The following is a 72,089-nucleotide window of genomic DNA, read 5'->3' on the forward strand; positions in this document are numbered from 1 at the left end:
TACAACCCTTGTGTTCAACTCTATTTATTGTGATTCCGTTTCGTTTCGCAAAGTATAAATATCCCCTAGGATAATGATATTTAGCGGAACGGAACGGAACAAGATTTGTTATTCAATATCCATTTCCTCCTTTATAATGCTTGTATAAACTTCACATATAAATAATCATTCATGATGCATAAACAAAATCGCAGGCTCCCTATCCTGCTAATGAAGACTCGTCACTTTTAGAAATCACAACATATAAATAAAATACAGAAACGTCGAAACTATAACACCGTTTTCAACAGTATTTCAGTCATGTAACGATGGGCAGTTAACCTAAACGGTGTTCCTGGATTCTGTACTCGTACTTACCTGTTCTCCGCAAGTAACTGCCAACTTCCCGGATCGAACTTGCGACTCTGCGATCCGAAGACCGACGCTTTTACCTACAGACCTAAGTGTGAGTGTTGGAAACTATATTATTATCGTAAACAAATTAAATTTAAAAACATTTTTGCCACATATAATTTGAATATGCATGCACTTATTAAAGTTGAAATATCACTATTACAGTCAGCATTGTGTACAATCCTTGTCTTCAACTCTTATTTATTGTGATTCCGTTTCGTTCCGCAAAGTATAAATATCCCCTAGGATAATGATATTTAGCGGAACGGAACAAGATTTCCCCTAGGATTATGATATTTAGCTTACAGAACCGAACAAGATTTGTGACTGCCAACTTCCCCACATGAATCAGAAGTGGAGTACAAATGATGTCAGACTAAATGACTTATCATCTTCATGGAGAACATTGCCCACCCAAGGATCGAACTAGCGACACTGATGCTCCTACCTACTGATCTAAGCGGCGGGTTGGAAAGTTATATAATTATCGTAAAAACAAATTAAATTTGAAAACATATATGCCATATATAACTTGAATATGCATGCACTAATTAAAGTTGAAATATCACTATTTCAGTCAGCATTGTGTACACGTGCCATGGATGTATCAAGCTGAGAGATAGCTGTACATATGGAGTTCTGTTAATTATTGTACGTAAGATGTTGATTCAGTCTAACCGACAAGTGTCTTAGCTGCAGAATTTTTCCCTGGGAGATAGTTTTACTACCGACTGCAGGTTCTCAGCGGGTATCAATTAACACCTCATTGATAATGGACTGGAGAATTGATAAGGGATTATGATCCCTTACTGCCCTGTAACATGTAAAGGGATTTCTTGTTTTCAAAACGCCGTTACAAAAAAATAAATTATTAAATATGAAAAACAAAATGCAATACCATTTCATTTACAATTATGTCATAAAATTTGAATTAAAATGTTCACATAATCTAATTTGTATATTAAGAGGTAATATGCATGGTTATATAACAAAGGAAAAAAACTTATGGAAATGTATAAAGTGGTCTGTCAAAACATTTCTTACATTTTTGTTGTTTTTATAAAGTTTTAAAGTGACATAATTTTTCCTCAGTATTTCTAAATGATTTTTATTAATTTATTGTAATTGATTAAATTAAAGTGAAAGAACTTGTTTAAATGATCTTTACACAAACATTTCTTATAAATACTTTAAAAATCTGGAAACAAAGTGATCCCTCGGAAGCATTAATCACAACATTATTACGTAAGAATTGCAGACTCGGTTTGATTGAGTCTGTTCATGAGGGATACCGCCCGATTCTGCTGGTTTTTTTCTATTAATTTTACTTAATTATTTTGACTTCCTTTTTAAGATATTATGATGATTTTTTTATATATTGTTATTTAACATATTGTCAAATAAAACAATAATAAAAAATAATAATATAACCATTTGGTGATGATACTTACAAAACAAAATTAAGGTATTTTTTGACAAAATGACTGCACAACCCGATTTTGCTTCTTTTTTTCTCCATTTATTTTACTTAATTATACTGACGTCATTTTTTAAGAAATCATATCAATGTTTTTTATATTGTTCATTAGAATTTTGATGAATAGTACGTACAATCAAATAGAACAATAATTCTGTAAACCGTTTGGTCAGCATAACTTCAACATTTTGACAAAATTGACCGCGTCACATGATTTTGCTGTTTTTTTTCTCTTCTTTTATGAACTCCTATGACACACATGTACATGTATGATACATAGACATCAGTGTCGCGAGTTCGATCCTTGGGTGGGCAATGTTCTCCATGAAGATGATAAGTCATTTAGTCTGACATCATTTGTACTCCACCTCTGATCCATGTGGGGAAGTTGGCAGTCACAAATCTTGTTCGGTTCCGTAAGCTAAATATCAGTATCCTAGGGGAAATCTTGTTCCGTTCCGTTCCGCTAAATATCATTATCCTAGGGGATATTTATACTTTGCGGAACGAAACGGAATCACAATTTATAGAGTTGAAGACAAGGATTGTACACAATGCTGACTGTAATAGTGATATTTCAGCTTTATTAGTGCATGTACATTCAAATTATATGGCAAACATGTTTTTGAATTTAATTTGTTTACGATAATAATATAGTTTCCAAAACGCACACTGAGGTCTGTAGGTAAGAGCGTCGGTCTTCGGATAGCAGAGTCGCAAGTTCGATCCGGGAAGTTGGCAGTTACTTGCGGAGAACAGGTAAGTACGAGTACAGAATCCAGGAACACCGTTTAGGTTAACTGCCCATCGTTCCATGACTGAAATACTGTTGAAAACGGTGTTATAGTTTCGACATTTCTGTATTTTATTTATATGTTGTGATTTTTAAAAGTGACGAGTCTTCATTAGCAGGATAGGGAGCCTGCGATTTTGTTTATGCATCATGAATGCTTATTTATATGTGAAGTTTATACAAGCATTATAAAGGAGGAAATGGATATTGAATAACAAATATTGTTCCGTTCCGTTCCACTAAATATCATTATCCTAGGGGATATTTATACTTTGCGGAACGAAACGGAATCACAATAAATAGAGTTGAAGACATAGTGTGTACACAATGCTGACATTAATAGTGACATTTCAGCTTTATTAGTGCATGCACATTCAAATTATATGGCAAACATGTTTTCAAATTCTTTACGATAATTATATAAGTTTCCAACCCGTCCGCTTAGATCAATAGGTAGGGGCGTCGGTGTCTAAGTTCGATCCTTGGGCGGGCAATGTTCTCCGTGCCGATTTGATAAGACATTTAGTCTGACATCATTCGTCCTCCACCTCTGATTCATGTGGGAAAGTTGGCAGCTACAAATCTTGTTCCGTTCCGTTCCGCTAAATATCATTATCCTAGGGGATATTTATACTTTGCGGAACGAAACGGAATCACAATAAATAAGAGTTGAAGACAAGGTTTGTACACAACTCTGACTGTAATAGTGATATTTCAGCTTTATTAGTGCACTTAATTTCAAATTAGATATATATACATGTTCTCAAATTTAATTTGTGTACGATAATTAGATAGTTTCCACATTTCTGTATTTGATTTATATGTTGTCATTTCTAAAAACAAAGTGACGAGTCTTCATTAGCAGGATAGGTAGCCTGCTATTTCGTTTATGCATCATGAATGAATATTTATAAGTGAAGTTTATACCAGCAGGAGGAAATTAGTCATAAATAACAATTATTAAATCTTGTTCCGTTCCGTTCCGCTAAATATCATTATCCTAGGGGATATTTATACTTTGCGGAACGAAACGGAATCACAATAAATAAGAGTTGAAGACAAGGTTTGTACACAACTCTGACTGTAATAGTGATATTTCAGCTTTATTAGTGCATGTAATTTCAATTTATATATGACAAGCATGTTTTCAAATTTAATTTGTGTACGATAATTAGATAGTTTCCACATTTCTGTATTTTATTTATATGTTGTGATTTCTAAAAACAAAGTGACGAGTCTTCATTAGCAGGATAGGTAGCCTGCTATTTCGTTTATGCATCATGAATGATTATTTATATGTGATGTTTATACCAGCATTATAAAGGAGGAAATGGATATTGAATAACAAATCTTGTTCCGTTCCGTTCCGCTAAATATCATTATGCTAGGGGATATTTATACTTTGCGGAACGAAACGGAATCACAATAAATAGAGTAGAAGACATGGTTTGTACACAATGCTGACTGTAATAGTAATATTTCAGCTTTATTAGTGCATGTAATATCAATTTATATATGACAAGCATGTTTTCAAATTTAAATTGTTTACGATGATTATTAATATTTTAATACGAAATGAGTGTACTGGATATGACGGCCATTGGACACATATTAAAGAGGTCTTGATATCGCCAAAAAATATTTAGATTGTCCACTCATTTTTTTTCATTCGTCAGTTTATGTAAATAATAAATATTAAATTTCTGCAACAAGTGTAAAACATTTAAATATATAAATTTTATGGCGATAGGATTTCCTATATTGAATAAGTCAAGAACATAGTTTTTTAAAACAGGTTGCATGTAATAAATTCATGTACCTGTAATATACCAGGATGAAAAAATAAATCTTGTTCCGTTCCGTTCCGTAGAATATCATTATTCTATGGGATATTTATACTTTGCGGAACAAAACGGAACAACTGTTTGCAGTCCCGAAGATTTTATATAAATAATGTCCATTTAGAAGTGGGTATTCAGATGGTTCAGTTCGAAAAAGCCCTAGATCGACTGTTCGCTAGGCAGTTTCAATATCTTATTATTTTCATTTAATATATTTACATATGAGTAAAAAATTGATGTACCCCGTGTGGTGCCTCTATGTTTGTTCCGTTCCGTTTCGTTCCGTTCCGCAAAGTATAAATAGCCAAAAATAAGCCTACCACCTTGTACAAATAAATGTATTTTACTGGGAGTTAATTTTTAATTTTGTAAAATATACTTTAAACAATTCAAGACCACTAGAATTATGTTACTATCATACTCCATATTAAAATGTAATATCTGTTGTGTATTATATATATATAAGCAAAAAAATTATCCTTATTTTACAAGAAAGTTAGTGTGAATTGTACAAAAAACAAGAAAATGTTCAATAAATATTTATCAGCTGTTTAACATTTGATCTGGATCTTTTAGCTGCTTGTATAAAGTATATAGATGCTGTAATCCCATAGAGATTAAATATTAAAATATTTCCGGATTTAACCCTTAACCTGCTGGAAACAGAAGTGAAAAGCATTTGCCACCAGTGTAAAGCCAGGCAAGCCTGTACATCCGTGTAGTCTGACTCTATACTATGTATTAATAGCCCAATTTTTGGTTTTGATATTGAAATCCTGTATTATAAATTTAGTGGACTGATCAAATTTCAACGAAGGGTAAATTAACTGCACAATGACTGCACAAATTAATCCGATCAAGGGTTAAATCAGGGCAAGTTCAGTTAAGGGTTAAATCAGGGAAAGTTCAAAACAGAGTAGCATGGTGACAGCCAAAACAACATGCTATATGCTGTAGTTTTATATAATAGGGGTACTTATTATTAAAATCATATCTTATATACTTGATACAATACTTGTTATATATTTATGTCACATAATTAAGTTTATGATACAAAAACATGTCTGGTAAATAACAAACTAAACTTCCTTCCATATCATCCATGGTAAATATCTATGGAAACATACTATGTCTCCTTAGAATTCTTTACCTTCACCACATAAATAATATTGTAAGTTTGAAGTAAATAAGTTATCATTTATTTACGGCAATGTAACCTGTCAAGAATCTTTACAAGGACTTTATAAAACAAAAAATTACTTCATTACTTGACAGCAGTTGTATATATAGTTTATATAAAAGTCGTGATTAACCATTGAAATCTTGCATTTTTATAAAAAGAAATATTTTTTTAATTAATATGGTCATAACATCATATGTATTGTTAGTAATTTGTATCAGGGACCAATATGAAGATTATAATCTGCCATATTACCCATTGAAAACATGCATTTTTCTAAAAAGAACTACATGGATAATATGGCCATATATTATGTATTGTCAGTTACTTGCATCAGGGACCAATATGAAGATATGATCTGCCATATTTTACTGTCTTTTATCATTCATAAAAAGGTCAATTTCAAGTTGTTTTTTTTTTTCTTCTTTTTTTTTCCTTTTTCTTTTGGGGGGGGGGGGGGGGGATTTCTGAAACACTAGTGTAGCACCATTACTCTGCATTTGATTTTTTATTCTCTAATTGGTTTATAATTTAAATTATTAATTTAGCACCATCGCCCGTTTTCGGACAGAATTAAAAGTCTAGAAAAATTTAAGCTAAAGTTAATGGTTAGCTATTCTACCTAGTTTTTTTTAATTTAAAAAAATGTTTACTAGTCTTAATTTTCTTAATAAGTACAATGTCAGCTTTTAAAAGAATAGAGGAAAATTGAAGAAAAAATGGATTGGAACATTTGTCTCTTTTTTCAACAATGAAATACAAAAATACACTGCATTATCAGTAAACATAAAAAAAACCCCAAAATCTAATTTGTTATGTTATTGAAAAATCAGACAAAGTCATATTTTTATACATTTAGAAAATATCATATTACAGGGTTTAAAATATCCCCCACCCCAATCCAAAAATAATTTTTCTTCAAAATCAAAAAAAAATGATGTAAGTAGTAAATTTATCCCATCAGTCAGGCTTTTATATGCTTTGTAAAAGTAATAAAAATGTAACTGAAAATCACAAATACATGTAAAGTTTTCTATATTAAAATCTGGATTTCATTACAATATGTATAATACCTTTTATTATAAATTATAAAGTATGAAATATTCCTGAAGTTCATAGAGCCATGAACTTCACTAACTTAAAAGATTATCTAATTAATATCAGTCTAAAATTGAACAATTTCACTTTTTGTCGTAACACACCTGTCCCTCCTTTTACCCTAGTCAGAAAAGCTCCACCACTAATATATGCATAATTAATTTCCCAGCCCCAAGCTTCAATGTAATTTTCAAATGTCAAAAATAATATCCGCTTAACATTTTAATAGCATCAACTATAAAAAATAATACTCAGTGAAATCTTATTGAAGGCCCATTTATAAATGCTTTAATTTTTATTTCTCAAAAGCTTTTCAATTTCTAGTGTCCTGCTAAAGTTTCCAAAACGTTAATCAATTCATTAGTTAATTACTTGAACCATCTTTTACTGCTATTCTTTTTTGGCATTTAGTAAAGTATACATTTTGCTACTATAATGACAAATAATTTATCTTTTAGCACTTCTTCTGATGATACACATTTAACATGCTCTAGGGCATTATGAAACTCATATTTGAACTTTATAAAGAAAGAAAATTTTTTGTTTACTTTAAAATACAATGATTCCAATTTAGTTATAAAGATTAAAATAATAAGAAGCAATCAGAAAAATGCAAACGAAACATAACAAAATATATCAGGTATAGAAAGGCCATAAATTAAGCTGCTTTGTTGAACAAAAAAATACCATACTTGTTAGCACATTCCCAACACAATTATACTATTGCAAGTTAGCTTTATCTGTAAATACATTACAACACCAGACAATATAACACTTTATTATCAAATCTTGCCAAATTTATTGCTTGTTTTAATAGAAACTTGAGTCAGACATGTCAAAAGAATTAGAACAATACATAGAGGATATTGAATGAGTGTAGGTTTAATACTAAATTTATTAAACAAGTTGAATAAAATCATATTATGCCAGCGTCTGGAGGGCATAGCATTGTTTTATCCAACAAATTCAATTAATTTTTCAATTGTTATTGGATCTATACAAATATAATATTCTATTTATCACATATTTAAAATAGTTCTTATTAAATGGCTTTATTTCACCTCTGCACTGCGGTTTATGTGATAAATGGTGTATATCTTGTCATATTTATAAATTTCATACAATTTATAGATTTCATACAAAATGTCAGCAGTTTTGAACCTGAATTGTTTTGGTGAATTCAATATAAAAAATTATTACAAGTCATAAACATGTGAACAAACAATTTCAAATACTAAATGCAAAGTGAGAAGTGAACAGTAACAAAACTCATGTCATGTCAATTATTTGAGCCGTGTCACAACAAAACCAACATAGTGGGTTTGCTACCAGCATGGATCCAGACCAACCTACGCATCCGCGCAGTCTGATCAGGATCCATGCTGTTCGCTTACCAACCCTATTACATGTAGAGAAACTGATAGCAAACAGCATGGATTCTGATCAGACTGCGCGAATGTGCAGGCTGGTCTGGATCCATGCTTGTCGCAAACGCACTATGTTGGTTGTGTCGTGAAGCGGCTCAAAATTTTGTTTGTTGTCAGTATACAAGATCAGGTAAACAATTTAAGGCTATGTTACGATTATGACGTCCACATAAATGGCTCATTTATTATGTTCTTATGTGTGGAACAAAACACATCACAAAAAGTTGATTTTGTTTAAAGCAGCATGCCTCCAGAAACATGCATACAGTCAAACGTGTATTAAGCGACCGCGCAAGGGAAAGACCCAAAACGGTCGCTTAACGAAACGGTCTCTTAAGACAGTCAGCATGATATAAAAGTCAAAATTTATAAATGACATCTTTCTTATGCGGTAGGAATGTTTTTCAAATTCATTTTTATATAAATGTTGAATAATTAGTACGCTCCGATAATCTAAATGGATGCAAAAGTAATAAATAACTTTCTGATATTTATTGACAAAACGGGGTGCAAAATAGTTTTTATCCATTACGTACATGTTTGACATTTTTACCAGAATTTGTTAACTTCTCCGTTGTTTTTCCTTGTCTCCAACACGAAAACCCTATTAGTGAAGATGTTTTCTGTTGTGCTTTTTTTTCATTTGAAATAAACAAACGTACATCTAATTGTTACGATAAATTTAATTGCTGATCAAGTTCAAGGTCAATTCAATGCAGTCTAAATGTCAACAAGCGAAGCGTATACACCATCTCAGTAGGGGCGGAGCGTTGCATTATTTATCCGATATTATTGGATAATACACGTCACGCGTATACTTAACTTCATTTGCATACGCTAAAACGGTTTGGGAAATAGAGTTTTTCACACGTTTATTTGTTGTGTGTTGATTGTTGACACTTGACATTACAAGGCGGCGTTCTCTAAAAACACAAATACTTGACAGGTAAAAGTGGTCGTTTAATGAAAAGATGTATCTCAATTAGGTGACTAATTAGCGGTCACTGGTCGCGTTGAGCAAAAGTCGCTTAATACATTAAAGATATAGAGAGAAAATGATCGGGGGGAATTTAAAGTGGTCGTTTAAGACAAAAGTCGCTTAATACACGTGGTCGCATGGGCAAGTTAGACTGTATTTTCATCAAAATTCTGAAAATATATTATTAAACTAGAAAAAATAATGTGAACTAACAAGAAAGTAATTTACACATTGCAAAGGACAACTTAAAATCCATATTTATTACAAAATAGAAATGAAAATATGCAAAAATAACCCCACTGTGTTTAGTCACACAGTCGAAATATGGAGATAAATACAGCAAAATCAGTCATTAAATACAGATAACATAATACTTGGTTTTACTTTTCTTAAAATCCTAATACATGTATTTTTCAAGTCTGATTTTCTTTCCATATTTTGGCTCATTTGGAGGCATGCAGCTTTAAATTAAGCATACAACTATGTTTTAATACGGTAATCATGTCTCTTGAAGGTGACGATCAACAACAGTTACAGATTATCAACATTTTAGTCATTTTATGTGTAATTTCACATTTTATATGTTACAAAATGGGAGGAATACAACATTCTTAACAATTCCATCATTAATAAAACAATGACAAAAACAGTATTAATTACCTAACACTTATATAAACATATAAAATCTAATGAAAATGCTACTATGGAAATGGTTTTTGTTGTTTTTTTAAAGACAAATATTCGATGTCAGAGTATCAAATGATTGTTAGTAAAGTAACTTAAATCAACCCGAAATAAATAAATCGAAAAATAACTAATTCAAGGTATCTAAATGTTAAATAATGAATCTTATACAATAAGATATCAATATTACCTACAACTATACACCAAAGAAAATATCCTCCAATTATCAAAAGAAATAAAGTAATACTGAATCTTTTCAATACAATCGTCTTTGAAATTGGAACAAAATCATTTTAGAAATTGGAACAAATTCATGAAAAATTTTCTGAAAGTCATAAAATCTTGTGAACATTTTCTTTCAAGGAAACACTTTTTAACTGACCTGGCTTAAAGTTAATTTAATAAATCAAGTAATGGAAACTGAAATATGACATGGTTTAAAACATAAAACAAAGACAGATCTTTTAACTCTATAATTCTTCCTTCACCGTTGGGGCGTTCATGATAAATTTAAAGAACTCTTCTTCTGTTCTATCACCGCTGTATTCTACGAGGAACTGACCTTTAACGTACAACTTTATTGTCGGGAATCCTTTAATGCCTTCTTTGGAACATAAATCTGAAAATAAAACACATTCACAAGACTAATTCTTCTAAGGTGATGAACTTGATAAACAAGATATACATGTTTCTAAGTTTTTACAATATAAACGGTAGTTCCATTTTGTCATATTTTTTTTTCCTTTACTTGAAAAATAAATGCAACCTTCTCCTTTAAGTGAATCAAACTACTTCAGTGTTATCTTAAAAACAATATTAGAACATTGATGTTTTGAATAGGAAAAGAGACAACAAACTTTAACACCATGTTTTCTAACAATCACTATAATTAGTTTAATTACACCAAACAAATCTTAGAATTTACTATTGCTTAATATCTATATAAATAATAAAACTGAGATTAAACCCTTACAAATCCTGAAACCAAATTTTAAGTTTTTGCCACAACTATAGTTTCACATACATCCATACAATTAATATAACCAGGCTATTGGGATGACATAAAAAAACTAAGTGCAATTCTGATCTCAATGACTAATATATTGTATCAAATGATATATTTCAAAATATACAAAACATTTAAACAAAAGTGATGTCAATGTAACACAGTAAGACAATATATATCTAAGATGGGTCAAAGTCTATAAAATGTCTGAGCGCCCAACAATAATGCGTAATATCTAACACAGGCTGTATATGTTGACTAACAACCTTTAAAATTTGTATCACAATAGCCCTGAGTTTGAGTTTGGTCTCATTCATAATGTAACCTGGCCTAGTCATACTGGGAAATTCAATAAATATGATAAAATGATTTACAAGCCCACACAGTTTATCAATTCATGTTTCGCTTTATTAAGCTTCATCAGTTGATATCAGTAAAGTAAGTTAGATTAACAAGACATGGTAGGTATGCATACTAACCTTTACTTTTAGCAGCAGTACAATCCACGGCAGCTAAAGCTCTACGACTATCCCCTAATTTATCTGCAGCTCCCTGGTAACTTGGCTTGGCCTTCTTGCAATGACCACACCATGGAGCATAGAACATGACGAGGACAGCATCTTTCGAGGCTGTAAATGAGCTAAAGTTATCACCAGTCAGGTGATTTACAGCACTTTTAACCGTGTCCCAGGCTGGCTCTGCCTCAGGGGGTGGTCCTGGCTCTTTAGGACTAAACAAACAAAACAAAATAATTATACAAATGAGCCGTGTCACAACAAAACCAACATAGTGCGTTTGCAACCAGCATGGATCCAGACCAGCCTGCGCATCTGCGCAGTCTGATCAGGATCCATGCTTTTCGCTATCAGTTTCTCTACTTGTAATAGGGTTTGTAAGCGAACAGCATGAATCCTGATCAGACTGCACAGATGTGCAGGCTGGTCTGGATCCATGCTGGTCGCCAACCCATTATATTGGTTTTGTCATGGCACGGCTCAAATGTATATGTATTAACTCCACCTGCACCTATATCATTTAAACAAACCTTCAATTTTCTATAATCACATCATTGTTGTGTTACATTTAATGATTACAGTAAAGTAATGATCCTTGAATACAGAAATATGCAATAAAGAACAAAATGCAGCATTTATTTTTTAATGCAAATGCGTAGTTAAAACCATGTATTGTCGTCATTGCTATAAGTCTGATTATATTGTTAGTTTGGGAAAATCCAATTTAACCCGTTAATATGATACTTCTCCTGATTATGATTTATACTTTGTTGTACAATTGACTGTTTGGTAATACTTTTAGATCATACAATAATTAGGAAATAATTTACAATTAAAAATAACTAAGCATCTAATATAACATGGGGCTGGTAATCTTTGATACCATCATTTTTATTCTTGTTGAATATAAATTTCCTATCTGGCTAAATATTAGTCTTGTGGAAATGATAAAAATTGAATGTGTTGATTTAAAGAACAAACACACAGATAGTGTAGAAGTTGTGAGACTCCAAGATACTTACTTTTTCATAAAGGCAACTAAATTATCTGTAGATCTTCCACTACTATAATCAAAGGCAAATTTACCATTCCTGAAACAAGAACAAAACTTAACTTACTACAAGAAAATTATTTATGTATTTTAATAATGTAATTCACAAAATTCTTCAAAATAAGTGTTAATATTGATAGACCTTCTTATCATTTTCTATAAATTTGCCTATTATGTATGTATAAAAGGGATGCTACCATGAGCAGACACAGCTCTCTGTCTGATTCCTGTCTGTTTTAATGTATAAATCATCTACATGTATAATCATATTTTGAATAAAATATAAAATATATATATCACTAACAAAACTAAATAATTCCTTTTAATATAAAAAGGTGATATATTTTTACAGTCTGACCCACCCTTTGACCAAATTTAAAGATTTAAACTTAATCTTTTGAAATTGAAATCCATACATTTCGAGAAATAGATGGTCTGTCAGTATTTAATTGTCATATTTGTGGCTCCTTTACAATTTGATTGGAAAAGGATTACATTTGGTGCCTATCCAGCACAAGTGGACACCTGAGTAGAACCATTGATCTTATATAAGCTAGAGGGATAGCTTTCTTACATGAAAGAATCCAGAGTTTCTTGCCAGATTCAAACCCATAGTGGTTCAATGCCAGAGGACATAGAGTCCATTGATCAACTGATATTTCAAATCAAATTTACTTAAAAAAACCCTCAAAAATATAAATAATCAGTTGTATGTCAAAATTGTCACACAACTATATAAACAGGAAAAAAAGATAATATACTTACTTGAAATATTTAACTGTAAAATAGAGTAACAAAATAAAAGTTTACATTAAATACATTAAAATGTGTTGCATAATTATATCAACACTTATTTGATTTATGAACAAAATTCCCAACATTATCAAATAACTATAACAAACTCAATGCTCAACTTTTATCAATTACAGGTGGCAATAAAATTGATTACAAAGTTAAACTAGAACTATCACTAAATGTGATTAATACCTCCACAAGACTGCTTCGGAAATGAGGATGTTACTAGTAACAGAATACCTTGTAAAAGAATTGAAATATACAGTTATGGTTGTGGGCAATTAAAGATAGTTGTGGTTCTTGTATGTTGCATTTCCTTTCAATGTGGTTGGCCATTGATGAAGTTTTATTGAATTACTCTGTAATAAGTCCAGAAAGACAAAGGAAAGGAACAAAGGGCAATAACTCTATAAATACTGAAGATGGAGTTATAGTTCTTGTGCACTGCACTTCCTCTTATTGTGCTTGACCATTGTATGAAGTTGTGTTGAATTCAAACCAGTATGTTTTAAGTTATGCTCCAGACAAGGAAAAGTATCAAAGGGCAGTAACGCTGTATTTTGTCAAAATGGAGTTATGGCTCTTGTGCACTGCACTTCCCTTTAATGTCCTTGACAACTGTATGAAGTTGTATTTAATTCCAAACAGTAGTTTTCAAGTTATGCTCTGGACAAGGAAAAGTAACAAAGGGCAATAACTCTGTAATTAGTCAAGATGGAGTTATGGTTCTTGTGCACTGCACTTCCTCTCAATGTGCTTGACCATTGTATGAAGTTACATTGAATTCCAACCATTAGTCTTCAAGTTATGCTCTGGACAAAAAAGCAATGAAAAAGTAACAAAGGGCAATAACTCTGTAATAAGTCAAGATCGAGTTATGGTTCTTGTGCATTGCACTTCCCCTTATTGTGCTTGACCATTGTATGAAGTTGTTTTGAATTCCAACCAGTAGTTTTCAAGTCATGCTCTGGACAAGGAAAAGTAACAAAGGGCAGTAACTCTGTAATAAGTCAAGATGGAGTTATGGTTCTTGTGCACTGCACTTCCTCTCAATGTGCTTGACCATTGTATGAAGTAATAATGAATTCCATCAATTAGTCTTCAGGTTATGGTCCAGACAAAAGAAAGCAATAAAAAAGTAACAAAGGGCAGTAACTCTGTAATTACTTTTGATAGAGTTATGGTTCTTGTGCACTTCACTTCCCCATTTTGTGTTTGACAATTGTATGAAGTTGTTTTGAATTCCAACCAGTAGTTTTCAAGTTATGCCTTGGACAAGGAAAAGTAACAAAGGGCAATAACTCTGTAATTAGTCAAGATAGAGTTATTGTTCTTGTGCACCGCAGTGGAAAAGTAACAAAGGGTAATAACTCTGTAATTACTTTAGATAGAGTTATGGTTCTTGTGCACTGCACTTCCCATTATTATGTTTGACAATTGTATGAAGTTGTTTTGAATTCCAACCAGTTGTTTTCAAGTTATGCCGCGGACAAGGAAAAGTAACAAAGGGCAATAACTCTGTAATTAGTCAAGATAGAGTTATGGTTCTTGAGCACTGCACTTCCTCTCAATGTGCTTGACCATTGTATGTAGTTATATTGAATTCCAACCATTAGTCTTCAAGTTATGCTCCGGACAAGGAAAATGCAACGGACGTCTGGACCTGGACCGACCGACCACCGGATGACCCCAAACTTTGTTTTTGGGGGTATAAATATCTTCTTGAAGTTTTTTGTTGAGTTTGAGTCACATGAGTGACTGAGTGGCTATTTGAGTCACATGGCTGTATAAAGGCATGTCACAGCTTTCTATATCTATGGGGGGGGGGGGGAGAATAACCCTTGGATAGTGAGCCAGACACCAATACCACTGCTCCTCTTAGATCATAGTTCAATAACCTATGTTTTTTGTGTGTGTTTTACGTCACACCAACACATTTTTAGTCATATAACAATGCCAGCTTTACTGGTGCAGGAAGACCTCGGATGCCCTTCTATGCATTGTTTGAAGCACAAACAGGCAGCTTAGTGGAACCACCTATGTTCTGTAAGCTAGCTGGATTGTTTCCTATCATGAAATACTCCTAAGTACAATATGACATTCAAACCTACAGCAGGGAGGGAAATGTGGTTTGAAAACAATGACCGTAACCACTTGGCCTCAGGTACGGACCCTGTTCAATAATCAAGTCTGACTTCTATAATAATAAATATAAGAATAATATGAGCCGCATCATGACAAAACCAACATAATGGGTTTGCGACCACCATGGATCCAGACCAGCCTAGCCTGCGCATCCACGCAGTCTGATCAGGATCCATGCTGTTCGCTATCAGTTTCTCTACTTGTTATAGGGTTTGTAAGCGAACAGCATGAATCCTGATCAGACTGGTCTGGATCCATGCTGGTCGCAAATCCATTATGTTGGTTTTGCCATGATGCGGCTCCTATGTATTTTTTTACACATAAAGTTAAGACAACTTACGTGTAGGATAACCTCTCACTTCATATTTACTAGCTAATGCATTATCTATAGTTGCATCAACAGCTGCTAAAATTCCTGCATGCTGTAAAATATAAAATATCAAGTCAACAATTATATAAAATATCACACCCACAATTATATAAAATAACACGCCCTCCCACAATTATATAAAATATCACACCCACAATTATATAAAGTATCACACCCGCAATTATAGATTATTTATGTCTTAAAAAAGCTTATAAAAATTTTCTATTTGACTCCATCTGTAATTTCTGTTTTTCTTTAACCTTTCACCTTGTCCTGCTGAATTGCTCCAGCTTCTATTTTGGAACAACCCATTATTAGTTTTAGGGATATCATGACAAAGAATTAGAAATTGGTCATCTAATAGTAGAGCCTGTTTGGACAGCATAGATATGTAGGCCTAGTTCTATATTGGTGGTTCAACTGATCACTCTGGTTTCCAGCATGTAAAGGTTTAAGACACACTGATATTGTACAGGTCATATGGACACATTCTGGTGGAGGGTAGAAAACATTTGTACCTTAATGCAATATTTCAAGCACTATTGGGCAAAAATGTTAACTAGAATACATGAAATATAAAGTTTTACAGGAATTTAAATATTTGTTTGTTTGTTTGATTGGGGTTTACATCACACCGACATTGTACTGGTGGAGGAAGACCTCCGAGGTGCCCTTCTGTGCATTACTTCAGGCACCATGGGCACCTGCTTAGAACCATCAATGTTTCAAAAGCAAGCTGAATAGCTTCCTCAGATAAAAAAAATCCAAAGACCAAAGGTGAGAGGCAAGTGGATTGAAGTCAATGATCTTAAACGCACAACCGAAGATGCCCCTAGAATCTAAATATAAAATATTCTGTTATACCCTCTGTAATAAAGTATTTATATACAATATAAAACTTACATTTTCTTGTTTAAGTAAAGTAGCAGCTTCACCATAGGCAGGCTTCATTGCTTTACAATGACCACACCCTGATAAACAAAATAATACAGTTATTCTATAAAACTCCTTGTTTAAAAATGAGTTATTCTTTAACACACCTTGTTTTAAAATAAGCAACAATCATAATATAAACACACATTCAAAACAGAAATTTTCTCTAAAGAACAGTTTATAGTTTTCAATATGACTAAAACCTAACAGCAAAATAATACTTTTAGTTATTGCAATTTTTAATTAATTAATAAAGTAATTATCTTTATTCTTTACTATAAGCAATGGTTAAACCATGTATACATATATTCATAACATTTTGTATTTTGCAATGGGCAATTGCATACAAGAACAACCAAGCATAAATAATATAACATTATATAACATAGCTTCTTTATAAAGAGGTAAGCCTTTACCACAAGTATAGAGCCTGGCAAGCGTGCAAACCTGTATAGTACGCCCAGGCTCTATACTGTTATAAGCTAATATTTTTAAATTTGATATTGAAATCACTTGAACTTTGAACAGACCGTCTCAAATTCAAGTCATGGCAGATACATTACTTCAGTAGATTTAAGGTTAATAACATATAATTTATGTCAAACTACACTTACATGGTGCGTAAAACATGACAAGAACTGAGTTATGTTCTTTTATAAAGTTCTCAAAATTTTCTCCCGATGGAAAGGCCACATTTTGGAAACCAGTCACGTCACTCCAGTGTTCCTCTGGGGAAGGTGATGGAGGCTTGCTGGGTTCCGGCTCTGTATTGAGGGGATCCTTCATAAACTTTATAAAGTCTGGTTCCTGGCATAATAAAACAAAACATTTGATACATTTATATATGTCAGAAACTGTTTCTTGATCATCGCAGTATAGATCCAAGCAAATCCTTTATTAATTCAAATTAATTCAAATTTAATGTGAACATTTAAGATTCAATAAGTTTACAATTAGGGTAACATTATGTCTTTTCAAGTTATGAAAGTATGTAATTGTCCCAATTGTGCATGACTTACAACAACACTTGCTGGCATCATCTAACTTTACAGTTACTGTATGTTGCTGGAAAAATGTTATACATGCTATAAGGAGACCCTTTTTACTGTGTTACACTTATCAGTCGGAGTAAAAGAAAATTAAGTTGGTCTCTTAGCCTTAAAGGATAATCATTCAGTTGCCTATTTACTGTGAATTCACTTAATTTTATGTACATGAAATTTCAATATCATACTTTTGTCACAAAGGACACTTTTTATGGGACTTGTGGGGTCTTAAATTTGTGGATTGCAAATTTGTGCAAAAAAAATGGTAAAATGCAAATAATGTAATGTAAAGTTATATTATCTTACAGCAGAAAAAATTAACTTGTGTAGAATAGAATAACATTATTTTTGAGAAAATAATTTTCAATTTTGCAATAACTCTCACATTTTCATCAATATAATCTTATCCAGGTTGGTTTACTAACACCACATCTTTCTAATTCATTTTCAACACACAATCTTTCAAAACCTATTCTCATTTCCAACTTCTTTTTCCATAAGGACTATGACCTTATATAGACTAAAGAAGGGACTTTATACAAATCTGTTTAAGTGAACACACTTACCTCCCTTCCTCCCATATATTTCTGTGCATTTTTCCCATAATTGAAATATTTAAATGTAGGATATCCACTAACATCATGAGCTGTACATGAAGTCCTGTGTATTGTACAATCCATGGCTGCAAACATTACCTGAAATAATCATAGCAATAACTGTCAACAAACAATTCTGACAGAAATTCTACGTTAAAAAGGGACATTATTGAAAAATTAAAGCTTTTGGAATTATGCACCTTATCTTACAACTGCACCTTGTCATGATAAGCAAGTATTTCAAGTTTAGGATGATAACTTTTTAAATGTTAGTATGATGAGCAACATCGAAGTTTTTGCATGACAATGATGATGCAGCTATCATTTTTGCTGGACGTTCTCTTCAAAACAGTTCTTTTCAGAACAGACAAGCTGTGATGGCAACGATAATATTTGGTTTAAACAAAATCATGTATGAAAGTTTGCTTTAATAATAAATGTCTTCAAGGACAGGTTTGTATTTGGAAGGATGTCAAATTAATGCACTAAGGACACTGACCTTTGTGTCATCTTTAAACTGAGCTGCTGCGGACATATATTCTGGTTTAGCTTTCTTACAATGACCACACCCTGTAATACAATATATAAAATTATGTAGGTATGTTTATGGTGTACAAGTTAATATTTTGTTTATTTTCAAGCTATTGCCATATTCTCCATTAAAAAGCATTTGTATCAGGGGGAGATTAGTAATATAAGACATATTGCTGTCCACCAAATTGTCAGATAAAATTTATAAAATTAAATGGAAAATCATATACATAAAAATTACTAAAAATGTTTTACAAAATCATGCGTATATTATAATACAGTTTGTTTGTTTCGTTTTAAATGCAGATATTGACACATTTTTCTATATCTTGGCAATTGGTACACCTAACTGGCTCTACTGGATAACAAACCAGTAAACTACCAGTTTCTCTGCAAGTAACCGTCTATTTAACCAACATCCTATCTGAATCATAGGAGAGGAACAAATGATAATTAGCCACAATGTCCAAGATAAACTTTCAATATGAAACTTTGCCTCACCTGGGGAAATAACCAGAGATCCGTTGATTACAAATCCTATGCTCTCCCTATTAAGCTAACTGGGTGGACAGGTTGTTACTAAATCATTATTGTAATATTCACTATAAACATCGACTTACATGGAGCGTAAAACATAACTAGAGCATGTTTCTTCTTTTTCAGTACAGGTTTAAAATCATCATCTGTCAGATGTACAACATCACTCTCAGTCTCCTCCCACGACTTTTCTGGCTCCGGGGGCGGTGGGGGCTCTTTTGGACTGAAATATTTACAGAAAATTATGTTTCCTGTAACCTTATCAACGACAGATGTAGTCTAATTTCTGTACATCACAGTGGAAATAATATGTATTCTTGCATATCAGACTGTGTTTTTCCGTTTGTTTTTAATGTTGGAAATTTCATCTGGCATGTGGGTGCCAGATGAGTCACGTGTTGTACAATGGCATGCTTAGTATGACGTAATATTACGATTATGAATGAAGTTGTAATTTCATATGCTCTTCTTGTAAGAAAATAGTTACAAGTGTAATGACATAAATTTACATGGAAAATTGCTTTATTTAAAATGTGATGGAATAAGGTAAAATATGCAAGAGAAAATATCTAACATGTTTGCGGTTCGGTTCGGATCGAGGGACAGATATTCCGATCTGAACCACAAACATGTGTCAGATATTATTAGTCTTGTATCAAAAGTATGCTGTAAAAGATATTATTATCGGTTGTTTGTGAAGAAATAATTTTGAATTTTTACATTACATACAGGATTTTTTTTAGAAATACTACTTACTCTCTCATAAAATCAACAATTTTATCTGCCGTTCTTTCATTAAAATCAAACTCTTCTACACCATTTCTGAAAACAACAAAAAATATACAGCCATATTCATATATTCTTATTGCTTCCAAAATTGATTCATGGATCTACACATTTAAATAACCATAATTATGTCAACTGCAAATATTTGTAACATTAGCACACTGTGTTATGGTACTAAATTTTTTGGTCCAAATTAATTCAAACTATTTGCAAAAGTCACTAAAATATGGACCAGAACATTTGACCTCTACATGTGACAACAACCTGAATGTTGCTATCTGCACATGCAATAGACATTTACTATCATTTCACACATGAAATTGGAAATTCATCATTTCATTCAACTGACACAAGCAAAGTTTAATCTAAAAGTCCATAAAAATGCAATGTAGTCTAAATAAAGGTCAATCTAAGAATTTACTTTGCAAAGTCTGGACTGCATTTGATTGAAAATGTATTTTCATATATATAAATAATGCAAGTTTTTATAAATAATGTTCATACTTACTTAAAGTATTTCACTGAAAAGAAACAAGAATCAAACAGTTATGACATACATGCACAATAATATATTATGGAATATGTTAATAAACAACAGGTGATATAAAATTGTAACAAAAACAAGTTTTAAGGCAATAATACAAGTGAAATATAAACAATAAAGTGACATAACTCATTACACTTGTGTATAAATTACAAGGATAGGCCTAATGTTCTTTGGGGGAAAAATGATCTCAAAAGGTATTGGGTGTCTGTATTTTCACTTCTTTTTATCTATATAATCTAATGCAATTAAATTTATTTATAATCATATTAGTAGGTCAAATTTTTGTTGTTGTTGGGTTTTACGCGGCACCAACACAGTATAGGTCATATGGTGACTTTCCAGCTTTATTGGTGGAAGACTGCAGGTGTCCCTCTGTGCATTATTTCAGGCAAAACTGGCACCCGAGTAGAACCACCGATGTTCCGTAAGCTAGCTGGATAGCTTTCTCACATGAAAGAATCCATCTTTCTCACATGAAAGAATCCATCTTTCTCACATGAAAGAATCCATCTTTCTCACATGAAAGAATCCATCTTTCTCACATGAAAGAATCCGTCAACACTGGTATGATGAGACACAAGTGGTTTGAAGTCAATGACCTTAACCACTCAGCCATGGACGCCCCTCAATATTCCTCAATATTAAATTAACTTTTCATATTTTCTAGAAACAATGGACTTATTAAAAATAAAAAGAATTAAGTTTTATTTAGTCAACTGAATTACTACTGTATAATGAGGAAAGAATTACCTGTTGGGAATCCCTTTATACTAAATTGATCTCCTAATTTTTTATCTATTGTAACATCTACAGCTGCCAACTGTCCTTCAATCTAAAACAAAATATATTGGTATAATATTACATGTTCTTTATCTAGAAACACTAGAGAGGTGACATTTTATTCATGATAAAGTGCTAAAACTAAAACTATGGAAAATGAAATACATTAGTTAATTGTTTAGCTCCTAATTGAATTGGATTTTTGCAAGTTATTGTAAATTTAGTGTTTTATTATTAATTTATTTGCAGGGAAATAAATAGACAGAGATAATTACTAAGGTCTATGGGAAATCTTGAAAGAAATAGTATTTTGGTTTGCATGTGTTTATTGTGTCAGTGGTGTTTCAGGCTGTGCAGTTGACTTTACCAAAATCTATATAGACCAAATGAAACACATCAGATTTGACACCAAATTTATGTATCCTGTAACTTCACTGATTCTTTTATGTGAACTATTTCTCTTGAATTTTCAATAACTTAAAGGCTATGTCTTCAATCTAACCATAACTTACATTTTCTGCTTTCATAGTTTGTGCGGCCTCCTGGTATTCAGGTTTCATCTTTTTACAGTGACCACACCCTGTAAGTAACCATAGCAACATTGTATGACAAATACAAGAAATAATGATATACACATTATAGTCTTAGTATTCTTCATTTGTTTCAACAGCTTTTAAAATCTATCATGGCAAAAAAACTATACACAAAATTCATTAATATAATCAAACTAAGTTATAACTGTACTTATTTATCTATTTTTGGTTGGGCTACGGCGACATCAACACACTAAAGGTCATATGGCAACTTTCCAGCTTTACTGGTGGAGGATGACCTCACATACCCTTCCATGCATTATTTCAGGCTCTAACGGGCACCTAAGCTAGCTGGATAGCTTCCTCACATTAAAGGATCCAAAGTTCTGGATCAAAAGTTCTTATCAGGATTCAAGCACACAATGGTGAGAGGCATATGGCTCGAAGTCAACAACCTTTACCACTTGGCCACTGACGCCCCTACTATATTATCTAACCCTAAGGTAAAATACCATAAAACTATGACTAGACAAAATGAATGAACTCACATGGGGCATAAAACATGACAAGTACGGAACCATGAGTTGACATAAAATCCTCCCATGTGTTGTCATGGAGATAAGCTACTTCCGGTGCCTCGTCCTCCCATTGTGTCTCCGGTTTAGGCTCTTCCGGCTCACTGGGACTGAAAACACAGTTACCTCCCTTTATATCATACACAGTTACCTCACCTTATATTAATACACAGTTACCTCCCCTAATATTATACACAGTTATGTCCCAATATATTATAAACAGTTACTTCCCCTTATATTATAAACAATTCAATTACCTACCTTTTCTATTCATAAATCACAGTATGTGTGAACTTTTTATTTTAGTTTAAAATAAACAACAATGAAAATATTTGATAATTTCCTTTTTAAATGAGTGACGTTACGTTTTATTTAACAGAACATAGACCTGAAAGAAAAAGAAGTATGCAAGTTCAACAGCCAACTCAGAACTGTATACAACTGAATTTAGAACAGTCTGCTGGAAGTTTACAGGATTCCAGTAAATAAAATACAAGAGTGGGACAGCCAACAGTATAGAGCCTGGTCAGGCTTCCTGGTAGTGTAGGCTAGTCTGGCTCTATACCGGTGGCAAAAGCTAGTCACTTCAGGTACCTGCTGGGTAGAATATTTCCAATTAGCATATAAACTACTTACTTTTTAAGCCATTTTATAAGACCTTCTTTATTATTTTCTCCACCATATTTGTATTTTAATTTTCCACCTCTGAAAGTATGAAATACAAATCACATATATAAAATATTAAAGATGATTTATCATCACATAAACCATGGCGCGTGTAATAAAGGTGAAGCCCCCAACAACTCCTGGATTTTCATCCTTTTAGATAATCTAGAATTCATTTACTTTTTTTAGTGCTTTGTAAAACATTTTCATTACCTAATATCACTTTTGCTAATCAGTTAACATTTTGTTTTTCTTTCTTCAACTTCAGAAAGATTGGTCAGTATATGTAACAGTATCCTTCATTGACTAACTTTAATAGCAACTATAACTGAACATATAAAAAAAGGCAGTACGGTCTAAATATTTACAATCAGATAATAGACAGTAGCAAGCTCAGAGATAGAGATTTACATCATTCACAAAAGTGGTCCTGACGACCTTAAAACCTGTGGGTTTCTACAGAAAATTGTCATCCCTGTAAGACCCAACAATCTTCAAAAAGAATGTAACATTTCCAGTTTTATTTAAACTAATAGCAATCTAAACCCAATAGAACATGTGATTCACAGCAAATCTGACAACAGGCACCAATTTGCAATACAGGGATATACAATTGCAGTTATATTTTGGAGTTCAGTCTGAAGTAAGACTGACAAATAAATGCGATAAGGCTACATTCCAGCTTTATTAACAAGGAAGGCATCTATGAACATTATTTTTCATCCACCTGTGAGCAACCAAGTAGAGCCACTGACCTTAATCTAGCTAGTTAGTTTTATTGTAGTGACTTGAACAATCTTACTCAAAATAGTAGAGTGTAGGAAATCCTGTAATGTTATATTGTGCTCTTAGGGCCATCTGTTGTGGTTTATCTACGTCAATTCCTGCCATTATCTGAAATATTTCAATGACAATCTTGTTTACTACACATACACTGTCACATTGACTGCTGTACAGTCCAGTAAAACTGACCATTCTGTACAAAATGCCGTTTTAGAAAAATAATAAAAAACGTCTATCAAATGATGTTAAATTTTTTCTTGCATGCCAATAAAACTAACTACTTGACTGAAAGAACATGGTATGAAAATATCAGAAATTTGTATTTCTAAATGAGAAAATTGACAAGATGTGACAGTGGCATGGATTTATGACTGGATACCCATCTTTCCAAAAAAATACAGGGGATTAATTTCTTATAGAATGATTGGAAAATTATTTGTATTTGTATATACTTCAGTTACTATAGTTACTGTGAGAGAAATATAATTATTCTTTTACTATAGTTACTGTAAAAGAATTATAATAATTCTGTTACTATAGTTACTGTGAGAGAAACATATAAGTAGAAGCACAAACCACTTGTCCTTTCAGTTCTGTAGCTGCAGCAGCAAAATCTGGCTTCAACCTCTTACAGAATCCACACCCTGTTATATAGTACAGAAATATGAGCTGCGTCACGACAAAATCAACATTATACCCTCCCCCCTACATCACCAGTGGAGGCATAAATAAGGGGATGGGAGGAGCAAAAAGTAGTAGGGATTGGACAAATTAAGAAAGGGCCAGAAAGACTTCATAGGGGCAAAATCAGGTTGAGAGATGGTGACGGAGTTGGAGGAGACCACTGACCAGGTTGCTAGGAAAGAGATGGAGGGATGGGCAGAAATGAGGAACAGAGGGACAAAACAAGGTTTGGAAGGGAGATTTTCTATCACTTACAAATATGAACTTACCTTTTGATTTCTGACAGGTCTTAATCAAACTAGAACTATCACTAAATGTGATTAATACCCCCGCAAGACTGCTTCAGAAATGAGGATGTTACTAGTAACAGAATACCTTGTAAAAGAATTGAAATAGAGTTATGGTTGTGGGCAATTAAAAATAGTTGTGGATCTTGTATGTTGCATTTCCTTCTAATGTTGTTGACCATTGATGAAGTTTTATTGAATTACTCTGTAATAAGTCCAGAAAGATAAGGAAAAGGAACAAAGGGCAATAAGCCAATTACTCCATAAATACTGAAGATGGAGTTATGGTTATTGTACACTGCACTTCCTCTCATTGCGCTTGACCATTGTATGAAGTTGCATTGAATTCCATCTACTAGTTTTCAAGTTATGCACTGGTCAAAAAAAGTAACAAAGTGTAATAACTGTTATTAGCCCAAATAAAGTTATGGTTCTTGTGCACTTCACTTCATCTCACTGCCCTTGACCATTGTATAAAGTTATATTGAATTCCAAACATTAATTTTCAAGTTATGCACTGGACAATAAAAGTAACAAAGGGCAAAAACTTTTAAATGAGTCAAAAAAGAGTTATGGTTTCTATGCACTGTGCTTCCTTTCAATATACTTGACCATTGTATGAAATAGTATTGAATTCCAACTAGTAGTTTTCAAGTTATGCTCTGGACAAGAAAAAAGCAATGGAAAAGTAGCAAAGGGCAATAACTCTATATCCTATGGATAGAGTTATAGTTCTTGTGCACTGCACTTCCTCTTATTGTGCTTGACCATTGTATGAAGTTGTTTTGAATTCCAACCAGTACGCTTTAAGTTATGCTCCGAACAAAGAAAAGTATCAAAGGGCAATAACTCTGTAATTTGTCAAAATGGAGTTATGGTTCTTGTGCACTGCACTTCCTCTTAATGTGCTTGACAACTATATTTGTTGTATTGAATTCCAACCAGCATTCTCAAGTTAAGCTCTGGACAAAAAAAGCAATGGAAGAGTAACAAAGTGCAATAACTCTGTAATTAGTCAAGATGAAGTTATGGTTCTTGTGCACTGCACTTCCCTTTTTTGTGCTTGACCATTGCATGAAGTTGTTTTGAATTCCAACCAGTAGTTTTCAAGTTATGCTCCGGACAAGGAAAAGTAACAAAGGGCAATAACTCTGTAATTAGTAAAGATGGAGTAATGGTTCTTGTGCACTGCACTTCCTCTCAATGTGCTTGACCATTGTATGAAGTTATATTGAATTCCAACCATTAGTCTTTAAGTTATGCTCCGGACAAGGAAAATGCAACGGACCGCTGGACCGACTGACTGACCGACCACTGGGTGACTTCTATATACCCCCCAAACTTCGTGTCTGGGGTATAATAAACACCAAATATTTATAAAGTTTCACATTTAAAGATGTTCACTAAGTGTAAATTTCTTCTTATTCTTTTTTCATCTTTCTAAATAAGAAGCCTAAATAGATGATAATAATCTGGAGTTTTTGTAGTACATGATCTTTTTTAACAGATTTTTAGACAAAGGAAACAAATTATATTCATAAAAAATATTGTAAAAAGTTTCAATAACATATAAAACATGGCTAACAGACTTACATGGTGCATAAAACATGGCTAGAATTGGATATTTTCCTTTCTTAAGAAGCTTGTTGAACCCCTGAAAATCAAGAAAAACATTTTAGTAGCGCACATTAGAGGTAAAAAAAGATACCTAAATTCTAATGAAAAAATTTTTTTAATCAGATTAAACATAAAAGCTTAGCCTACCACTGAGATTTGATAAAAAAAAATTATTCTGATATACAGCTATGTTACATCCATCTTTATAGGAATTATCAGGTATATTTGTCTGGGTTTAAATTTTCATGTACAGGTGCTTTACACACTGCCTGTTCAACACTATACAGTCTAACAAACAACTTTTTAGCAGTCATTCACGACAATTAATTCTACCTGATATATAAAAGTTTTATTCATACGTTGTCATGGCCACTATATAATTAGAGGTCACATGACGTACCTGTTCACTCTCTACATGTACAACGTCCTCGGCCCCGGCCTCCTCGTCCCACGGTATATCTCCTGTAGGGTCATACATAAAGTTCACCAACGACTGTAAATAAAGAAGTAATACAAAATCATTTCTTAAAATACTTGGCTATAATATTGACCCTTCTGTAAGACACACTTCACATCTTAAGCATAGTGGCAGAGAAAACTTAAAAAATTAAACATTTTACTAATTTAGTGTAAACTTTGTTCTCATCTTGTGCTTAGGTAGATCAAAACAAGTCATACATTATGGCTGATTAAATAACATATTTAATCTTTGCAACTAATCGGGCACCTTGTTACCAACTGAATGTGACTGTTACATGTATGTATACTATCTTGTCTTAAAATATTATAACAACCATATAAGAAGAGCTTTTCTTGACACACTGGAGAAGGGGTCTTTCTTTTTTTTTACCTAGGGTGCAAAAATAACATGGTAGTTTTGCAAAAGGGAAAAAAACAAACTTAAATATACAATGTAAATAATTATTGCTGCTCTTTATAAGGACCTGTACTTATGAATAAACCAATGGTGATTTTGGTACATCAGTTCCAGTATAACACAAAAATTCCAGAAATCTGGAAATAATGTTGTTAATGAGTAAAGTCAGGAGTTAACCTTTACATATTAGAAGAATACATTACCTTTTTAACCATTTTTCTGTCATAATTTTTGTTAAAGTCTCCATCCCTGGAAAAAAATAAACACATTGAAAATATTAAACAGTATATTCTTTCTATGTAAACATCATAAATATTTTAAATAATACAAATAGCAAAATCATTACAGAGACCAAATTCAAGCAAAGAAAAGACTGCATTAAGCTGTTTCCAATAGGGAGGTTTTTTAAATAGCGAGTATATAAGTTATTTGAAACACAGTGGTCTTGTGAAACATCATTCAGTTATTTATATAGCATTTTTCTCTTATCTCTATAACCTTGTACAAATCCTCTCAGGTAAAATTAAATTACTTTGTGGACGACACTTTAGATAAACCTGCACTGATGTCCCAACACAATGAAAATTGTCAAATGCTCTTTTCACATCGATATGAATAATGGCTGTCTTGAAAGGGAAAATTCCAATTTAGAATGTGAAATTTCAGAGCATTACAAAATTTTAGAAATATTTAAAATCTTTCCTTTGATGTCTGTATTAGAGATTACTTTTATCACTAGTTTTTACTATGATGGTTATATTTCAGTATTAATTGTTAACATTTTTATGCATCTATGTACCCTCATCATGCTTAATATCCAAAATGGACTTATCCATTTTTCAATCTGGACAAAACCATTCATCATTTTTAGGAATAATTCATAATTATAATAAATTCACTTACGTAAATGCATTCGATATCAAATGTACCAGCTGATATTGGTCAGCACTGGTTGCATGGGTAAATTCAATTGTGATCAACAGGTTTAAAGTTTAATAGAAAATAAGTTTACGGAAAGACAAAATTTTTTTAATGTTACTGGAAAAATAATTACGAATCTTACTTGTAATGTCTCAGCTCCAAGGGTGACGGAGAAACTTTCAAATTTTTGCATAGTTTTTTTGCCTCACTGAAATATACCAAATGAAGTGTGCCAATTATAAAACAAATGGTCTACTTCTATGTACAAATTGAAGGGCAATAACTCTACAAAAAGTAAATGTTTATAGGTAAGACAGTTGATATAGATATATTAAACAAACAACAATAAATTTCTATAACATGTTGGTTTGGGAAAAGCACCACCTGTGAAGACAACATTGTAAAACATCAAAGCATGATGTACATTGTATAATGATAACTTAATAATTTATAAACTTGTTTATATATTGCTTGAAAATTGGAACTTAAATGAACAAGAGGGCCATGATGGCCCTGAAGTCGCTCACCTGTATATAGGCCCACAGAGCTGGGCCAGTTTAAACCCCAGGGCTTTTATTTGAACAAAATTGGTAGACACCCATTAGAAGATGTTTCATGCTAAACATCTAAGGTCTAGCTCGTTGAGTTTTTAAAAAAAAGATTTTTTAAGTTTTTACTATAAACATATAGTTAAAAGCAATGACATCCCTAGGGCAGGGCCAGTTTTGACCCCAGGGCTTTTATTTGAACAAACTTTGAAGACACTAACTAGAAGATGTTTCATGCTTAATATCTAAACTCTAGCTATTTGTTTTTATTCAAAGAAGATTTTTAAGTTTTTGCTATACACATATATAAGGAAAATAAATGTCCCCTGGTGCAGGGCCAATTTTGACCCCAGGGCTTTTATTTGAACAAACTTTTAAGACACTAATTGGAAGATGTTTCATGCTTAATATCTAAACTCTAGCTATTTGGGTTTTTTCAAAAAAGATTTTTTTAAAAGTTTTTGCAATATGCATAATAGGGAAAATCAATGACCCCCCGGGGCGGGGCCAATTTTGACCCCAGGGCTTTTATTTGAACAAAATTGATAGACACTCATTAGAAGATGTTTCATGCTAAATATCTTAGCTCTACCTCTTTTGGTTCTTTAAAAGAAGATTTTTTAAGTTTTTACTATATGCATTATAGGGAGAATCAATGACCCCCTGGGGCGGGGCCAATTTTGACCCCAGGGCTTTTTTTTGAACAAACTTTGTAGACACCCATTAGAAGATGTTTCATGCTAAATATCTTAGCTCTAGCTCTTAGGGTTTTCTAAAAGAAGATTTTTTAAGTTTTTACAATATGCATATAGGGAAAATCAAAGACCCCCTGGGGCTTGGCCAATTTTGACCCAAGGGCTTTTATTTGAACAAACTTGATAGACACTCACTAGAAAATGTTTCATGCCAAATATCTAAGCTCTACCTCTTTGGGTTTTTTAAAAGAAGGTATTTTAAGTTTTTTCTATCGGTTGCCATGGCCACCAGAGTTCTGCATGGAATTAAATTCTTTGAACAATTTTTTAAGGTGACCACCAAAGGAACATTCCTGTGAAGTTTGGATGAAATTGGCTCAGCGGTTTATGAGGAGATGTCATTAAAAGTAAAAGTTTACGGACGACGGACGGAGGATGGACGGACGGACGCCGGACGAAAAGCTATCACAAAAGCCCACCCTGTCACTTTGTGACAGGTGAGCTAAAAACAGAATGTGCTTGTGAATATAGTTTTATTTTAGAAAGAAACTGTTAAAACATGCTCAGAATAGTTTCATTTTTATTTTCATGCTATCAATAAGCTGTGCAATACAGTCCAACATACCTGCAATCTACAAAGGCCACGGTTCCTTTTCCTTTAATTTCCTCAGCAAGGTCCTCCAATAATGACATCTGCTTTGATGCTGCATTGTCTGTAAAATATATATATCATAACTATATGCTTCCTCATTTACCATTTTTTGTAAACTTCAAACTTCGCTTGCTTGAACTTTAATTGTTTGAATACCTCCCTTCACTCAAACTCATCGCCCAGTCCTAGCAAAATTACTATAAAATATATATTTGTCTACCTTGGATCACTCGAACACCGATTGCTTGACCTCTCAAACCTTATCCCTGGTCCCTTTGTCAAAAATACAGTGAAGCATTAAAAGACAACAGAAGTTTTTTAATTTGTAATGATGTTGGTCACAAACTATACAAAGCTTATGTTATACTATTATATACAGGTATATATATATTTCAACAATAAATATTGACTTGACTTGATCATATGAAGCAGTCAAGTTATAAACTAGAGCTGCTACAGGTGTGACAAACACCCATGACTAAATTTTCAGTATTTACAACTATTTATGCATATAATTTTGACTTCTTTTTGTAAATTTACATGGAGCCTCCAGAATCATGCTATTTTTTGGAAAATTTTGAAAATGTATTTAAAAGAATAATATTGTGAAGTAATTAAAAGGAAGCAATTAACACATTATCAATAACACTTACATCCCATGTAAATTACCAAAGAGAGGTCAAAATATGCAAAATTAGTTATAAATACTGAAAAATTAGTCATTGATTGCAGTATAAGATGTCAATTATTACTTAAATCTTGAATGTTTTTACTTTTTCCATAATCTTAGTACATTTTTTTCCTGATGTGATTTTATTGACCTACTTTGGCTCATCTATAGGCATGCAGCTTTAATAGTATAATAGTATATTTTGCCAGTTGTAACTTTACACTCTTTAAAAAAAACACTTTAAACTTAAAGGAGACATGGTTGAGAAAACAAATAAAAAGTTGTTAAACATTTACAACCTTAAATCTATGCTACATCACCATGATCATAATGGACTGGTGTTAAGTTTCAACATGTTTGTATAAAAAAAATCCAAACTTTCGAAAGAGATCAATATATCAAATACCCGACCGTGCATATATTTTGACGTGACGTCATTTGCATTATAATATAAACATAGCGCTAAGACACGCTAACTGTTAACGTTATACTATAGGCGCGTCAATGAAAAATGTTTCTTCATCACTTCAAACTGTCTTTTTTGGTATGTGATAAATAGAATATTAAATTCATGTAAGTTCATTACTAAATTTATTGAATAAAATAATATGTTCACCAGAGGCTCACATAAAATAATTCAACTTGTTCAATAAATTCAGTAATAAACTTACTCATTCAATATCCTCTATTTACTGAAGCTCAATGATGTAAAAATTTAGGGAACTATTTAATTTTTACTTAAATAATTAACTGTGGGGGCCCCTGAGATACATGTATGATACTAGAAAATCTGTCTTATTTATTAATGTAATTTTCAAGATTAATGTAATTTTCCATGCAATTGCATGGATAAACAGGGTCTGTTATAGTGAATGGTATAACAGTCAGTAAAACAAACAGCCCTCTTTTGGATTAACACTGTCACAGGTTGCAACCTTTACCTAACAGACTGTCAATGAGTTTACTATTCTACACAGTAACAGCTGTTTAAAATACTACTATGACGGCTTCATATTCAAACATAATTATGTCAGATTTCAATATTTTCAGTTTAAATATATTTAGCACTGTTTTAATCAGAGCTGTCATTGATTCAGTGCAAATCAAATCAACTATATATCGATATCAGACGGCAAATATTGACAATACACCAATATATTGAAAATTACTTACTTTAAGTATTAATTACGTGTAATTCTTTTTATTCTATGTGTATGAATGCTTTTCATACATGTGTCTTTTGTTTTTGTTTATAAATGCCCATTGCCCATTTCTTGTCATCATTGATATAAAATATGCTTCTGCATATGTTTTGGGTGAATTTTCATAATTCTACATTCAATTATTAAGTCAAAATTATTGATTTTCCATGTGTATTGATTATTGATTGATTGAAAAATATCAATGGTACATGAATATCATTTCTATCGATGACAGCTCTAGTTTTAATCAGATATTCATTTTATCAAAACACAGAAGCAGAAAGTGCACGTTTTGGCATTTTTTAACAACAATGTGACATGTCCAAAACTTGTGCCTAAATTTTCAAATCATTTCATCACCCCATTTATCCACAATAATCATATTTATTCTGTAAAATGACAAAAAATGAAGTGTTTCAATGTATTTTACTCTAATCAAGCAAAAAATTGTGAGTATATTTCTTTAATATACTTTGCAGATATTTCCATTTTAGATGCTTCACTTTATCTATGCAAGAATTTCAAACTTTATGTTACATTTTATCATACATGACTTGTATATGTTAAAAAAATGCAAAAGAAGTTACCTGACTTAGCAAAGGCTACTAAAAGATTGGTTTTTGTCCTCAAGGTTTTCTTGAACTCCTTCAAGTCATCTAGCTCAAGGATGAGTGACTTCCCTTTCTTTGCCCCAGAGGGAATAAAGAGCTGAAAAAATGACATGTCATCATCTATACTCATTTATAATATTACACTTCTCCAGGTTACATATAAGCTATGAGTAGCTTTTTAGAAATTATTACCCAGACAAACAAAATAGAAAGTTTATGAAAAATAAAATGAAAACATTTCTGTGAATAATGGACCTATAACCAAAGTAATACTACAAAAAATTCTGTTTAAATTTGACTTTCCTATTAAACTGACTGTAACTGTATCATCATCCAGATATCCCTGGCGAATATCGCACGACCACTGCTGCCATATGAGCTAATATCAAATTTCGCCTGAATTAGGGTTCTGATTTTATTCAAATATGAATACCTTATTTAGCTGCAAAGTTTTATCTCATCTAGTAAGCATATGAATTTGAAAGCTAGTTTTACAAAGTGCAACATAAACTCGTCCATTTTATATCGTTTATGATTGTCAGAAGGTCAATATTGACCATTGTTTGTCTTTGCAGTAACGATAACGTTTTTTACATTTTTAATAAAATAATAATATCTAAACAACAAAGCAAAACAAACAACACAACTTTATATAAATTTCAGTTTAAGTCTGAAATGGGATTTTTTTATAGATGTATTTTTTTCTCTACAAAAGACTTTTTTTCGTCTTCAACTGTAAACAAAACAGGAAATTGAGTAAGACAATGTCAGTATGTTTCGCACGCACATAAGAATATAATTTTTTCTTGTTCTATTTTTATGAACAGAGTAAGTTTTATCAATCTGAATGCAAAAATAAACTTTTACTATGTTGCTATATTGCAGAACTAGAAATCAATCTGTGTTACACCAAGGACATGCTTGTTACTGCAATGACTAATGAATGTTACTGAAAGGACTTATAACTGTAAATTTACATTTATTTTGTATCATTGAACTTACAATTAAATGTTAACAACATACAGAAATGAAAATAAGCTTTGAATTATTCTTAAATAGATCTTGAATTTGAATAGCAAAAGTAAGGGAAGCTCTCTTTTAAAGTTACAGGACGGACATATTTGTTACTGAAATGACAAAAAATTTTAAAATGGGGTAAAGTTACAAGGTAACCAAGCAATGTTGTGAGTTCGCATTATTCAGTCTAAACTCGTCCCAGTCAATTTTATAAACAAGTTCATAGAGAATACCATCAGAAGTTTTGAAGATTGATATTACATGCTATATTTTTAATCAGGAGTTTTCTAAGTTAAATAAATAAAATTAAATGTAAAGTTCTTGACCTTTTAGAATGCATAATTTTAATCCTCCTGAATGACTGTAAATAAATTTCCAGAGATTCTTTCTTGTGACAAAGCCATCATTTAGCTTACAAATTGTCAGTGGCCCTTCTGTCTGAAATAACCTGGGGTCTTTTTCAACCATTCAAGCTTGAAATTTGCCACCTGACCTTAAGAGTTTTGGTGCAGCATTTTAAGCAAACAAAACAAAATAGAAACTAACTGTGTTCACAAAGTACGATAATGCCAGGAATGAATTTTACATGAGGCCAAAATAGGACTAGGAAAGTAAACAAACAGTCATGTTCTAAGTTTCACGGGACTACTTTTTAATGACTAATTTTAGTAGTTTTGAAGACAACAATTTTCTTTTGTAAAAATGCCTTAAAGGCTTGCTTGTGAATGATATAAGTTAGGTTTTATTTCTATTTTGCAAAGTAAACTGTTATTCTATGCAAAAAAATAAGTCTCTGTAGAGATAAGTACTAAGAACTTTCCTTCAATATACTGGTACTGCCTTATTACTTTTATTTCTAAAATCGCTACAGTTATTTTGTGAAATGACATGCATTTCAATTACAACAAGATGTATATTGTCCTTACAGTAACTTAATGTTGAGGATTCTAAAGGGTGCAAGATTATTCAGATTTTCCTCAATTTTACAAAAGCATGTACTGTAAAAGCAAAAAATAGCCCAATTGAATATATATACTGAAACAAAAAGGAAACTTTCTTCAAGGTTGAATGTAGATATGTTAGTACAGTACATTGATTTTGAATTAAAAAGTCCTTTCAATAACACAGGTTGTCCTTCGAATAACAAAATAACATAAGGAGAAGTTTTAAATGGCATAAATGTCTAATTATAGAATAAATATATTAATAATAAATAGATTATGCCAACAAGAAAATTGTTTATCGTATCTTTATCCATAATTATATGTTAAAGAAGATATGTGTTGTATTTTGTACTTTCAGTAACAGATTTTGTACTTGCAGTAACATTATTGTAAGGACAGTTACTGCAAGGACTTTATTCAGGTTATTTTACAGTCTGTTTACACAGATAAGATAAGGGAGACAATTTTGATAATTTAATTCATGACTGAAACATATTTGCTAATAGCAGCAATACAAAAGGGAATCTTTCTCATAACTTAAATAATAAGAATCTCGTTACTTAAAGGACACTGTTCGAAATCATGGTTCCAACCTTTAATCAATGTCTTTCAATTTTCTAAATCCTATTTAAAATGCCCATATGTTTTGTTGCTGTAAGCCATGTATTATACCTATCACCTTCTTTTGAAGAGCACACTGGAACAATTTACTTAAACTAAAATAATCTACTTATATTACTGTTACTTGAAGGACATTTTGTCAAACAGGTTGGGGACAAAATTATAACTTGCATTTTGCAAATTGAAAATACTTAACTGAGGCTTTTACTGTATAAATACATTATATAAAGGTTATATTTGCGTTAGTTGACAAAAAATATGTATTTTAGTAATACAAATTTACAGGATAAACAGCTGAAATTGGGATTTTGACTTAAGGACAGGGGATAATCAGTTTTAATTTAGGTTTATGACACTACCAGAAAAAAATATGTTGAATATCTTATCCTGTAAATGTCTTAGTTAACAATATTTTATGTACTTACAAGCATGCAAATTTATTTTTTATAAAATTATCATGCATTTTGTGAAAAATTGAAAAGGACAAGATTACAGGCGAAATCTGATATTGGCTCATATATGATGACATTTAAATGACAATTTTCATTTCAGTTAATGTCAGTATATTCATTTGGCATTAATCTTTCACCAGATATTTAATTCCTTTCAAATCATTACTGATTAAATTGTTTAATGCATTAGTTGTAAATTGACGTCTAATGCCAATTTGTATGCTATACAATTTTACATTAATAACTTGTTAAACCTAACATAACATGGAAAATGTAAAATATCAGATTCATGAAGGATATAAACATAAAATAAGTGTTATATAAGGTCTTACAACTAGAACCATTCACTGAAGACCTTAAGCTAGCGACCATGTAGTCCTAACTATGGTACCTATTTATAGATATACTGTGACATAAAGTGAATGCTGAAGACAGACTCATAGGGAAAGTCCACTAAAAATTGTGCCAGGAATCTGACATGCTCGTATTCATTCGTCCAGCATACCATGTAGTAAAGCATAGCATACCCCGATAAAACTGTGTATAACTTGTTGATAAACTAAGTATCAACATATAAAAAAATTATTACCAACATAAAGTACCTAATATTCAGTATGCCCACTCAATTTCAAACGCAGGGGTTAAGGCCCCACGGTTACACATTTAAACGGATTTGTTTCGATTTACATTCGTAAATGTTTATGATACTTTTTACCGTTTAAACAAAATGAACAAATTGTCTTACGAAATATTTTAATCATTGCCAGTTATCATGGATTTGATCAATTCTAATTGGTTTATTCCGAAGTTAAAAACGGAAAATGGGTGTTTACAACCATCCACACATCATTACTGTGCAAAAATTGCTCGTTACATAATAGATTTTTGGTAAAATTGATTTTCATTTGATCTTTCAAAAGAGCGAAACGGGGATACAGTGCCGAAACAAACGTGATGAGCCCTGAACATTAATTATTAGTACATGTATCAAAATAGAAAGAAAGTCATCATTTGGCGACTTGAATACACAGGGTAGTACAGTACATAGAAGTACCACCGTTTAAACGGTATCGTTTCGGTTCTTAGCAATCGTGTAAACATTTACAAAATATTGTAAACGTGGGAGCCTTAGTAAGGGTACATGTACCCACTGTCATTGAAAATTGGGAGGTACATTTCAAAATCTGGGGGTACACAGAAGTTTAAACATGTGTTTGTTTGCAAGAACATTTTAGTCAGCATGATATTACTGAACAGGGTTTTCACTTAGTATAATGTATTACTATCCACTAAAACTAATTGAAGTTAATTGTTCAAAATCATTTGTGAACTAATGATACTTTTTGACAATTGTAAATATCCAAAATATTTTTTTTCTTAAAACAGTACATGTGACATCAAGACATGGCAAAAATAGTTACAAATATATCAGACTGAGATGTCTTTTTGAAAGCAGACATGCAATTGAGACTAGGTTAAGACAGTTCCAAACAATTGGTAGATGGCAAAGACATTTAGCTGATATGCATATTAGGCTATCCAAACATTCATTCAGACAATTTTACTTTGCATGCATGTAACCCCTGCTTAAAATTTTCATGTGTGCATGTAGAATTTTGTGTGTGAATTACGCACTGTATTGCCTGAATAGGCATGCTGTAGTTTCCAATAGGTAAAAAAATTCAGTACTTTGCCTCCATCTCCCCAAAATGTTTGACCATGTGATTATGTTATTTATCTTTATGGGGATAATCTGCAGGATGGTTTAGAAAACAGTAACATGTGCTGCCTTCTAACTTTTTCAAATAACTGTCAACTTCTACATTTATTTGCTATACAATCGGTTGTTAGAAGAGAATTTTAAATTTCCTAAGATTATGCCTGTAGCTAGTAATGAAAAGCAGATCTCCATTTAATATTAGCGAGCAGGCCCAAAGCAAGCATTACAGTATCTCAAGTATCCCCGGAAGTTATGGTTTTGAAAATTTTTGCCGGAAGTAGAGCAAAATTATGGTTAATAAGTTTGCCTGCTCTTCATTGGAGGCGATTTTGTTTCCCTGTCTAATTATATTTGGAGCATGCCAGGAATCAGTTCCAGCAGGTTACCTGCACTATCAATCACTAAAGCATGCCGGGAAAACAGTTTTCAGGTTTTCTTTCTCATTATGGTTCCCATTCAAATTGACATTTCAGAATCTATTGCCAATTACCATTTAACCAAATTCGAAGTTTCAGGAACTTGAGTTGCTCTTAAGAGAGCTCACATCGTTAGATTAAATAATCCGAGAGTACGCAAGATTTTGACTGATTCAAGTATTCAGCACATTTAATGATAAGCATCATGTGCATTAAATAAAGAAATAAAAGAAATAAACGCCACAGCAACATCAACTGCCAGTAGGTTACCATTTTGCTATATATATCATTTTCCCCGAAATAAAACTATTAATTCCGAAAGTGGATTCCAAGTGAATTGATGTCTTCCCTGCCAGGTGGTTTCAACTTAGATGTCATATAAAAATTAAGTGGCCGTATTTCGTTAGAAAAAAGGGAACTATAATGAATTTTGTTACCCATCTACTTCTTCTTCTTCTTCCAATATAATTATATACTGGCCACCTTCAACTAACTGAAGTTTATCTAGCTCATATATGGCACAAAAACAGCCTTATTCATATTAGCATCTATCATCGAAACATGTTGTGCATTATTCGTAATCAACTGTCATTTTCCAGGTTTCATTTTGAAAATAAGGTCCTTTACATGGATATGAGCATACAAATTACAATTGTAAAAATTCTTAGTGAACATCCGTCATACCCCACCCACTTGCAAACAATTTAAAGAGGCTATTTCCGCATCATTAAGAATGCAATAACATGTTAACTGAATTAAAACGAATGCAAACAATTAATCGGTACCATACAAACTATAATTCATTAATGACAATACTTACTATCACTAAAATTGGTACAAAAATTAATGCCTTTAGCCGGTGCATCCTGAAATTCTGCCACGTACATGTAAACTGGTTGCTACAAAAATGACAATTCCGGTACACGTTTTTAAACGAAATATGACTTACCTCCCCTTGACCGTAATTGTCGTAAGGTTATTCTTTATTTGGATTAATTATCGTCATTATATAATATCAGGTCTTTGATTTATTTCTTGCATAATCAATTTAAGCATTTGTTATTCTTTATTTGGATTAATTATCGTCATTATATACAGTAATATCAGGTCTTTGATTTATATCTAAGCATTTATTGTGTCTGTCATAATATAGATTTAACGTACATTGGAATGGTCCTACTTAACACAGCAAAGTCAGAGACATAGATATCTATGTCTCTGGCAAAGTCAAGCAAAGTAGTTTATAGTTCTATCATTATTTAATATGATTTTAACATTCAGGAAAGAGATATGTTCTTTGAACGTTTATTTAATGCAAAAATGTTAATTCCTATTGAAAATTATTCTTATTTTAATAACGGGAGTTTGTTGAATTTAGCGTACAGTCAAGAAAAGTCTAGCAAAGTCCTTTATTTTTTAAAAATTTCTTTCATTATTTATTAATTAGTTATCATGATATAGAAATATGCATGTTCTTTACAAGGAAGTAGAGTTTACAAGTGCGCTTCAAAGTTTTACATACCGATACATTGTATAAGCCTGGGCTTATATTGGTGGGACCAATATTATAGAAAAATTCCGACTCTCTAAATTCAATAAAATATGCATTATGTCTGCTAATATTACTACAGTAATATTCTAATGTCTATTCAAGAATGTTGATGCGAAAATTGGGCATTAAGAGTGCAATTACCTGACCTCATATACCAGCTACAATCATTTGCAGAGTAAGAAACAGAATATCCAAACTTCGGCATTTTGCTGCTGAAATATTGTATATCATGTTAAAAAAAAAAAAATTTAAAACACCCAAGCATTAAATGAATTAAATCATATCATGTACATATCTGTCCGGACAAATGGTACTGTATAGTGGACAATTTAGTAATTTTTTGATAAATCCTCCTTGAGAAGCCTCAATATAATCAGAAAATAGTCAAACTAGTTTTGTTAGTTTGTAGAAGAACCTAGCTGTACTGTGTCAAATTTTAGGTCTCCAGGTTGAATTATGGAAATATGTATGGAAATGTTCAAAAGGTGTCCGGTTGATGGTCCTAGACCAGTAGTGTTGAAAGACAATAAAAGTCGTGAAACTCAGTAACTTTCTGAATGGATGCAAGACACCGAGACGATTTTAGAAACTTCTTAAATCCTTGTGTTTTGGATATATATGACTTAAGGCCTAAACAGACGGTAGGATTTTGAAGTACAACACCAATTAAAACTAAGATGTACAGACAAATCTTAATGTGTGAAGGCTACTATTTCTTGATTTCGGAAACCTTAAGTCTAGATCAGGGTCTTTCAAATAGAAAGATTTTTAAATAACATCATGTCGTTAAAAAAAAATTTTCATTTTTGGCTCTTGTATTTAATATTCGCCATTTTCTTTAACACTTAAATAATTTGCGTATAGCAAACTATACCGAGTTATACCGAGACATGTTTAATTGTAGCAAAAAGGGTTTACATAGTGTGTTTCCAGACCATGCTATTTGAAAGACCCTGCATGTCTAGATGTAAGGGATAGGACATGTTCTATTTTGAAAATCTTGTCGTATATATTTTTACAGACCTCCCACAATGACAAGTAACAGATAACCAAATTATCTCCTGATAATGGGTTTAATGAATGAAATTCCAGAACAATTAGGGCTAAAAGGTAAACATAGTAGTAAGATGGGGTAAAAATGATGTTGAAAAACTCTTCAGGAGACTGAAAGTTGCGTTATGTTCGAATTCCGAAAGTAGTCACGGTATTGAATTGTTCTCTAATTAGGGGAGGGTGGTTTAGTTTGTAGGCGGCCGGATTAGCTTATTTCATAGAGTCACAGTACGGTGGTCCCAGGGTACCAGGTTTGATCTCCGGTCAGGCTTCAACATTTAAAATATATATATAGTATATATATTTAAATTGAGGTTTTCAATCAATTACTCATGGCGAAGAAAGTATTAGTGGGAGTAAAGTATGTAAAGGGATCAATGGTAAAGGGATCATTTTAGTGGAAACCTCAAGATGAATTCTAACAGTGTAGAATTACCGTCCTGAATGCAAGTGTTGTATAGCTTTGAAAAACTGCTACATCTTATCTCTAATGTAGTGCTGTAACAACTAAATCCTACCGTCCTGTTTGAGGCCCTTAGATGAATTTCCTCCTCCAAAATTGAAGTGCTTGTAAATTTAATATTCCATATTGTTTTGTTTTTTGATAACTAACCGTTTTATCGAATAAATAAACACAAGTACTTCAACACCGTATTACCGTGCGGCAGTGATGGGCAGATCACTTGCCAGTGATGGCAGATATCTGAAAATTACCGATCGATACATGTTAGGTTATAAATTTTGGTTGGTTTAATTATATTACACAAATACGCGCCCCATTTTCATTGCTATAAAAACTATTGTCCATTGAATGGAGAATCACGTAAGGTAATTTTGGACTCGTTTTTCCTGTTTTAAGACTATTTCAGCAGGTTTTAAAAGTGACCAGCCTCGGAAAAAAATCCCGTTTAAAATGTCTGTTTTCTGTTCAAAATATCTCAAGTTTAAAGTAAATGCGCAGATGTCCCTGTTATCAAACTAGACGTTCATCCATTTGGGTCACGCAAGCCAAATATCTCCCCCGGAGTCTTTTCTTAAAATTTTCCCCAGACGCTAAATTTGGGCCCGGGTTTAAGAAAAAATCCCTGCCTTGTGGGGCAGATAATTTTTAAATGCCCCCGTCGATGGCAGAAATCCCAAAATGAAAGTGGTTTAACCCATTTTTGACAGAAAATCAAGTTCAATCTTTATAAATCCTCTTTTTTGCGCCCTTTTAGTGGAATTGAGACGAAAAAAACCAAATCATTTCTAAAAAATTTTTTCCAAAAATAAAAAAAGTTTTTAAATTTGGGGAAAATGTGCATGGGAATAAAAAGTTTTTTGGAAACCAGCATTTTTCCCAATCCCAAACAGTGTTTGTTTTATTCCCACAAAATTGCACTATAAATAGAGAAATGAAACATGAAAAACTTCATTTTTCTATATTCATGCATGTGTTGTTGGGATCTGCTGTGTCTGTCAGTTTACATGCATACAAACTATATGCATCTTAAGTTTTAAGCAGCGCACTCCCTTTTTAAGACATAACGCCAATTGCATATTACAGCAAGTAACTTCTGGTAAGTGGATATTCACTTGCTAGCATATGACAGTTATTTTCTCGAGGTAATTAATGTTCATCGCTTTATGACAAAAATAAAGGCTGAAATTTACTTAATCGCGGCAGATTAATAAGTTATTAAATTGAATGTAATAAAGGGGAGACTATTAACCTCGCAAACTGGCATCAGTGTATCATAAAAACCCAATGTATTTAATGTAAAATGGAAAGAAATATTATTGACAGTTCAAATATTTTCCTATATTATCAAAGTTCTTGAAAAACACGACAACGTGGATTCATTTCTTTAAACTTTTAAATGTTTGTAATAGCGGCTATTGTAGTTTGGCCCTTTGAATTACATTTAACTATGCTAAACTATTAACAACAGTTCTAACATCACGTACTCCCATTTAACTATACATTTTTTTCATTCATTTTAGTTGTATCCATGACAACTTATAAAGATGAACTTTGAATGATTCATATCACAAGATGAAAATAAATCCTGTTTTTATAGGAAAAAACTAGAATATTTGGTTTGTTATATACTTTTTCTCTAGTTTTTGACCTTTTCGAATTCATAAGACTTCTCTTTAATTTTGTATATTGCCTGAATTAAGAATAAAAGTAGTCCGGCAAAAACACCATTCAAAATACGGAAATATGTTTCGCTGCAGTGAAAAATAAATCTTACAGTGAGGCAATGGCTCCAATACTGGTACATCTTGTGCAAATTCAAATGTTTCCTCGCTGGAATGGTTTTCTTAGATGTCTTTTTCAGTAAGACTTTTGGTCTTGTAAACCTCTGCCAAAATGTCACAGTCAAATAATCTCACTATTTAACAGTCTCCTTTTAAAGATTCATCAAGAAAACGAGCCATCTAATGGAGCCATTGCCTCGTCTTAATCATCGAAAGGTTCATCTTTATAAGTTGTCATGGTTACAAACTAAAATGAATGAAAAAATATATAGTTAAATGGAAGCACGGGTGTTAGAAACCCGTTGTTTTAAAAGTTTTAGCATAAGTAAATGTAAATTTAAAAGGAAACTACAACGCCCTTTTCAAAAATAAAATTTAAAAGGGAAATGAATCCACGGGTTGGGGGTGGGTTTTTAAAAACTTTATAATATAGGAAAATTTTTAAAAGGGCAATTTAAAATTAAACTTTTCCCTTTTTACATTTAAAATACATTGTTTTTTGATAACTGATGCCAGTTGCGAGGTTAATAAATCTCCCCTTTTTTCATCAAAATTTTAAAAAACCCTTATAACTGCGCCGAAAAAGTAAATTTTTGCCTTTTTTTTCATAAAGCATGAAAATTAAATTTCCCCGGAAAATAATGCATGTGCTAGCAAAAGAAAAATCCCCTTAAGAAGTTACTTGCTGTAAAATGAATTGGGTTATGTCTTAAAAAGGGGGTGCGCTGCTAAACCCTAAGATGCATATAGTAATCGTAATGCATGTAACGACAGACACAACAGATCAAGCACAACATGCAGAAATAGAAAAATGAAAAGTTTTTCATGTTCATTTCTCTATTTATAGTGCAATTTGTCGTACTAAATCATCACTGTTGTATTGTAACTGGCATGTTGCTTAAAAACGGTTTTTTTCGATGCACATACCGCATTAATAACTTTTCTATCTTGAGGAAAATATTAGAAATGATAGTTTTTTACACGTCCTCAATTCCGACTAAAAGGACGCAAAAAAAGAGGAATTTGATAAAAAGATTGAACTTGATTTTCTGTCAGAATGTTAGCCACTTTCATTGGTATTTCTGCCATCGACGGCAGCATTTATAATATTAATCTGCCTACAACGGCAGCATTTTTTTCTTCGACCGGACAAGAATTTAGGCGTCTGAAAACTTTCAAGAAAGACTCACGGGGTAGTATTTGAGCTTGCGTGACCCCAATGGCATAGAACGGTCTATGGGTTGAATAACAGGAAATCCTGCCATTTACTTTAAACTTGAGATATTGAACAGAAAAACAGACATTTTCCACGGATTTTCCGAGGCTGTCACCCTTTAACCTGCTGAAAATAGTCTTTTAAAACAGGAAAAAAAACGAGTCCAAAATTACCTTACAGTATCTCCATTCAATGGACAATAGTTTTATAGCAATGAAATGGGCCGTATTTGTGTAATATAATTAAACCAACCAAATTAATAACCTACCTGTATCGATCGGTAATTTTCAGATATCTGCCATCACTGCAGTGATCTGCCATCACTGCCGCCGGTAATACGGTGTGTACTTCAAGGACAGAAAATATCTAAGTTGTATTGCCTACTTTACATACATGTAGCTTATATATTTCGTTTCGGTTTAAAGATGTTTGATACTAGGTTAAATACTGAGGCGTCTTAATCTTAAATAACTATGTTGCATTATCAGTATGATAGCTCATTACGCTCAAATACTTATTGCTCTATTAAGATAACCTCTGATATAATGTTAATATACTCATATAGAAATATATAATCATATAGAAGCTTATATATATGTATATGAAACTATTTAACTTGAACTAATTTATGTCTTTTTAATTATATAAAAAAAGTACATTTGTCATAATTATGTATCATATGCTAATCGTTTATATATTTCATGTTGTATGTGTTGTAAACGCTGAAAAAGCGGAAATAAAAACTATATACTTTTCGGGCACTTTTTTTAAACATTTTTCTATACAGATTTCACAATTTCTAACATAGAGACCTGACAATTTGACACAGTACAGCTAGGTTCTTCTCCTAACTAACAAACTAGTTTATTTATTTCTGCTTATATTGACACTTTTATCTGAGGCCTGTCGGGCCCAAAGGTTAAAAAAAGTAAACCCCAAAAATTTTTTCAAAACTACAGGGACCCAAGTGTCTGGACGGAAATTGTACAAAGACATTTATTTTATTTAAGGGTTAAAAAGCTTTTGGGTTTTTAATTTTTTTTAAAATGATTTGGGGTGGAAAATTTAATTGCTGAAATTATTTTTTCCAAAATTTCAAATTTTTTAGCTGGGTTTTATGAAGGGCAGGTATTCACCCTTGATGCCCAAAAAATTTTCAGCGTAAACATTCTTGAAATATACGATAAAATATTACCATTCACGGAAGATGAAATAAATTTTATTAATCATAGAAGAAACATGCATGTTGATAATAAAGTGACTGATAGATCGAAAACCACTGAACAAAGAAAAAAACTAAAATAAGCATTTTTGGGGCCGTCCGCGGGTTTGATGGTTGTCCGGTTTTGATGGACTCCAACCAGTACAGGCAACTATTGTTTAATTTAAATCAAATTTATTCTAATTTTTGGCGTGGACGAGAGGAATTTAGTGTAAATTCAAGTACAATGTATAAAGTATCGCCGTAAAGTCTTGCAATGTCTAGTAAAGTCCGTCATTTTAGAAATTTCTATCATTATTAAACACTATTTTAATATTCAAAAGAGTAGTGTTTTCTTTGGAAATTACTTTAAGTTGTTTTTTTAAGTATTTTTATTCTTATTTAGAAAACGGAGGTTTGTGGAATTTAGCGTAAAAACAAGCAAAGACCGTTTTATAAATATCTTATATAATATTCGACAGAGGAATATGAGCTTTTGAAGCTATTTCTAGACACAAAATGTTTAATTTTAATTAAACGAATTCGTATATTAATAACGGAGGCTTGCGCATACATTGTACATGGAATTTAACGTTCAGGACAAAGACAGTTATATTATAGATTTCTATCAATTTTTTAACATGATTTCAAAATTTAGTAAAGAAAGTATGTTCTTTGGAACTTAAGTTTAAGAAAGCAAGAGCCACCGCCGGGCGGGGGCAACGAAAATCTTAACGTTTCCTTTTTATAAAATTAATCGGTCTATTTTGTCACATTAGTTGTGTCTATATATTTTGTATATATAAATATACTATTATATATATAAAAAGAAACACGCAATTCTATAAATAGAAACACGCAATTCTATAAATAGAAAATTCTAAAGATAGATACACGTGATGTCACTTGGTGGAGTCACGTGATGAAGTCACGTGGTTGAGTCATGTGGTGGTGTCACGTGGTTGAGTCACGTGGTGGTGTCACGTGGTGGAGTCACGTGGTGGTGTCACGTGGTGGAGTCAAGTGGTGGTGTCACAAGTGACATGGTGGAGTAACGTGGTGAACTCACGTGGTTGACTCACGTGGTGGAGTAGTCATGTGGTGGAGTAGTCACGTGGTAGAGTAGTCACGTGGTGGAGTAGTCACGTGGTGGATTCTTGGGTGGAGTCATGTGGTGGAGTCACATTCAAAAATAACAAACTTACAGCCAATAATAGCCAAAAAAATTAAAATTTCAATAATTTGACCTTCAGAGTCAAGGTTATTTATGAGTGAAGGTCAATGTCTGTCTGGTTATTTATAAGGGTTATCCTTGAAGATTATTATGTTCAAGTTTGTAGACAACCCATTCAAAAATAACAAAGTTACAGCCAATAATAGCATGAACAAGCAAAATTTGGACTTTTAACCTTGAAGGTCAAAGTCATTTATGGATGAAGGTCAAGTTTAGTGTAGTCTACTGAAAGGTCTTGTCCCAAGGGTTGTTGTGGCCAAGTATGAAGACAATACACCAAGAAATAAAAAAGTTATGAACCAGGTACAAGTTTGCGGACGGCAACGGCAACGCCGCCGCGACTATAGCTATACCTCTACTTTTTTTTTCAAAAAAAAAGTCGAGCTAAACGTGGCGGAGTCACGTGGTGGTGTCACGTGGTGGTGACAAGGTCTTGTCCTTAAGTATGTTCTGTTATAATATGAAGTTGATCCCTTCAATAATAGCAAAGTTACAGCCAGTTACAGCAATAACAATGAAAAGGTCAAGGTAATTAATGAGTGAAGGTCAAGGTCTGTCGGGTTATTTTTATGTGTTATCCTTGAAGATTATCATGTTCAAGTTTGAAGACAATCCATTCAAAAATAACAAAGTTACAGCCAATAATAGCCAAAAAAATGAAAATTTCAATAATTTGACCTTCATAGTCAAGGTTATTTATGAGTGAAGGTCAATGTCTGTCTGGTTATTTATAAGGGTTATCCTTGAAGATTATTATGTTCAAGTTTGAAGACAATCCATTCAAAAATAACAAAGTTACAGTCAATAATAGCCAAAAAAATGAAAATTTCAATAATTTGACCTTCATAGTCAAGGTTATTTATGAGTGAAGGTCAATGTATGTCTGGTTATTTTTAAGGGTTATCCTTGAAGATTTTTATGTTCAAGTTTGAAGACAATCCATTCAAAAATAACAAAGTTACAGTCAATAATAGCCAAAAAAATGAAAATTTCAATAATTTGACCTTCAAAGTCAAGGTCATTTATGAGTGAAGGTCAAGGTCTGTCGGGTTATTTTTAAGGGATATCCTTGAAGATTATTATGTTCAAGTTTGAAGATAACCCATTCAAAAATAACAAAGTTACAGCCAATAACAGCATGAACAAGCCAAATTTGGACTTTTAACCTTGAAAGTCAAGGTCATTTATGGATGAAGGTCAAGTTTAGTGTGGTCTATTGAAAGGTCTTGTCCCAAGGGTTGTTGTGGCCAAGTATGAAGACAATACACCAAGAAATAAAAAAAGTTTGATCCTGGTACAAGTTTGCGGACGGCAACGCCGCCGAGACTATAGCAATACCTCTACTTTTTTCAAAAAAAAGGGGAGCTAAAAATGTTTAATTTTGATAAAATGTATTTTTTTGAGGGCGGGGGGTGTAGAATATCATCATTATTTAAAATGTTGCAATATTTTTCAAGTATGTACATGTATGTTGTTTGGAAGATAATTTTCATTATTTCGACTTAAAAGTTAATGAAGTAATGTGTGTATTGTATCTATATGTTTATTATTATATTTACCTAAGTCCCATTTGCTTATACGAAAAACTCATGTATATTACATTATACCGTATACCAGTGTAATCACTTATTATGATTAGTGTTCTGTTTCACCACTTTCTTATTCAAAACTTCAACATTTTAATTTCTGGTGTGATAATGGGCAAATTACAGGCACGGTGCTAACTATAACTATAAGTTAGTAGTTAGGTTCAAATTAATTGTTCTTGTCGGGTGTACATAAATCCCACCCTGATCTTATAACTTCATCTTGAAATATTCTATAAAAATGACATTACCACAGTAACGACACTTTCCTTCTTTCTCATCTTTTCTTTGTGGGGTTCTGCTGTGCTTATTTGTTTGTAGACATATAGCTATGTAGCCACATCTTTCAGGCGTCTCATCAGTAAAATTACCTCTACGCTTGAAATGCTGGGCAATATATTTTTATAAATTCTCACTTAAAATTATTATCAGGTTAGATCAACATCAACTTTCCTTGCATTCTAGATCTAGTATATATTTGTATATATAATGCATGCATGGTTTACATGGTAGTTCTGAATATTCTTTGTGGAAATTTTTTATTTTGTTATTTTTTTTACAATTTTTATTAAATTATCTCTTTTTTTGGGAACGGGGGGGGGGGGGGATGAGTGTGGCAATCGCAACTTTCCCGCTTTTTTGTCAATCTTCGTCGAAGGGTTCCAAATTGGACTTAGAAGTAGCTCTAGGACATTCTGTGTTTAGTATGATTTAGGGTCCTTGTGAGAGTTCTCTCCGGCATGGAGTTAAATATATAAATCTATATATTTAATTGTTGTCTCTGGGTATAATATTGTGTATATCTTGCAGGACTAAGGCAAAAAAGAAAGAAACATTATTTATATTCATCTGATAATTAATTTTCGAAAATTAACCCATATTTTAAATACCCCCGTTAATGTATGAATTTATAATGTAATTTTATTGAAATAGATTCGCCCCTGTGCCCTAGTTTAACACAATCGGAACATCTTGGCTATTATCAATTATAACAATTGTTCTAATCCGAGGTTAGACGAAGAGGGCCGAGATAATGCGAATGAGATCAACTTTTTCTTTTGATATCGAAAGTAGGAATTCTAAGGTTATTTTATAGTGATCATCCGTTTCTCAATTCAACAATAATTTGTGTTATTTGAGACAGACTGTATGAAATAAAAGAATTTAATGAACGATATCGCATGGAGAATGTCATTATTCGTTAACTCTTCACAATTGAGGTAAGTGTACTTCGTTTCGCAAAATATACCGTACATTATTAAAGTGAATTACTTATCATTCTCAAAGATACATGTATATATACATGCGGCGCATGACAGAATATTTTGATACTCGCGAGGATTAACCTTGAGAACGGCGATCGCCGCCATAACTATTTTGTGAGAAAAAAAATGTCAAAAACATGTAATGGCTTATCTACACTCGTAAACAACTTCTCCTGTTTTCAAGGCGACTGTGGCTTTTGTCACAGACGCTGGCCAACGTGATACGCCCCTGTAAACAATCTATCAAAACTTTTTTAATATTTAAACACGAATATTGAGACTTGATGGTATCTACGGTATTTTTTTCAAATATGTAAAAATTGTTTGAAAACCATTTTTATCGTTGTAATAGATGTCCCATTCGTGTTTAAATATTAAAATAGTTTGATAGAGTGTTCACAGGGGCGTATCAAGCCTATGCGACTTTTGTCTCTATTACAACAATAAAACTGGTTTTCAATTTTGTTTACATATATCATGAAAAAAATACCGTATACCATCAAGTCTCAATTGATGGTAGAAATCTATAGCTTATTTTTCATATATGAAAACCAGTTTTATCATGTCTAGTACATATAGTGTTTAAATATTTTTGATAGAGCATTGTGTACACCGGTCTTACTAACGATATTTGAGACTGGTGTGTATAGAGTGTTTACAGGGGCGTATCACATTGGGGGCAGAATCTGACCCAAGCGTCTGTGGATTATGTATGACAGTCTATGACAGTCCCTAATAAGACTGATAGTAACTGCACCAGTTGAAAACCTAGCTGTGCTTGTTTTCTCCAGGGCCCCCAGGTATATGTAATAACACTTTGAAATGTTTGGCAGCTTGAGCACCGACATCTTTAAGTCTTGGCTGCAACCTCTGTTGTGCAGGTCACTTGGGACTGGACCGGGTCGGGGTCTCACAGGACTGGGCGTCGAGCGAAGCTGCTGGTCAGCTGGTCCATGTTGGCCTAAATTTATACATCTGTTTAGGTTTCTCGGAGCTCCCCCCCCCCCCCCCCCAACTGTGGTTTCCTTCAAAAGACCTCTTTCAAAACGCTGTACGGCTTCAATCGTTTTTCTGGAATTATTTAAATTTTTTAAAAATATTGAATAGGACCGATTGCCCGAGTTTAACGCAACTTTCAACAATATTTATCAGTCATATAGTGATTGTATTAAAGGATCTGAACTGGTTCGTTATCATTGTACGTTCTTCTTTCCCACATGATGGGAGATCGCTGGCCTTAGTAATATCTATTATTTTTCGTTGAATGATTGATTATTTACCGATATAACCTTTTAATGCTAAGCGCTAAGCATTAAGGGAGCTGTCACCCTACCATTTTTCATGTCTTTCGTAACTATACGATCAGTTGTATATTGGTTATAGGCAAGAATGATTGATGATTTCATGATGTAACAATCTTTTTGCAACTCAATGATGTAAATTGTAAGTCATAAAAAATGTAAAACCACCGTTGTTGTCATAACAAAAACAACAACAAACAAAAATGAATTATAAAGTGTAGGAAATAACCCATTTTCAATTTTAGATAATCTTTGGCGAGTGACATACCGCCCATAAGCATGAGGTACAAAATGCCGCCGCAATGTGGGTAACCACGTGACGCGCCTGTCACTTTACATATATTTTGTGCATAAATATTTCAAGAAAATCAAACTTGAAAAAAGTGTACTGTAGTTTTAAGGAAAAGAAAGATTCAATGTCCAAGTAATATTTTACATATTATGTGTGATTAATGACAGATTTTCAGTATTTATCATCATATTTCTATACTTCCTTATTTACGCAATACAAGCTATTTTCCGCATATTCTGACTTTTTTTTAGTAATTTTGGTATAAGTGCAGTTTGCATTGCGTAAATTACCTTCTTTGTTTTCTATACAACATTTAAATTTAAATACATTTTCATCATAATATTTTTTATTGATATCCGTTATTTAATCAATTCATTTTGGAAGGAAAAAACGTGTGTTTATCTTTGGTTTCTTGAACCAACTTTAATATATGAATTTCTAACAAAAGATTGATTGTTTTGAAATGCACTTGTTAATGTCACTCAGAAATGATGCTATATGATAATGATTATGTACTATGTACAAATTAAAAGTTTTGTTCTGTATTTAATATTGTTATCAGTCGATGAAAATACTATTGATAAAATAATCTCACATTTTACACATTTTGTAATTTTTCATTTCAGTTAAGAACAACTTGCTGCAATATTTGTTATCATTTATACCACACCGTCACGTGATGTCACGATTACTGAAGATATTGTAAGTGGACTTAATTTTACATTTGTCATATATAATACTACAGTGGGTTCAATTTAACTGATTACTAGTAGCTAAGTGGAGGGGCCGGTCTACCATGTAAAGACGAATTTTACGATATTGCAGATTTTTGTATGCCATTATTTTAATCTTAGTTGTCAAAACAAATGCATGTATATATTAAGTAAGGTCAGCCTTAAAATTATCTTTGTTTCCCCTCCCGCTACCCATGCCAGATTTAGAAGGATAGGTAGTTAGGTAGGTAGATAAACTTTTTTTATCCAAACTACAATATGTATTTATTCGCTTTCTAAAATTATAGCGAATTCAAAACTAATTGAAGTCTGTTTAAAGTTTAGAATCGTATTTTCAAAGTTTTATTCAACATATAAACCAATTTTATACCTACAATTCAAAAACATGAGAAAGTTTAAAAGATGTAATTATCATTCCATAAAAAGATAAACATCTGGTTTTTTTTATGCTTTTCTTTTTACTAGGAAATAAAATATTTCGGGTAGCTGTGATTTTGGGAAGGGAAACAAACACTATTTTAGTTTAGGTCTTATGTAAGATGAACATTCTTAAAAATTTAAATCGACACTCGATTACGTTGTAATTCGCTAGAAAACTGGTATGGCTCGCTGTCACTTTACTTTTAGCCCGCAAATATTCCACATTGACGTTTTAGCGTTCAAGACAATGTTCCGAATGTCGCTCGTTGTCCACCTCTATTTATTGCATTCAGAGTGGTAGTTCACACACGTTTATAGATAAAAAAAACCCCACATGTACCTGGCAGAAAAACTACAATACCGATACAATACTAAATGATTGTACTTAACTTGTGAAAAAAATGTCCAATCGGACTTAGTTTTAGTCTAAATTACACGCAGTTTGAGTCATTTATTTCATTTACGAAATGTATATATGTCTGTCTGCGAGTGTGGGTGGTTCCAGTGAGGGTAAGGAGATATTCAAAACTAAATCTGTTTGTGTACTTGTAGGTTAGTTTGTATTTGTGTAGCAGCTAACAATAGTCTAGTACAAGGCTGCCTGAGATCTGGACCATCTGATGAAGATTTCAGGGCCTTACGAGAAGAAGTCCGATCCGTAAAGAGAGAACTTCATCACCTAGAGAACAAGCACGAAAATTTTGTGTCCGAGTCAAGAGGTCGAAAGTCTAATACAGAGGCAACTGTAAACAATGCGGAATCAATAATTAGACGCTTGGATGAACTTGAGGTAAAACAAAGTGAATTAGAACAAAATACAAAAGCTGCTAATGCTACAAAACAACTTATTAAGAAAACTGTGGATAACTTGGAGAAGCAAATCAATGATAAAATAAAAACTTTGCATAATGTGTTAGCTGAGTTGGAAGAAAAATTAAAAAAAGGCCATGGTGCGCTAGAAGGTTCCATGCAGAACATAGAGACCTCTACAAAAAAGAAATTTGAAGAAATTCGCAAAGTCCTCAAGGAAAACGGAGAAACTGCTGAAGAAAAACATGTTTTTATTTTAGATTCACTTGATAAATTAAATAGTGCTGTTAACTCTGATTTGAAAACGAAGGTTGCTGATTTTGATATGCACATAACTTCAATACGAACCTCAAAAGACGAGGCAGATAAACTTTTAGAAGAACTGCAAACAGTTGTCGAAAAGATTCGTCCAAACACATTCAATAAAGGTAAGAATTTATCGCTATAGTTACATTAAGAGTAACAGACTTTTTATACCCCGCACAACAAAGTTGTAAGGGGGTATACTGGAATCAGCTTGTCCGACTGTCCGGCCGTCCGTCGGTTTTTTCTTGTCCGCCCAATAACTTAAGATTCCTTTGACCCTTAGTCTTCATATTTGGCATGGAGGTTAGTCATGATTAGTAGATGACCCCTATTGATTTTGAGGTCACTAGGTCAAAGGTAAAGGTCACAGGGACCTTGACTTCAAAAAGCATGTTCGCCCAATAACTTAAGATTCCTTTGACCTACAGTCTTCATATTTGGCATGGAGGTTAGTCATGATTAGTAGATGACCCCTATTGATTTTGAGGTCACCAGGTTAAAGGTCAAGGTCACAGGGGCCTTGACTTCAAAAAGCTTGTCCGCCCAATAACTTAAGATTCCTTTGACCTACAGTCGTCATATTTGGCATGAAGCTTAGTCATGATTAGTAGATGACCCTTATTGATTTTGAGGTCACCTGGTCAAAGGTCAAGGTCACAGGGGCCTTGACTTCAAAAAGCTTGTCCGCCCAATAACTTAAGATTCCTTTGACCAATAGTCTTCATATTTGGCATGGAGGTTAGTCATGATTAGTATATGACCCCTATTGACTTTGAGGTCACCGGGTCAAAGGTCAAGGTCACAGGGGCCTTGACTTCAAAAAGCTTGTCCGCCAAATAACTTAAGATTCCTTTGACCCACAGTCTTCATATTTGGCATGGAGGTTAGTCATGATTAGTAGATGACCCCTATTGACTTTGAGGTCACCAGGTCAAAGGTCACAGGGGCCTTGACTTCAAAAAGCTTGTCCGCCCAATAACTTAAGATTCCTTTGACCCACAGTCTTCATATTTGGCATGGAGGTTAGTCATGATTAGTAGATGACCCCTATTGACTTTGAGGTCACCAGGTCAAAGGTCAAGGTCACAGGGACCTTGACTTCAAAAAGCTTGTCCGCCCTATAACTTAAGATTCCTTTGACCCACAGTCTTCATGTTTGGCATGGAGGTTAGTCATGATTAGTAGATGACCCCTATTGATTTTGAGGTCACCAGGTCAAAGGTCAAGGTCACAGGGACTTTGACTTCAAAAAGTTTGTCTGCCCAATAACGTTAGATTCCTTTGACCCACAGTCTTCATATTTGGCATGGATGTTAATCATGATTAGTAGATGACCCCTTTAGATTCTGAGGTCACTGGATCAAAGGTCAAGTTCATAGGGACTTTGACTTCAAAAAGTTTGTCTGCCCAATAACTTTAGATTCCTTTGACCTACAGTCGTCATATTTGGCATGAAGCTTAGTCATGATTAGTAGATGACCCTTATTGATTTTGAGGTCACCAGGTCAAAGGTCAAGGTCACAGGGGCCTTGACTTCAAAAAGCTTGTCCGCCCAATAACTTAAGATTCCTTTGACCAATAGTCTTCATATTTGGCATGGAGGTTAGTCATGATTAGTAGATGACCCCTATTGACTTTGAGGTCACCAGGTCAAAGGTCAAGGTCACAGGGGCCTTGACTTCAAAAAGCTTGTCCGCCAAATAACTTAATATTTCTTTGACCCACAGTCTTCATATTTGGCATGGAGGTTAGTCATGATTAGTAGATGACCCCTATTGACGTTGAGGTCACCAGGTCAAAGGTCAAGGTCACAGGGGCCTTGACTTCAAAAAGCTTGTCCGCCCAATAACTTAAGATTCCTTTGACCCACAGTCTTCATATTTGGCATGGAGGTTAGTCATGATTAGTAGATGACCCCTATTGACTTTGAGGTCACCAGGTCAAAGGTCAAGGTCACAGGGACCTTGACTTCAAAAAGCTTGTCCGCCCTATAACTTAAGATTCCTTTGACCCACAGTCTTCATGTTTGGCATGGAGGTTAGTCATGATTAGTAGATGACCCCTATTGATTTTGAGGTCACCAGGTCAAAGGTCAAGGTCACAGGGACTTTGACTTCAAAAAGTTTGTCTGCCCAATAACGTTAGATTCCTTTGACCCACAGTCTTCATATTTGGCATGGATGTTAATCATGATTAGTAGATGACCCCTTTAGATTCTGAGGTCACTGGATCAAAGGTCAAGTTCATAGGGACTTTGACTTCAAAAAGTTTGTCCACCCATTAACTTTAGATTCCTTTGACCCACAGTCTTCATATTTGGCATGGATGTTGATCATGACTATAAGGTGACCCCTATTGATTTTGAGGTCACTGGGTCAAAGGTCACAGGGACCTTGACAAAAAAAAAGCTTTTCTTCTCAATTGCTAAAGAATGTCCTGTCCGCAATGTATTGATTTTGACATTTTCACATTTGAAGCATGTAGAATACATAACTTAGCAATGCATTGGCTAAGTAACCTCAGATTTGGCAGGGAGGTTGTCCTTGAGCTCTTGATTCTGACAAAGTGGTATGCGGGGGGTATTCACGCCATGATAGTGGCAGTTCTAGTTTTTACAAAATTCACCTGTTTGCTTTACAAAATCTAATGGTTGCAAACAGGGTATGGTAAAAAGACGATTGCCTTATACAGAAATAAACAGAATAAAATGTTTCAACCTCCCACGAAATCGTTTGTTACCATTTAAAAAAATCTTAAGGGTATTACCTCAATTTTCAAAATATGGGTTGCGGTCTAGTGTTTATACTGAAAGTCAATCAAACAAGCCGCACAAACCCCGAGTACTTTGTAATTATTTATTGCAGACGTTTTCGCTAGATTCCTTCAGCAGTGCATTACATATGAGCCGCGTCACGACAACACCAACGTAATGGGTTTGCGACCAGCATGAATCTAGACCAGCTTGCGCATCCGCAGTCTGATCAGGATCCATGCTGTTTGCTTACAAACCGTATTACAAGTAGAGAAACTGATAGCGAACAGCATGGATCCTGATCAGACTGCGCGGATCGCAGGCTGGTCTGGATCCATGCTGGTCGCAAACCCATTATGTTGTTTTTGTCATGACACGGCTTATGTATTTGTGATAGACAACTGCAACAATGTTAGTTCAGTTTATAAAGAATTAGATTGTGTTGATTAGGACGGCTTTTATATCATTTCATTTTTAAAGCAAGATTGGTAATGATGTAATAAAGTTAACAAAGAATACGGAACATATTGAATCCTTAACGTTCTGTCGGCAACAGATTTCACCCATGCGAATTTGTTAATTTTATATGTTTCTTTAGATAGTCATCCTGTGATACAGATATTTGTAACAAACTACCAAGACACATTTAAACAAATATGTATTTACTTTTATTATAACGATGTGTAAGTGTATTTATTGCGTATATGTTTATGTGTGTTTTTATCTGGATAAAAATCTATATATCAGTGTAGACCTTGGACTACAATATATACATATGAGCCGCGTCATGACAAAATCAACATAATGGGTTTGCGACCAGCATGGATCCAGACCAGCCTGCGCCTCCGCGCAGTCTGAGATTCAGGATCCATGCTGTTCGCTTACAAACCCTATTACAAGTAGAGAAACTGATAGCGAACAGCATGGATCCTGATCAGACTGCACGGATACGCAGGCTGGTCTGGATCCATGCTGGTCGCAAACGCATTACGTTGATTTTGTCATGACGCGGCTCATATGTATATATATTTGGTCCCAGTAAACACAATATCAGCCGTCACATCCATGTTGTCTTATCATAGTCTGTACTGTTTGTTATTCTGTCAGTTAATATTTCCCCGAAAATCATGAAAGATGGACAAGTTCATTTAAAATATTAAGCGTGGTAAGAGTTAAATGTTGGACGACACTTACTCTGTAAACCATCTAAGAATACTGATTTTAAAAGATTAATTTTATGAAGAAATATTGTAAAATATACAAACTGTAATAATAACAATAATAATGATAATAATAGAGTATTTATGTAGAGAAGGTGACATACAAATTTTACACAAAAAGAGAACATGTATACTAATTTTTCAGTACCAAGGCTTTTTTCACAGGCTTGGGAAGCAGGGGGTAAATTACACTGTTTATTTGCAAAAGGGGAAGAAAAAACTTAATGTCAATTCAATTTTTTTTGGAAAACTGCATGATTTTAAAGAATTTTTATTTGGGGAAGCAGCCCTGTAACGGACCCTGCTATAGAAAGAAAAAAAGCCCCGACTGTAGACCATCTGATTTAACAATAACAAAGAAATATTAACTATTATAAAAAAGAAAAATACAGTCAAACGTCTGGTTAGCGACCATACAAAGGAAACACCAAAATTGCCCCTTAACGAAACGGTCTCTTAAGAGAAAAAAGTAAAAATTTATGCATGACAAAGAATCCTGTAAATAAATAGTAAGAGGTATAGTTTTCAGAATTAATTGAGCATAAATAAATAATTGAGTCGTGTCATGACAAAACCAACGTAATGCGTTTGCGACCAGCATGGATCCAGACCAGCCTGCGCATCAGCGCAGTATGATCAGGATATATGCTGTTCGCTATCAGTTTCTCTATTTGTAATAGAGTTGGTAAGCGAACAGCATGGATCTTGATCAGACTCCGCGGATGCGGATGTGTACACTGTTGAATTCAGTCAAGTATGCTGTATGATTCACAGGAAAGATTATGATCTAGATATATAATATCATTTTATTTATTTATTTGATTATTTATTTATTTGTTTGTTTCAGACAGTGCAGTAAAGGCGTTTTTGGTCGTTGTCGTGTTTGTTTTGATCCTGGCATTCTGGGTATTCAAATTACAGCAAAGTGTGACAGAACTAAAGAAGTACCCTTAGTCATCAACATAGACATTTTAAGACATTTGTTTCTAAATGTAAATTAATATTTATATTCATACATAGATTAGCACTATACACTTTATTTTATTTATATTTTTTGTTTGTATTTAAAGTGACTGAATGCCCATCCAACTGCAAATAGTGAGTGCATAGTTGAAAGTTAAACTTAAAATTTTGCGATAATTGTTTTCAATTCTACATGTATATTTTACTTTACAAAAACAAAAATCAGCGTGACCCTCCATATTTTTCTGGATGAATTTGAAGCGCTCAGTTTTTTTAAAAAAATAGTTGGGCAGTTCTATTTTTATATATTAATTAGGTAGTTTAATTTTTTTATATATTAATTAGGTAGTTTAATTTAATTCTATTAGTTTATATTTTTTCGAAACATTTTTCTTTCAATTATTGGCCAATCACCATTGTAAAAGTCAATCTTTTGAAATATGTTACTAATTCAACTTGACAGCGAGAAAATGAGCATAATATCAGAAAAGACATGTTTATTTGTTAATAATTGTTAAAAGGTAAAGTGTATAAGGACAATATGTAATGGAATATCAAGCTACATGAGTACTATATCATTAAAACCTGGTTAGGTTATGTCGTTATGGAACGAAGAAGAAAAGAAACAAAATATAAAATGTCTCCTGTGTGAATTTATTATACATCGTTGGGTACAGTACTGAATTATGTTGGACGGGTAGACAACTGTCAACAAGACGCTAGCAGAGTCTGATGTAGGTTTGCAGCTGTGTACCAGTCCAATACAATCTAATGAGTATTGTTCTCAACAAGTAAATGTATATGGACGTCATTATTTCACACCATCATTTTTGCACCCTGTTTTTTACCCTGTCATATAGATCTACACGTTTAGATTCTGCAAAAAGCATCCTCCGTTAGAAATTGCGGTCATCGAAAGTTAACATTTTGCACTCAAATTGAAGCCACAGAGCTTCATTTTATCTTTTCCTTTTTTGTTGGTATTAAAGTGTGGTAACTCTGCTTCATTTGTATGGACAGTATTTCTGTATGAAAAATTAAATGAACGGTTGCTCTGTATGAAAACAATTAATGAATGGTAACTCCACTAGAGTTGTATGGAACAGTAATGTATACGAAAATTAAGGAACGGTAACTCTGTTACGAGATGTATTAAACGTTCATTATGTATGTGAGAACTTAGTAACGGTAACACTGCATAAGAAAAATAAGATAGAGAGATTAATTTAAACGGTTTTTTTTGTAATGAATATATGGTTATTTTAAAGAATGGTTACTCAATATGAGAAACATAAAGACTTGTAATAATGTTCGAGAGATGAACACACGGTAACTTTACAAGGGATATAAGAACGGTAACTCTGTATGTGAGGTGTAACGATCGATAGCTTTGAGATATTTGAGGTATTTCTGTGCTGCAAGGGACGGTTACTCTGTATTACAGTAATCTAATGAACAGCACTTCGTAAATGTGTTAGGACCGGTAACTCTCTGGATATTCTGGATATGAATCAAATACTTTCTAAACTTTAGGCTAGACTGTGTACCGTTTTTTAAAGCAACCATCATGATGTAACTATTAAACATAGCATCAGCTTTTGAATGTTTTGATGGATTGTTATTTGTATTTCATTAGAAAGTTCTTGTCTTTTTTATTTATGTAATAAAATGAAAATGAAGATAACTTGTGTTTTTGTTGTTTTGTTATTACTTATAAGAAGGACGAATACAGAGCACGGTGACAGTCTGCGTATCTATAAAGATTACAGGACATGATGTGCTATATGTATAGTCATAGAATATATCTTACACATGGGTTATGTTTAGTCGTGCCTGAAATAATGTACGGAAGGGTACCTGAGGTCTTCTTCCCCTAGAACAGCTGGAAAGGCGCGGTTTAATCTTTTTATCAAAGTATTTATCAAGGACATAGGGAAATTTTAAAAGAAAGGTTATGTGTTAGTCATTTTATATATCAAAGACATTGGTTATGTGTTGTCAAGGAACATTATACAACACATTGGTTATTGTGTAGTCAAGAAATACTATTTAGTCACGGGTTATGTGTAGTCAAGGCAAATATCTTAGATACGGGTTATATGAAGTCAATGAATATAATTATCTAAGACCTGGGTTATTTGTAATAAAGGAATATATCTAAAACATGAATCATTAATAATTCAGGTGATATTTAAAACACGTGTAATATGTAGACAATAAATACATTTAAGACTTGGATTATGTATAGTCAAAGAATATAACATAAAACAAAGGGTATCAGTACTTAAGAAGATATGTCAGACATAAGTTATGTGTAGGGGCGTCCGTGACCAAGTAGTTACGGTGGTTTACTTCAATCCAGTAGACCCTCACCGCTGTAGCTTCCAATCCTGTCCCAGTAGCCTCTCACCGATGTGGGTTCGAATCCCGACTCTTCATGTGAAGAAGCTATCCAGCTAGCTTACGGAACGTCGGTGATTATACTCAGGTGCCCCTCCGTGCCTGAAAAAAATGCACGGAGGGGCACCTGAGGTCTTCCTCCACCAGTAAAGCTGGAACGTCGCCAAATGACCTATACTGTGTCGGTGTGACGTAAAACCCAAATCAAACAAACAAAATCAAATCCTGTCACAGACTGGATTCTGCTATTCAGCTTTCTGTGGCTCTAATCAGGTGACCATATTTGACTGTTGACTAAATATTTCACGAAGGAGCACACGAGGTCTTCCTCCACCAATGAAGCTTGAAAGTCGACATATCATATCTAACGTGTAGGTGCGACGTAAAACCCAACCAAATATTCATATGTGTATTTAATGAATACATTTAAAGCAGCATGCCTCCAGATTCATATTAATTTTCATTAAAAATATTTTGTAATGTATTTTAAAGTAAAATATTGTGAGGTGAACAAATAAAGTAATTGCCATATTGCAATCAAGAAAATTTATCAAAAGTGGTCTACATATGCAAAGACAGAGCTTACTGCATAAGTAACGCCGCAGTAGAAATATGGTGATAAAATGCTGCAAAATCAGTCTTAAACCGCCATAGCATGTAACTCTTTCTTAAAATATAGTACATTTTTTCTCGATATTGATTTTCTTGAAAAACTTATGCTCATCTGGAGGCGTGCATCTTTAAGATCATGTAAGTAAGCCACATTGAATTTACCAGAGCATTGTCGTTCCTGGGAAGGCTGTCAAGCAGTTTACCAGTACTAGTTGCCTTAAAGCAAGGTACTGACGATGCCAGACCTATTGAGCTAACCGGACGGTTTCGTTTAATGTTTTCTGTCAACTCTCCGCGCTACATTTGATAGGCAGGCTATTGTATTGTTTTTATTTTAGTGGCATTATTTGTAACATTCTACATCTCAATGTTTCAAGACATGCACTTTCCACATATTTTTTTTTAATTTAATTGATTGTGTGTTGTCTCGACATTAACGTCTTCTAACTTATGTATTACACCTTATATAAATGACGAGATTGTACCGGTCTTGTTATTAATTAAAATGTAATTTCGGCATATCAATTTTTAAAGACATGCACTTTCTACATAAATTGTTATTTAATAATACTAATTTCTGAAGAAATGAACGAATAATGATCAAGGTCTTATACATATATAGTACAGTATATATAGACATAATTTCAGTAAAAATTTACCATTATTATACTTGAATATTTCTTGAAAATCCAATCGAATCTAAATAGTGTCAGTACAAGGTCATAGAGTAATTAAGTGACCGAAAATAAATGTTTTTAGTAAGTTTAGGATTATCTTTAATAAAATATGTACAGTCTAACGGATATTCTTACTAAAATTAGTACCTGATTGAATTCGTGCTAAATTTGCAATATTTCTCCACGTTCACTTTCATATTAAATCAATGCACACACTATAACTGTTTAATATTAATAGATGTGATGCGTAAAAATAAAGTAACAGATAGCCAGCCGCCCATCTGTACTAGTACAGCACCTGGGGTAATTCTTTTTCCATTGAAATGAATTAATGTTGTGCTACTATTTTGCATCATTTTCATGTAGAGCGAACAGACAATGAAGAATGTTTTATATACAGTCAGTATTTTTTATCATTATTTCTATTCAGAAAAATACAGCAATTATATACCGCCAATTTTGAAAATAGAACAATATGTACGTCATTCATAGGAGATAAGGTTATGCCTTAGTGATTTTAAGTTTTATTTCCATCCTGAAAATTTTCCCAATAAAAAGATTGAAAGTGCAACATCAGAAATAAAAACTCATGCCCCATGTAAGTCGTTTAAATTATGTTAGTCTAGTTAACATGAGGCATTGAATTTTCTTGTGTTCTCATCTCTTTTTGTTTTCCGACGGTGGGGCATTTAACATGATGTATACATATCTTATGAAACAAGCAAATACAACGACGATTATTAATGTTCAGAAGCTGAACTGAGGTTCATTTAAGATGCGTTTGGCATTTTGCCAATACTTTTTCATGTTCAAGATCATCAGTGTCCATGTTGACATCACCGTTTTAACGGACTTGACTTCATCTTTTCTCACCATAAGCATGCGTTTAATAAACTTCAATGCGATGTTGTCAATATATGGGTTGTCTTTACCTGTTGCATCGGAATAACTCACCCATCTTGTTCTGTTATCTTCTAGCGAACCTTGGATACTAAACCTCTGTTCAATTTCCTTCTCAATTTCTCGGAACTCCTCGTAAGTAACCGTTGGTTCATTAGAAGACCATTTAAAGCTGTTTTCATCTTTAACCAGATCATATTTGGTGAGGACTACAAAGACGTATGCAGAATCTTAAATATACAAAACATATTACTGATAAAAAAGTGACCATTTATGACCATTTCAATAAACCTAAGTTGATCATAACATCAGAATTATTTTCGCTGTATAAATCGATGATACAATTAAAAATCTTAAGTATAAATGTAACAGTCTAGAAAGGTCTATTATGCCTCAGAAATGTTATAATTTATTATTCTTAAAACCTGTTAATCTTTTGTTTCTCGTTCCCGTATCCAAAAAATAAAAATACTCATTTGTCATACAGATGAACTAATTTTGCTTTTTCGCATTTGTCGCATTTGTTATAATTATATTGAATTATTTTTTTTGTATGGAAATTTAAATACTTAATTGTTTACATTTAGATACCTTAACAATAAATTACTGCATGTTCAGCGCTTTAAACATCTTATATGCTCTCAATCTTTATTAAAACATTATTAAACACATTTTGTCATATATGTTTTTCTCAGGCATATGGTTTAAGTTTAACATACATTTTTCTTTAAAAATAACCTCAGTGTGCCCGTTATCAGTGCCTTGTTGTTGGATATATTGATTAAACTATAGGATCGATCCTAAGGTGATCCTGTACAAAAGTTATATAAGTCATGCCCCTGTGCCATAATTATACATTTGGCATGTAGCATTGGAAGTGGGCATCTACACAATTTTTAGAATTATGCAGATTGGGTCAAAAATGACAAACCAAACGTAACTTATTGGTTGACTTTTGCATTGACGAATCTTTAACATTCCTAGCGTTGTATCTCAAGTGAGCGATCGAGGACCATAATGGTCATCTTGTAGTTAGATTTTTCTCAATCCGAAACTATATTTACAAGAAACAGAGATAAAAGGAGGTTTTGAAATAAAATAAAGAGGGACATTTCCCTTCCGAGAACAAAATCGTACACTATAAATGTATATTTGTAAAATATTACTAAGTATCATTCAATAACATACATTTAGGCATCGCTGTTCTAGGATCAGTCTTCCGCAGTATTCGTAAAAGGCAATCAATTAATTTATCCGGAACTTTCTTCTCTCGGCAACTGTGAACAAAGACGATCTTTGTATTCCTCCATTCCTCTCTGCTTTTCTTTAATATGGTTTCCTTTAAACTGCCAACTTTATGCTCCACTTGTAATTTTGTCAATGCTTCAATGCTGGTACCAGGTTGAACATGCCCTGATTGAATGATATATTAAAGATAAGCCTTTACCACGTTAAATTATGTACTGGGTTCACGCTGCAATGGAATTAGACGATTTTGAGCGATTTCAATAACAATTAAATACAAAACCTTAATAACCAACAGCTTAGAGCTTGGTCTGAACGCGCCTTTATTGCCGACATTATAGAGCTTTGTCTGACCGCACCTTAATAACCAACTGTATAGAGCTTGGTCTGACCACACCGTTATAAACAAAAGTATAGAGCATGGTCTGACCGCATCTTAATAGCCAACAGTAGAGAGCATGGACTTAACGCACCTTAATGGCCAACAGTATAGAGCTTGGTCTGACCGCACCTTAATAACCAACAGTATAAAGCTTGGTTTGACCGCACCTTAATAACCAACAGTATAGAGCTTGGTGTGACCGCATCTTAATAACCAACAGTATAGAGCTTGGTTTGACCACACCTTCACAGCCAACAGTATAGAGCTTGGTCTGAAGCACCTTAATAGCCAACAGTATAGAGCTTGGTCTGACCGCATCTAATTAACCATCTGAATAGAGCTTGGTCTAGCCACACCTTCATAACCAACAGTATAGAGCTTGGTCTGACCGCACCTTAATAACCAACTGTAAAGAGCTTGGTTTGACCGCACCTTAATAACCAACAGTATAGAGCTTGGCCTAGCCACACCTTCATAACCAACAGTATAGAGCTTGGTCTGACCGCACCTTAATTACCATCTGTAAAGAGCTTGGTTTTGACCGCATCTTAATAACCAACAGTACAGAGCTTGGCCTAGCCACACCTTCATAACCAACAGTATAGAGCTTGGTCTGAACGCACCTTAATAACCAACTGTATAGAGCTTGGTTTGACCGCATCTTAATAACCAACAGTACAGAGCTTGGCCTAGCCACACCTTCATAACCAACAGTATAGAGCTTGGTCTGACCGCACCTTAATTACCAACTGTAAAGAGCTTGGTTTGACCGCACCTTAATAAACAACAGTATAGAGCTTGGTCTGAACGCACCTTAATAACCAACTGTATAAAGCTTGGTTTGACCGCACCTTAATAACAAACAGTATAGAGCTTCGTCTGACCGCATTTTAATAGCAAACAGTTTAGAACTTGGTCCAACCGCACCTTATTAAAAACAACAATATAGAGTTTGGTATGACTGCACCTTAATAGCCAACAGTATAGAGCTTGGTATGAACGCACCTTAATAACCAACAGTATAGAGCTTGGTCTGAACGCAACTTAGAATAAAAATAAGTGTATTTTGTTAAGTATTCACTTGATCCATAGATAGATAAAGTTACGTAATTAATGTCTGTTGTTTTCGTATACTTGAAGTTAATAAAAAAAAACTCTGTTTATTATAGTCTGAATGAAATAATTTCAGTTCTGAAAAAAGTAATAAAAGTACACAAGTTATTTGAATCAATGGTACAAGTCAACCAAATCATCTCGTTTCCCAAACCCAGGATATAAATCTAGCCAACTAAGCCTACAGGGTTGGTCATTACTACTATTTCGCGTAAATAAATCAAACTTAAATGATTACACAATATACATGTATTCAATGCAGACGATACACTCACTTAAATCAAAAATCAAATAAACATATAAATAAATAAATAAATATAAAAATAAACAAGCAATTATCATAATATTGCAAGCAATCCATAAGGCCCCTACCAGTTAGAACCCCAGCAACATTCTGATTTCAATTTTACCAGTGAATAAATGGCACGAATGAATTTAAATCTTTTGAGTTCTAAGTTTGTCTATATCACAGTAATGTGTTCAGTTTCCCTGACTAGTAAGGAAATAATGTTTATACAACCTTGTCAAATTATAACAATGTGGGATTTTAAAGTAAATCCTATAAGGTCAATGAAGAAGTTGGAGTAAAAAATACCAATTTCTCGAAAAAAATCAAGAAATCAAAAAAGTTCAAGGGGGACATAATTCTGGAAATAGTATTTAACCTTCTCAAAAATGTTGAGTGATAATAAGAAACATATATATGAAGTTTGAAGTAGATACATTAGGAAATAAAGAAGTTATTTAAAAAAGACGTTTTTTTCCATAAAAATTCTAAGTTCAAGGGAGGTAATACTGATAATTTTTGTGCTAGAGTTGTAAACCTTGTCACATATGATATGGTTGATGACCAGAAACTTATATTTAAAGTTGGAAGTAAACACCTTAAGAAAAAAAAGAACTTATAGTGAAAAAGCTGAAAAATTTAAATCAGAGATCTTGAAATTCAGGCTATTTGTTGCCCTAGCAACCAGAATGTTTAACATAGGAAGAAAAGAAAAAAATGTGCATAATCTGCAGGCTGCCATCTATCCATATTTCAAGTTTCATAAAAATATTTTCAGTACTTTTTGAGTTATCACTGGATCCAGAATATGTGTTAAATTTGCCATATTTATCTATTTATTGCCATAGCAACCAAATTTTTCAACATAGGAAGAAAAGAAAAAGACACGCATAATCTCATACTGCCATTTATACATATGTCAAGTTTCATAAAAATATTTTCAGTCCTTTTTGCGTTATCGCTGGATCCAGTTTGGTGGACGGACTGACAGACGGACTGACAGATAGACAGACAGATGGATGGAGGGTAGAGCTAAAGTCCCCTCCGGTTAAACCAGTAGGGGACAATAAATAGTAATACCTCTCCAAAGAAAACGTTTTCGACTGTGTTGAACCTTGTCCTACTTTAGCTTTTGGTATGTACTTTCCAGATAGTGCTTTTATAATGGTGTTAACAATAGAGCTCTTGCCGGCACCTATGTTACCAAACAACAATATCCTCTCAACATCTTCTCGATCCCTGCTGTTACACAGCCAGTCTATGTGATCTTACAGATCCTTTTTTTTCCTCCACCACAGCTTCCACCTTACTCATTGCTAGTTTATATTTATCTTTAACATTCCTGTCATGTATTGAGTCCGTCATCTTGAAATGTTCCGGAAAACTTCCAGTCAAAAAAAAATAAAATAAAAAAATAACAAAAAGCAAACAACAAAAGAAAAAAAAAACGATATCACAAAAATATATGCATGATGTGACAAATAGTTGATTAAAGGTAGTATGTTAAAGAAGTTGTTTATATTTGTTGTAATATATACTGATATGTCTTCTTAGTCTGAAAGAAAAAAAACAAAACAAAATACAGCGGAAAAATGCAGGGGGTCTTAAAATGATACCATACACCAAAAATGTCCGGGTACCATAATGCATATTTAAGATATTTCAAGTTTATTTTAAGGAACACAGAATGTGGGGGAGGGGGGCTTCATGTGTTAGTTCCCGGTGTGAAATTTCTTTGATAGTGCATGCTTTACACACAAACACGTTCAATGTATCTACTTATCAAGTGCAATTATTACAACAATGAAATCGGTTAAACTCCTTTCACCACCACCGAAACCACTATCCCGCCACCTCCGCAACAGCATGAAGCTTTGTACAAGATTATGAGATTTAAGTGAAGTAAATCTGTAATCATTCGTCTATAAATGGCTGTAAGGATTGCCTGTTGTATCAGACAAGATATGAGCCGCGTCACGACAAACCAAAGTAGTGCCTTTGCGACCAGCATGGATTCAGACCATCCTGCGCATCCGCGCAATCTGATCAGGATCCATGCTGTTCTCTCACCAACCCTTTTACAAGTTTACAAGTAGAGACACTGATAGCGAACAACATGGACCCTGATCAAACTGTGCGAATACGCAGGCTGGTCTGGATCTATGATGGTCGCTAACGCACTATGTTGGTTTTGTTGTGACGCGGCTCATATGTGATAATGTCAACACGACAAGGCAAATAGGGGGGGGGGGGGGAAGATGGTCCTGGGACCCGGATGTTTATTTTTTACAAAGAACGTCTCTGATACGTTTTGAGCACTCTGAGACAAGCTTTTAATCATTCTCAATCTTATTCTTAATTTTGCATTTATATTTTTGAAAAAATACAAGAAAATTAAATGTTCTTTACAAGATTTAAAAAAACAAAACATCTGTATGTTCAGGTTCACAGTTTCATGAACAGACCAATAAAGGCAATTCTTCTGTTTCCAGGAGAATCCCATAACTTTAAAATGTCATTATAGTCAAGTGACATCAAAACTAGACCATTTAAGTCTCCTTCATAGATGATCGAGTCCATTCTGCTTTAATTTATATTCAAGGATTTTTCTTACCACCAAGATTACTGAAAACATGGCCAAAGAAAGTGATCTCATTAACAGAAAAGACACAATTGTCTTTGTTCAATTTGGCCCCTGAACTGCGAAGTTTCTCTAATGTCTGCATGAGCGCACGGTCATGGTCTGTTTGATAATATCATCTAACAAGTTTCTTGCACCGTGAATGCCTGAAATCAAATCAGAAATAACTTTCTGAAAAATCTCCGAAGCAGCGTTTACCCCAAATAACAGACCTTTATAACGACGTAGACCAACATGGGTACTAAATGTTGTGATGTAACGAGAGGACTCTGAAAGGACAAGCTGATGATAGCCATTAGAGAGGTCAAGTTTGCTAAAAACTGTAGAGGAATTAAGCTCAGTCATTAAGTCTTCAATGGTAGGCATGGGATGCTTTTCTCTAAGAATAGCCCGATTAGCCTGGCGCATAGCAATGCATTCCCTGACCCCAGAAGAATTTTTAGGGACAACAACTACCTGACTGACCCACGGCGTAGGACCAGAAACTGGCTCTCGAGATCTTTCTCCACATCTTTACGTATGTGGAAAGGAATTCTACGGTGAGGTATCTAGAAACTGGCTACACCGTCTCATCAATGTGTAACTTGACTTCTGCGCCTTTAATCTTCCACATGGCACCATCAAATAGCTGTGGAAACTGACCTGCAATCTTACTAACAAAATTATCGCTTGGAATAGTGGCAGAAGAAGCATATGTAAAGTGGATAATACCAAGACTTTGAGCAGTAGAAGAGCTTAGCAGACATTTAGAGTACCTCGTTTCAGTAAAGTCTACTATATAAATTTCAGTTTTTACAGTTTTATCTTTGAACTTAATTGTGCCAGTAAAGTATCCCAAGCAGGGTAGCGATACCTTTGAACCATACGGAAAAATGTTTGGAACAGGGTGACATAACACAGGTTTCTTGAAAAATTTGTTGTACACATCAAGATTAATAATGTTGCAAGTAGAACCAGTATCTACAAGAAAATTGACATCAATATTAAAAACCTTAGCATTAACACATGGTGAGCTAGCATTTGACATATTAAAATTGAAAATTAGATTATCATCATCATAATGATCACTATCTGAACTCTCATCATTGTTTACATTATTCACACTAGCACTGTGTTTGTCATTGTCTGTAAAATTCACATGTTGACCTTCTTTGGAAATCCGTACACGACATTCCCTCGCAAAATGATTTCGTTTGTTACAGTATCTACAAGTCCTTCCTTTTGCAGGACAGATTTTGTGATTGGTAAGCGAATTGCCACAGTTTCCACATTTATAATTTCCACGTGTACTGCTAGTGTCCCCGAAAACTCCGCGTGAGCGAGAACCCCTACGAGAAACAAAGCCACGCCTAGATCCACGAGAGTGGCCCAGACCACGATCTTGCTGAAGTTGTTCACTGGACATTGCGTTAATTGATTGTTTACCCTCCATTTATGAAGCACGAACTTCACTGAGTTTTGGACAATGCACGGGCCTCGTCAATGATTTTTTGTAAGTCGTAATTATCCCGTAAGGCACGCCCTCTAAGTCTGAATGATGTGCATCCCTGAACAATCTGGTTAAGAATTTCTGTATCAAAATTTGTTATGATAGTCACACAAATTTGCTTGTGTTCGTAACCTAGTGTAAAAATTGTCAATTGTCTCACCAGATTCCTGTCTGATTTGGCGAAACTTGAACACTTCAAATGTAACATTCTTCTTTGGAGTGTAATAATCGGTTAATGTTTTTCAGTGTTTCATATTCACATGGCTCGGTGACCTCTGGATCTACACTTACGATTCTTGTTGCACCAATGCCCTGTTGTGCGTCAGTGAAACTGTTGTATATGTCATATTTTTCCTCCCAACAATAATGCAAGAGCAGTGCCTTTTTGCGCTTATCTCCACTGCTGTCCATAGCGCACATAAGATTCTCCAATTTTTGGAGACATTTTCGAAATTTGACGGCAGCATCCGGTGCACATCTGGCCTGGAATTGCTCGAAATTTGGTAACGCAGCAGCCATTTTGAAGAGAGTTTCTTATCCTCGTCGCCAGATTTAATGTTCATATATCATGTAACATGAAAAACAAGTACACAGCACGTGTGTTTGTTTGTACATTTATTTTACAATAAACAAGCAATTATTATAGTATTGCAAGCAATCCATAAGTCCCCTACCGGTAAGTGCCCAAGCAACATTCTGAAGGGCCATTGGCCATTCTCTATTGTTCCTATTTAAATAAATTTGTTGAAAAAGTTCTTTAAAAGTGATCACAGGAAACAGTTTTTATGTATGGACAGACAGACGGACTGAAGGACACTCTAAAGTTATTTTTTAAACATCCCTGTTATCAAAAAATAACATTTTTAAAATCCTATCATGATTGAAGAAGTTGGAGAAAAAAATTACCAATTTCTCAAAAAAAAGTCTAAGTTCAAAAGGGGCATACTTCTGGATATAATCTTGCTAGAGTATTGAACACTCACAAATGTTGAGTGATAATAAGAAACATTTATATGAAGTTTGAAGTAGAAAAATTCAGAAAAGGAAGTTATTAAAAAAAACAATGTTTTTTTTCATAAAAAGTTTATGTTCAAGGGAGGTAATTCTGATAAATTTTGTGCTAGAGTTGTAAACCTTGTCACATATGATGTGGTTGATGACAAGCAACTTATATTTAAAGTGTGAAGAAAATACCTGAAGAAATAAAATATTTATAGTGAAAAAACTTAAAAACTAGAATCAGAAATCTTGAAATTCAGTTTAATGTTGCCATAGCAACCAGAATTTTCAACATAGGAAGATAAGAAAAGGATGTGCATAATTTCCATACTGCCATCTACCCATATGTCAAGTTTCATAAAAATATTTTCAGTACTTTTTGCGTTATCACTGGATCCAGGTTATGTAAAAAAATTGCCATATTTTCAGTCTATTTGTTGCCATAGCAACCAGAATTTTCAACATAAGAAGAAAAGAAAAAGACGTGCATAATCTCCATACTGCCATCTATCCATATATCAAGTTTCATAAAAATATTTTCAGTACTTTTTGCGTTATAACGGGATCCAGGTTATGTGTAAAATTTGCCATATTTTCAGTCTATTTGTTGCCATAGCAACCAGAATTTTCAACATATGAAGAAAAGAAAAAGACGTGCATAATCTCCATACTGCCATCTATCCATATATCAAGTTTCACTAAAATATTTTCAGTACTTTTTGCGTTATTGCGGGATCCAGTTTTGTGGACGGACGGAAAGACGGACGGACAGACTGACGGACAGACAGACAGACGGACGGACGGACGGAGGGTTAACCTAAAGTCCCCTCCGGTAAACCGGTAGGGGACTAATAAAAGTGGCTTTCACTTTATAAATTTATTGACGGCATGTTTGTTGTTGCTGTACAGGTTACACACTACTGAATTAACTAAAGGTCAGACTCTTCTATTTAGATATGAACACGACACGATTTTTGTAAACGTTATCGTAATCGACTTGCAGATCTGGATCTACGTTCGTCACAACAAACCGACCATCAGGTAAGTATAAATATAAACATTCGTTCGTGCTAAAAATATACCAGTCTTTTTTCCCTTTTTAATATGTTTAAAATTTTCATGACATTGTTAACATTTACAACAACTCAGTGAGAGGCTAAATATACATAAAGTGCAAACCAAGTCCGCCACTACA

General features: G+C 33.4%; 3 protein-coding genes across 4 annotated transcripts in view; 1 reads left to right on the forward strand and 2 right to left on the reverse strand.

Moving 5' to 3' along the window:
* Positions 1-6,134: 6,134 nt before the first annotated feature.
* LOC132752007 (protein disulfide-isomerase A5-like) lies at positions 6,135-38,965 on the reverse strand. Its single transcript, XM_060742240.1, has 25 exons — positions 38,822-38,965; positions 32,808-32,928; positions 30,322-30,409; positions 28,596-28,661; positions 27,736-27,781; positions 27,056-27,148; positions 26,632-26,692; positions 24,644-24,711; positions 24,087-24,178; positions 23,255-23,323; positions 22,592-22,728; positions 22,023-22,090; positions 21,481-21,562; positions 20,692-20,704; positions 20,154-20,219; positions 19,481-19,620; positions 18,829-18,899; positions 18,300-18,428; positions 17,302-17,494; positions 16,658-16,725; positions 15,725-15,806; positions 13,210-13,222; positions 12,416-12,484; positions 11,358-11,608; positions 6,135-10,491 (listed from the first exon to the last, which is right to left on the reverse strand). The coding sequence occupies exons 1-25, from the start codon at positions 38,864-38,866 to the stop codon at positions 10,343-10,345; spliced, it is 2,280 nt and encodes a 759-aa protein (XP_060598223.1). The 5' UTR covers positions 38,867-38,965; the 3' UTR covers positions 6,135-10,342.
* Positions 38,966-49,084: 10,119 nt separating this feature from the next.
* Positions 49,085-58,237, forward strand: LOC132752018 (uncharacterized). 2 transcript variants are annotated; one of them, XM_060742250.1, is made up of 4 exons: positions 49,085-49,307; positions 51,572-51,647; positions 52,652-53,337; positions 58,035-58,237. In XM_060742250.1, the coding sequence occupies exons 2-4, from the start codon at positions 51,625-51,627 to the stop codon at positions 58,139-58,141; spliced, it is 816 nt and encodes a 271-aa protein (XP_060598233.1). In that variant the 5' UTR covers positions 49,085-49,307; positions 51,572-51,624; the 3' UTR covers positions 58,142-58,237. The 2 variants fall into 2 exon arrangements, with proteins under 2 accessions (XP_060598233.1, XP_060598244.1); XM_060742261.1 differs by lacking the exon at positions 49,085-49,307 and adding an exon at positions 50,933-51,077.
* A 3,990-nt stretch (positions 58,238-62,227) lies between these two features.
* The window catches only part of LOC132751997 (uncharacterized), a 12,095-nt gene continuing 2,233 nt past the window's right edge, over positions 62,228-72,089 (reverse strand). The window contains exons 2-3 of the mRNA XM_060742229.1: positions 63,928-64,152; positions 62,228-62,969 (exon numbers count right to left, since the gene is read on the reverse strand). Coding sequence (XP_060598212.1) covers positions 62,587-62,969; positions 63,928-64,152 — 608 coding nt within the window. The 3' untranslated portion in view covers positions 62,228-62,586. The remainder of the gene's footprint in view (positions 62,970-63,927; positions 64,153-72,089) is intronic.

This window comes from Ruditapes philippinarum, unplaced genomic scaffold, assembly GCF_026571515.1.
Source record: "Ruditapes philippinarum isolate M1 unplaced genomic scaffold, ASM2657151v2 ctg3167_1_1_1_1, whole genome shotgun sequence".
NCBI lineage: Eukaryota > Metazoa > Mollusca > Bivalvia > Venerida > Veneridae > Ruditapes > Ruditapes philippinarum.

Bases quoted from the DNA above. Each gene is read 5' to 3' on its own strand.
- LOC132752018 (XM_060742250.1), top strand. From the start codon at position 51,625: ATGTCACGATTACTGAAGATATT. The intron at 51,648-52,651 runs GTAAGTGGACTT...GTGTACTTGTAG, and splicing joins TCACGATTACTGAAGATATT to GTTAGTTTGTATTTGTGTAG. The intron at 53,338-58,034 runs GTAAGAATTTAT...TGTTTGTTTCAG, and splicing joins TCCAAACACATTCAATAAAG to ACAGTGCAGTAAAGGCGTTT.
- LOC132752007 (XM_060742240.1), bottom strand. From the start codon at position 38,866: ATGCACCGGCTAAAGGCATTAATTTTTGTACCAATTTTAGTGATA. The intron at 27,782-28,595 runs GTAAGATTCGTA...ATTTTTTTCCAG, and splicing joins TTGGAGCTGAGACATTACAA to GGATGGAGACTTTAACAAAA. The intron at 11,609-12,415 runs GTAAGTATCTTG...TTGTTTGTTTAG, and splicing joins TTAGTTGCCTTTATGAAAAA to TCCTAAAGAGCCAGGACCAC.